Genomic DNA, 69,242 nt, shown 5'->3' with positions numbered 1-69,242 from the left:
CACCTTCGCCGGCAGAGAGCATCCTGCCGGCCGCGGTGCGCTCCGGAGCGGGGGCTTGTGCCGAAAGAGGCCGGCAACAGGCGCTTACCTTCGGACAGCTCCGGATGCCCGTCTAATGCGTCTCTTGTCGCCTACACGGCAGGGAAAAGCTTTTCCACTCTGTCTAGGAAGGAGAAAGTGTGCCAGCACAGCAAATGCCTCCCGGACTTTCCCTGCAATTCAGCAAGTGCTTTGCAGCTTGAAATTGGAAGGAAAGCCTCAGATTTAGCAGCCAGAGCTTCAGGAGGAGCAGCAGCGAGCACAGCATCGCTTTTGCAGCAGCTCCTTCCATGTGCATGTTTTTGGGAGTGGAAAGGCTTGCAGAGTGTTCAAGTAGCTTTTTCTCTCCGCTGGAAAGCTGCACGCTCAGTGCCAGTGTTCTGCAGCTTCTTTCTTCACGTTTCAGCAGCTAGCACGCTCTCCGTGTGCAGGAGAAGCGGCTGAGGCTTCCTTGCCGGAGAAGCGGCACCTTCGCCGGCAGAGAGCATCCTGCCGGCCGCGGTGCGCTCCGGAGCGGGGGCTTGTGCCGAAAGAGGCCGGGAACAGGCGCTTACCTTCGGACAGCTCCGGATGCCCGCCTAATGCGTCTCTTGTCGCCTAGACGGCAGGGAAAAGCTTTTCCACTCTGTCTAGGAAGGAGAAAGTGTGCCAGCACAGCAAATGCCTCCCGGACTTTCCCTGCAATTCAGCAAGTGCTTTGCAGCTTGAAATTGGAAGGAAAGCCTCCGATTTAGCAGCCAGAGCTTCAGGAGGAGCAGCAGCGAGCACAGCATCGCTTTTGCAGCAGCTCCTTCCATGTGCATGTTTTTGGGAGTGGAAAGGCTTGCAGAGTGTTCAAGTAGCTTTTTCTCTCCGCTGGAAAGCTGCACGCTCAGTGCCAGTGTTCTGCAGCTTCTTTCTTCACGTTTCAGCAGCTAGCACGCTCTCCGTGTGCAGGAGAAGCGGCTGAGGCTTCCTTGCCGGAGAAGCGGCACCTTCGCCGGCAGAGAGCATCGTGCCGGCCGCGGTGCGCTCCGGAGCGGGGGCTTGTGCCGAAAGAGGCCGGGAACAGGCGCTTACCTTCGGACAGCTCCGGATGCCCGTCTAATGCGTCTCTTGTCGCCTAGACGGCAGGGAAAAGCTTTTCCACTCTGTCTAGGAAGGAGAAAGTGTGCCAGCACAGCAAATGCCTCCCGGACTTTCCCTGCAATTCAGCAAGTGCTTTGCAGCTTGAAATTGGAAGGAAAGCCTCAGATTTAGCAGCCAGAGCTTCACGAGGAGCAGCAGCGAGCACAGCATCGCTTTTGCAGCAGCTCCTTCCATGTGCATGTTTTTGGGAGTGGAAAGGCTTGCAGAGTGTTCAAGTAGCTTTTTCTCTCCGCTGGAAAGCTGCACGCTCAGTGCCAGTGTTCTGCAGCTTCTTTCTTCACGTTTCAGCAGCTAGCACGCTCTCCGTGTGCAGGAGAAGCGGCTGAGGCTTCCTTGCCGGAGAAGCGGCACCTTCGCCGGCAGAGAGCATCCTGCCGGCCGCGGTGCGCTCCGGAGCGGGGGCTTGTGCCGAAAGAGGCCGGGAACAGGCGCTTACCTTCGGACAGCTCCGGATGCCCGTCTAATGCGTCTCTTGTCGCCTACACGGCAGGGAAAAGCTTTTCCACTCTGTCTAGGAAGGAGAAAGTGTGCCAGCACAGCAAATGCCTCCCGGACTTTGCCTGCAATTCAGCAAGTGCTTTGCAGCTTGAAATTGGAAGGAAAGCCTCAGATTTAGCAGCCAGAGCTTCAGGAGGAGCAGCAGCGAGCACAGCATCGCTTTTGCAGCAGCTCCTTCCATGTGCATGTTTTTGGGAGTTGGAAGGCTTGCAGAGTGTTCAAGTAGCTTTTTCTCTCCGCTGGAAAGCTGCAGGCTCAGTGCCAGTGTTCTGCAGCTTCTTTCTTCACGTTTCAGCAGCTAGCACGCTCTCCGTGTGCAGGAGAAGCGGCTGAGGCTTCCTTGCCGGAGAAGCGGCACCTTCGCCGGCAGAGAGCATCGTGCCGGCCGCGGTGCGCTCCGGAGCGGGGGCTTGTGCCGAAAGAGGCCGGCAACAGGCGCTTACCTTCGGACAGCTCCGGATGCCCGTCTAATGCGTCTCTTGTCGCCTACACGGCAGGGAAAAGCTTTTCCACTCTGTCTAGGAAGGAGAAAGTGTGCCAGCACAGCAAATGCCTCCCGGACTTTCCCTGCAATTCAGCAAGTGCTTTGCAGCTTGAAATTGGAAGGAAAGCCTCCGATTTAGCAGCCAGAGCTTCAGGAGGAGCAGCAGCGAGCACAGCATCGCTTTTGCAGCAGCTCCTTCCATGTGCATGTTTTTGGGAGTGGAAAGGTGTGCAGAGTGTTCAAGTAGCTTTTTCTCTCCGCTGGAAAGCTGCACGCTCAGTGCCAGTGTTCTGCAGCTTCTTTCTTCACGTTTCAGCAGCTAGCACGCTCTCCGTGTGCAGGAGAAGCGGCTGAGGCTTCCTTGCCGGAGAAGCGGCACCTTCGCCGGCAGAGAGCATCCTGCCGGCCGCGGTGCGCTCCGGAGCGGGGGCTTGTGCCGAAAGAGGCCGGCAACAGGCGCTTACCTTCGGACAGCTCCGGATGCCCGTCTAATGCGTCTCTTGTCGCCTACACGGCAGGGAAAAGCTTTTCCACTCTGTCTAGGAAGGAGAAAGTGTGCCAGCACAGCAAATGCCTCCCGGACTTTCCCTGCAATTCAGCAAGTGCTTTGCAGCTTGAAATTGGAAGGAAAGCCTCAGATTTAGCAGCCAGAGCTTCAGGAGGAGCAGCAGCGAGCACAGCATCGCTTTTGCAGCAGCTCCTTCCATGTGCATGTTTTTGGGAGTTGGAAGGCTTGCAGAGTGTTCAAGTAGCTTTTTCTCTCCGCTGGAAAGCTGCAGGCTCAGTGCCAGTGTTCTGCAGCTTCTTTCTTCACGTTTCAGCAGCTAGCACGCTCTCCGTGTGCAGGAGAAGCGGCTGAGGCTTCCTTGCCGGAGAAGCGGCACCTTCGCCGGCAGAGAGCATCCTGCCGGCCGCGGTGCGCTCCGGAGCGGGGGCTTGTGCCGAAAGAGGCCGGGAACAGGCGCTTACCTTCGGACAGCTCCGGATGCCCGTCTAATGCGTCTCTTGTCGCCTAGACGGCAGGGAAAAGCTTTTCCACTCTGTCTAGGAAGGAGAAAGTGTGCCAGCACAGCAAATGCCTCCCGGACTTTCCCTGCAATTCAGCAAGTGCTTTGCAGCTTGAAATTGGAAGGAAAGCCTCCGATTTAGCAGCCAGAGCTTCAGGAGGAGCAGCAGCGAGCACAGCATCGCTTTTGCAGCAGCTCCTTCCATGTGCATGTTTTTGGGAGTGGAAAGGCTTGCAGAGTGTTCAAGTAGCTTTTTCTCTCCGCTGGAAAGCTGCACGCTCAGTGCCAGTGTTCTGCAGCTTCTTTCTTCACGTTTCAGCAGCTAGCACGCTCTCCGTGTGCAGGAGAAGCGGCTGAGGCTTCCTTGCCGGAGAAGCGGCACCTTCGCCGGCAGAGAGCATCCTGCCGGCCGCGGTGCGCTCCGGAGCGGGGGCTTGTGCCGAAAGAGGCCGGGAACAGGCGCTTACCTTCGGACAGCTCCGGATGCCCGTCTAATGCGTCTCTTGTCGCCTAGACGGCAGGGAAAAGCTTTTCCACTCTGTCTAGGAAGGAGAAAGTGTGCCAGCACAGCAAATGCCTCCCGGACTTTCCCTGCAATTCAGCAAGTGCTTTGCAGCTTGAAATTGGAAGGAAAGCCTCCGATTTAGCAGCCAGAGCTTCAGGAGGAGCAGCAGCGAGCACAGCATCGCTTTTGCAGCAGCTCCTTCCATGTGCATGTTTTTGGGAGTGGAAAGGCTTGCAGAGTGTTCAAGTAGCTTTTTCTCTCCGCTGGAAAGCTGCACGCTCAGTGCCAGTGTTCTGCAGCTTCTTTCTTCACGTTTCAGCAGCTAGCACGCTCTCCGTGTGCAGGAGAAGCGGCTGAGGCTTCCTTGCCGGAGAAGCGGCACCTTCGCCGGCAGAGAGCATCCTGCCGGCCGCGGTGCGCTCCGGAGCGGGGGCTTGTGCCGAAAGAGGCCGGCAACAGGCGCTTACCTTCGGACAGCTCCGGATGCCCGTCTAATGCGTCTCTTGTCGCCTACACGGCAGGGAAAAGCTTTTCCACTCTGTCTAGGAAGGAGAAAGTGTGCCAGCACAGCAAATGCCTCCCGGACTTTCCCTGCAATTCAGCAAGTGCTTTGCAGCTTGAAATTGGAAGGAAAGCCTCCGATTTAGCAGCCAGAGCTTCAGGAGGAGCAGCAGCGAGCACAGCATCTCTTTTGCAGCAGCTCCTTCCATGTGCATGTTTTTGGGAGTTGGAAGGCTTGCAGAGTGTTCAAGTAGCTTTTTCTCTCCGCTGGAAAGCTGCAGGCTCAGTGCCAGTGTTCTGCAGCTTCTTTCTTCACGTTTCAGCAGCTAGCACGCTCTCCGTGTGCAGGAGAAGCGGCTGAGGCTTCCTTGCCGGAGAAGCGGCACCTTCGCCGGCAGAGAGCATCCTGCCGGCCGCGGTGCGCTCCGGAGCGGGGGCTTGTGCCGAAAGAGGCCGGGAACAGGCGCTTACCTTCGGACAGCTCCGGATGCCCGTCTAATGCGTCTCTTGTCGCCTAGACGGCAGGGAAAAGCTTTTCCACTCTGTCTAGGAAGGAGAAAGTGTGGCAGCACAGCAAATGCCTCCCGGACTTTCCCTGCAATTCAGCAAGTGCTTTGCAGCTTGAAATTGGAAGGAAAGCCTCCGATTTAGCAGCCAGAGCTTCAGGAGGAGCAGCAGCGAGCACAGCATCGCTTTTGCAGCAGCTCCTTCCATGTGCATGTTTTTGGGAGTGGAAAGGCTTGCAGAGTGTTCAAGTAGCTTTTTCTCTCCGCTGGAAAGCTGCACGCTCAGTGCCAGTGTTCTGCAGCTTCTTTCTTCACGTTTCAGCAGCTAGCACGCTCTCCGTGTGCAGGAGAAGCGGCTGAGGCTTCCTTGCCGGAGAAGCGGCACCTTCGCCGGCAGAGAGCATCCTGCCGGCCGCGGTGCGCTCCGGAGCGGGGGCTTGTGCCGAAAGAGGCCGGGAACAGGCGCTTACCTTCGGACAGCTCCGGATGCCCGTCTAATGCGTCTCTTGTCGCCTACACGGCAGGGAAAAGCTTTTCCACTCTGTCTAGGAAGGAGAAAGTGTGCCAGCACAGCAAATGCCTCCCGGACTTTGCCTGCAATTCAGCAAGTGCTTTGCAGCTTGAAATTGGAAGGAAAGCCTCAGATTTAGCAGCCAGAGCTTCAGGAGGAGCAGCAGCGAGCACAGCATCGCTTTTGCAGCAGCTCCTTCCATGTGCATGTTTTTGGGAGTTGGAAGGCTTGCAGAGTGTTCAAGTAGCTTTTTCTCTCCGCTGGAAAGCTGCACGCTCAGTGCCAGTGTTCTGCAGCTTCTTTCTTCACGTTTCAGCAGCTAGCACGCTCTCCGTGTGCAGGAGAAGCGGCTGAGGCTTCCTTGCCGGAGAAGCGGCACCTTCGCCGGCAGAGAGCATCGTGCCGGCCGCGGTGCGCTCCGGAGCGGGGGCTTGTGCCGAAAGAGGCCGGCAACAGGCGCTTACCTTCGGACAGCTCCGGATGCCCGTCTAATGCGTCTCTTGTCGCCTACACGGCAGGGAAAAGCTTTTCCACTCTGTCTAGGAAGGAGAAAGTGTGCCAGCACAGCAAATGCCTCCCGGACTTTCCCTGCAATTCAGCAAGTGCTTTGCAGCTTGAAATTGGAAGGAAAGCCTCCGATTTAGCAGCCAGAGCTTCAGGAGGAGCAGCAGCGAGCACAGCATCGCTTTTGCAGCAGCTCCTTCCATGTGCATGTTTTTGGGAGTGGAAAGGCTTGCAGAGTGTTCAAGTAGCTTTTTCTCTCCGCTGGAAAGCTGCACGCTCAGTGCCAGTGTTCTGCAGCTTCTTTCTTCACGTTTCAGCAGCTAGCACGCTCTCCGTGTGCAGGAGAAGCGGCTGAGGCTTCCTTGCCGGAGAAGCGGCACCTTCGCCGGCAGAGAGCATCCTGCCGGCCGCGGTGCGCTCCGGAGCGGGGGCTTGTGCCGAAAGAGGCCGGCAACAGGCGCTTACCTTCGGACAGCTCCGGATGCCCGTCTAATGCGTCTCTTGTCGCCTACACGGCAGGGAAAAGCTTTTCCACTCTGTCTAGGAAGGAGAAAGTGTGCCAGCACAGCAAATGCCTCCCGGACTTTCCCTGCAATTCAGCAAGTGCTTTGCAGCTTGAAATTGGAAGGAAAGCCTCAGATTTAGCAGCCAGAGCTTCAGGAGGAGCAGCAGCGAGCACAGCATCGCTTTTGCAGCAGCTCCTTCCATGTGCATGTTTTTGGGAGTGGAAAGGCTTGCAGAGTGTTCAAGTAGCTTTTTCTCTCCGCTGGAAAGCTGCACGCTCAGTGCCAGTGTTCTGCAGCTTCTTTCTTCACGTTTCAGCAGCTAGCACGCTCTCCGTGTGCAGGAGAAGCGGCTGAGGCTTCCTTGCCGGAGAAGCGGCACCTTCGCCGGCAGAGAGCATCCTGCCGGCCGCGGTGCGCTCCGGAGCGGGGGCTTGTGCCGAAAGAGGCCGGCAACAGGCGCTTACCTTCGGACAGCTCCGGATGCCCGTCTAATGCGTCTCTTGTCGCCTACACGGCAGGGAAAAGCTTTTCCACTCTGTCTAGGAAGGAGAAAGTGTGCCAGCACAGCAAATGCCTCCCGGACTTTCCCTGCAATTCAGCAAGTGCTTTGCAGCTTGAAATTGGAAGGAAAGCCTCAGATTTAGCAGCCAGAGCTTCAGGAGGAGCAGCAGCGAGCACAGCATCGCTTTTGCAGCAGCTCCTTCCATGTGCATATTTTTGGGAGTTGGAAGGCTTGCAGAGTGTTCAAGTAGCTTTTTCTCTCCGCTGGAAAGCTGCACGCTCAGTGCCAGTGTTCTGCAGCTTCTTTCTTCACGTTTCAGCAGCTAGCACGCTCTCCGTGTGCAGGAGAAGCGGCTGAGGCTTCCTTGCCGGAGAAGCGGCACCTTCGCCGGCAGAGAGCATCCTGCCGGCCGCGGTGCGCTCCGGAGCGGGGGCTTGTGCCGAAAGAGGCCGGCAACAGGCGCTTACCTTCGGACAGCTCCGGATGCCCGCCTAATGCGTCTCTTGTCGCCTAGACGGCAGGGAAAAGCTTTTCCACTCTGTCTAGGAAGGAGAAAGTGTGCCAGCACAGCAAACGCCTCCCGGACTTTCCCTGCAATTCAGCAAGTGCTTTGCAGCTTGAAATTGGAAGGAAAGCCTCCGATTTAGCAGCCAGAGCTTCAGGAGGAGCAGCAGCTTGCACAGCATCGCTTTTGCAGCAGCTCCTTCCATGTGCATGTTTTTGGGAGTGGAAAGGCTTGCAGAGTGTTCAAGTAGCTTTTTCTCTCCGCTGGAAAGCTGCACGCTCAGTGCCAGTGTTCTGCAGCTTCTTTCTTCACGTTTCAGCAGCTAGCACGCTCTCCGTGTGCAGAAGAAGCGGCTGAGGCTTCCTTGCCGGAGAAGCGGCACCTTCGCCGGCAGAGAGCATCCTGCCGGCCGCGGTGCGCTCCGGAGCGGGGGCTTGTGCCGAAAGAGGCCGGGAACAGGTGCTTACGTTCGGACAGCTCCGGATGCCCGTCTAATGCGTCTCTTGTCGCCTACACGGCAGGGAAAAGCTTTTCCACTCTGTCTAGGAAGGAGAAAGTGTGCCAGCACAGCAAATGCCTCCCGGACTTTCCCTGCAATTCAGCAAGTGCTTTGCAGCTTGAAATTGGAAGGAAAGCCTCCGATTTAGCAGCCAGAGCTTCAGGAGGAGCAGCAGCGAGCACAGCATCGCTTTTGCAGCAGCTCCTTCCATGTGCATGTTTTTGGGAGTGGAAAGGCTTGCAGAGTGTTCAAGTAGCTTTTTCTCTCCGCTGGAAAGCTGCACGCTCAGTGCCAGTGTTCTGCAGCTTCTTTCTTCACGTTTCAGCAGCTAGCACGCTCTCCGTGTGCAGGAGAAGCGGCTGAGGCTTCCTTGCCGGAGAAGCGGCACCTTCGCCGGCAGAGAGCATCCTGCCGGCCGCGGTGCGCTCCGGAGCGGGGGCTTGTGCCGAAAGAGGCCGGCAACAGGCGCTTACCTTCGGACAGCTCCGGATGCCCGTCTAATGCGTCTCTTGTCGCCTACACGGCAGGGAAAAGCTTTTCCACTCTGTCTAGGAAGGAGAAAGTGTGCCAGCACAGCAAATGCCTCCCGGACTTTCCCTGCAATTCAGCAAGTGCTTTGCAGCTTGAAATTGGAAGGAAAGCCTCAGATTTAGCAGCCAGAGCTTCAGGAGGAGCAGCAGCGAGCACAGCATCGCTTTTGCAGCAGCTCCTTCCATGTGCATGTTTTTGGGAGTGGAAAGGCTTGCAGAGTGTTCAAGTAGCTTTTTCTCTCCGCTGGAAAGCTGCACGCTCAGTGCCAGTGTTCTGCAGCTTCTTTCTTCACGTTTCAGCAGCTAGCACGCTCTCCGTGTGCAGGAGAAGCGGCTGAGGCTTCCTTGCCGGAGAAGCGGCACCTTCGCCGGCAGAGAGCATCCTGCCCGCCGCGGTGCGCTCCGGAGCGGGGGCTTGTGCCGAAAGAGGCCGGCAACAGGCGCTTACCTTCGGACAGCTCCGGATGCCCGTCTAATGCGTCTCTTGTCGCCTACACGGCAGGGAAAAGCTTTTCCACTCTGTCTAGGAAGGAGAAAGTGTGCCAGCACAGCAAATGCCTCCCGGACTTTCCCTGCAATTCAGCAAGTGCTTTGCAGCTTGAAATTGGAAGGAAAGCCTCCGATTTAGCAGCCAGAGCTTCAGGAGGAGCAGCAGCGAGCACAGCATCTCTTTTGCAGCAGCTCCTTCCATGTGCATGTTTTTGGGAGTGGAAAGGCTTGCAGAGTGTTCAAGTAGCTTTTTCTCTCCGCTGGAAAGCTGCACGCTCAGTGCCAGTGTTCTGCAGCTTCTTTCTTCACGTTTCAGCAGCTAGCACGCTCTCCGTGTGCAGGAGAAGCGGCTGAGGCTTCCTTGCCGGAGAAGCGGCACCTTCGCCGGCAGAGAGCATCCTGCCGGCCGCGGTGCGCTCCGGAGCGGGGGCTTGTGCCGAAAGAGGCCGGCAACAGGCGCTTACCTTCGGACAGCTCCGGATGCCCGTCTAATGCGTCTCTTGTCGCCTAGACGGCAGGGAAAAGCTTTTCCACTCTGTCTAGGAAGGAGAAAATGTGCCAGCACAGCAAATGCCTCCCGGACTTTCCCTGCAATTCAGCAAGTGCTTTGCAGCTTGAAATTGGAAGGAAAGCCTCAGATTTAGCAGCCAGAGCTTCAGGAGGAGCAGCAGCGAGCACAGCATCGCTTTTGCAGCAGCTCCTTCCATGTGCATGTTTTTGGGAGTGGAAAGGCTTGCAGAGTGTTCAAGTAGCTTTTTCTCTCCGCTGGAAAGCTGCACGCTCAGTGCCAGTGTTCTGCAGCTTCTTTCTTCACGTTTCAGCAGCTAGCACGCTCTCCGTGTGCAGGAGAAGCGGCTGAGGCTTCCTTGCCGGAGAAGCGGCACCTTCGCCGGCAGAGAGCATCGTGCCGGCCGCGGTGCGCTCCGGAGCGGGGGCTTGTGCCGAAAGAGGCCGGCAACAGGCGCTTACCTTCGGACAGCTCCGGATGCCCGTCTAATGCGTCTCTTGTCGCCTACACGGCAGGGAAAAGCTTTTCCACTCTGTCTAGGAAGGAGAAAGTGTGCCAGCACAGCAAATGCCTCCCGGACTTTCCCTGCAATTCAGCAAGTGCTTTGCAGCTTGAAATTGGAAGGAAAGCCTCCGATTTAGCAGCCAGAGCTTCAGGAGGAGCAGCAGCGAGCACAGCATCGCTTTTGCAGCAGCTCCTTCCATGTGCATGTTTTTGGGAGTGGAAAGGCTTGCAGAGTGTTCAAGTAGCTTTTTCTCTCCGCTGGAAAGCTGCACGCTCAGTGCCAGTGTTCTGCAGCTTCTTTCTTCACGTTTCAGCAGCTAGCACGCTCTCCGTGTGCAGGAGAAGCGGCTGAGGCTTCCTTGCCGGAGAAGCGGCACCTTCGGCGGCAGAGAGCATCCTGCCGGCCGCGGTGCGCTCCGGAGCGGGGGCTTGTGCCGAAAGAGGCCGGGAACAGGCGCTTACCTTCGGACAGCTCCGGATGCCCGTCTAATGCGTCTCTTGTCGCCTACACGGCAGGGAAAAGCTTTTCCACTCTGTCTAGGAAGGAGAAAGTGTGCCAGCACAGCAAATGCCTCCCGGACTTTCCCTGCAATTCAGCAAGTGCTTTGCAGCTTGAAATTGGAAGGAAAGCCTCCGATTTAGCAGCCAGAGCTTCAGGAGGAGCAGCAGCTTGCACAGCATCGCTTTTGCAGCAGCTCCTTCCATGTGCATGTTTTTGGGAGTGGAAAGGCTTGCAGAGTGTTCAAGTAGCTTTTTCTCTCCGCTGGAAAGCTGCACGCTCAGTGCCAGTGTTCTGCAGCTTCTTTCTTCACGTTTCAGCAGCTAGCACGCTCTCCGTGTGCAGGAGAAGCGGCTGAGGCTTCCTTGCCGGAGAAGCGGCACCTTCGCCGGCAGAGAGCATCCTGCCGGCCGCGGTGCGCTCCGGAGCGGGGGCTTGTGCCGAAAGAGGCCGGCAACAGGCACTTACCTTCGGACAGCTCCGGATGCCCGTCTAATGCGTCTCTTGTCGCCTACACGGCAGGGAAAAGCTTTTCCACTCTGTCTAGGAAGGAGAAAGTGTGCCAGCACAGCAAATGCCTCCCGGACTTTCCCTGCAATTCAGCAAGTGCTTTGAAGCTTGAAATTGGAAGGAAAGCTTCAGATTTAGCAGCCAGAGCTTCAGGAGGAGCAGCAGCGAGCACAGCATCGCTTTTGCAGCAGCTCCTTCCATGTGCATGTTTTTGGGAGTTGGAAGGCTTGCAGAGTGTTCAAGTAGCTTTTTCTCTCCGCTGGAAAGCTGCACGCTCAGTGCCAGTGTTCTGCAGCTTCTTTCTTCACGTTTCAGCAGCTAGCACGCTCTCCGTGTGCAGGAGAAGCGGCTGAGGCTTCCTTGCCGGAGAAGCGGCACCTTCGCCGGCAGAGAGCCTCCGGCCGGCCGCGGTGCGCTCCGGAGCGGGGGCTTGTGCCGAAAGAGGCCGGCAACAGGCGCTTACCTTCGGACAGCTCCGGATGCCCGTCTAATGCGTCTCTTGTCGCCTACACGGCAGGGAAAAGCTTTTCCACTCTGTCTAGGAAGGAGAAAGTGTGCCAGCACAGCAAATGCCTCCCGGACTTTCCCTGCAATTCAGCAAGTGCTTTGCAGCTTGAAATTGGAAGGAAAGCCTCAGATTTAGCAGCCAGAGCTTCAGGAGGAGCAGCAGCGAGCACAGCATCTCTTTTGCAGCAGCTCCTTCCATGTGCATGTTTTTGGGAGTGGAAAGGCTTGCAGAGTGTTCAAGTAGCTTTTTCTCTCCGCTGGAAAGCTGCACGCTCAGTGCCAGTGTTCTGCAGCTTCTTTCTTCACGTTTCAGCAGCTAGCACGCTCTCCGTGTGCAGGAGAAGCGGCTGAGGCTTCCTTGCCGGAGAAGCGGCACCTTCGCCGGCAGAGAGCATCCTGCCGGCCGCGGTGCGCTCCGGAGCGGGGGCTTGTGCCGAAAGAGGCCGGCAACAGGCGCTTACCTTCGGACAGCTCCGGATGCCCGCCTAATGCGTCTCTTGTCGCCTAGACGGCAGGGAAAAGCTTTTCCACTCTGTCTAGGAAGGAGAAAGTGTGCCAGCACAGCAAACGCCTCCCGGACTTTCCCTGCAATTCAGCAAGTGCTTTGCAGCTTGAAATTGGAAGGAAAGCCTCCGATTTAGCAGCCAGAGCTTCAGGAGGAGCAGCAGCGAGCACAGCATCGCTTTTGCAGCAGCTCCTTCCATGTGCATGTTTTTGGGAGTGGAAAGGCTTGCAGAGTGTTCAAGTAGCTTTTTCTCTCCGCTGGAAAGCTGCACGCTCAGTGCCAGTGTTCTGCAGCTTCTTTCTTCACGTTTCAGCAGCTAGCACGCTCTCCGTGTGCAGGAGAAGCGGCTGAGGCTTCCTTGCCGGAGAAGCGGCACCTTCGCCGGCAGAGAGCATCCTGCCGGCCGCGGTGCGCTCCGGAGCGGGGGCTTGTGCCGAAAGAGGCCGGCAACAGGCGCTTACCTTCGGACAGCTCCGGATGCCCGTCTAATGCGTCTCTTGTCGCCTACACGGCAGGGAAAAGCTTTTCCACTCTGTCTAGCAAGGAGAAAGTGTGCCAGCACAGCAAATGCCTCCCGGATATTGCCTGCAATTCAGCAAGTGCTTTGCAGCTTGAAATTGGAAGGAAAGCCTCCGATTTAGCAGCCAGAGCTTCAGGAGGAGCAGCAGCGAGCACAGCATCGCTTTTGCAGCAGCTCCTTCCATGTGCATGTTTTTGGGAGTGGAAAGGCTTGCAGAGTGTTCAAGTAGCTTTTTCTCTCCGCTGGAAAGCTGCAGGCTCAGTGCCAGTGTTCTGCAGCTTCTTTCTTCACGTTTCAGCAGCTAGCACGCTCTCCGTGTGCAGGAGAAGCGGCTGAGGCTTCCTTGCCGGAGAAGCGGCACCTTCGCCGGCAGAGAGCATCCTGCCGGCCGCGGTGCGCTCCGGAGCGGGGGCTTGTGCCGAAAGAGGCCGGCAACAGGCGCTTACCTTCGGACAGCTCCGGATGCCCGTCTAATGCGTCTCTTGTCGCCTACACGGCAGGGAAAAGCTTTTCCACTCTGTCTAGGAAGGAGAAAGTGTGCCAGCACAGCAAATGCCTCCCGGACTTTCCCTGCAATTCAGCAAGTGCTTTGCAGCTTGAAACTGGAAGGAAAGCCTCAGATTTAGCAGCCAGAGCTGTGCCAGTGCCTCACCGCCCTCACAGGGAAGAATTTCTTTCTAGTCTCTCATTTAAACCTGCCCTCTTTCCCTTGGAAGCCATTGCCCATTGTCCTGTCTGCATAGTTCCTAATGAAGAGTCCCTCTCCTGTTTCTCTTCAGATACTGGATAGTGTTGTGAGGTCTCCATGCAAACTTCTCTTCACCAGGCTAAAGAGCCCTAATGCTCTCAGCCGATGGGATGTGCCCTAGTCCTGAATACTGAACTGCCGTATTGAATGATGATTTTTTGAATCCTTTGAAGGCATTTTCTCTTTCAGCCTTAAATTAGGCTAAGTAGCTTTGATTTGTGGGTATAGCAAGCGAGCAACAGAAATCACTGCCCTGGCTTGCCTTTTCTTCAGCTCCTTTCTTGGTGCAAACATCACAGCTGGTAAGACAGCAGGCACACCATCATTCTGAAAGAGCTTTGCACAGTAAACATAGAGGAAGATTAAATATTGACATGCAGATGATAGAAGCTGCCCAATGGACTGTGCTGGTGGATATCAAATACTAGTCTAGTATTTTAATCCAAGTAATTCCTCCCAATGAGGCCCAACAGGATTGTTTGGCTTTGAATCTGAGCACGTGGACAGTAGTGGATGGTCCACAGGTTGAAAAGAGTGTAGATACGTCTCCTTTTTTTCATTAATGGCTCAGAGACTGAAAAGGCCGCTACAAAATGGTAAATACATCCCTACAGATTCAAAAATTGTTGTTCTTAATTTGCATCTCCACCATAACAACAGATCGTTAGAACTAAAATACAGATGGGAATTTTATAGCTTCTCAGAAATGAAGCAGGAATTGGCCAATGGGCCTTAGCAGTAGCTACAAGTTTTTCAGCATGAGGCATCTCTAAAGTATTTTAAGCTTACAGTACTTTTCTGCGTTATGCTTTAATCTCAAGGATGCATACAAAAAAAATAAAAACAAAACAAAAAAAAAAATTTACCCCACCAATTATATATATTATACATGACTAAGATAATAGGTAAAATCAGTAACATATATAGAAAGAGAACCCATGGTTTTTAACTTTCAACCTTGTCTTCTCAACACACTCTCTAAAATGGAATTGTTTCCCTATCTGCCTTGAAACATTTTGGAGCAAAAAACACTCTAAGGTCCTGATAGGTGTTTTGTTCAAAAATCACTTCTTCTGGTTTTCTGTCCAAAAGCCGAGTAACGTGGCTGCGCTGGTAGCTGGCCAAAGGAGGTAGGAAGAGTAATCATTATCCATAACACTGGGGCTGAAGACATTTCCACAGAAAATTACCTGCCCTATTACTTGTTCACGTGTTGGGTTGAAAGTTCAGAATCTGTTTCCATTTTCCCCATCCCTAGAAAGTTCTATTTCACAGAATTCCAGCCCCTCAACCTCAGTCCTGCCAGAACAGCCCGCCCTGTGCTGTCATAGGGGATCTGCTGATGTCCACTGACTCTTACCACTAAAGTGCTTGTCACAGTTGCAGATCAAGAACTTCTGAAGAGTTTTGATTATGCTCTTTGAGTGGTTGAAAACAAGAAAAGAATGACTAGACATTTCTATGATCAAATCCCCTGATGGAAAAAAAATAGGAGTATAATAAATGTATTCATTGTCATAAGAAGGGAGATGAATGGTCCAAAAGATTACTTACTGTTCTAAATCCCTTGTTATCTGGCAAATTGCAAAAGATTCCAGGCTTTCACCAAAATGCAAATCAGATTAAAGTGTGAAGCCTTACAGTTTACTGGATATAAAACTTCATCATCCATTTTTTAATCTTGGAGATTGTGATGTATTTCCAATTAATACCCTGAGGTTTAGAGCTGTAATTCTGAGAAAAGAATGCTATTTTGATTTCATTCTGATAAATCACCTTGTCTGCACTCTCTCCTCTTGGTTTTCACTTCTGAAACTCTGTAGGAAAAAGGTCTGCATTAATTCTTTTCAACAGTTTCCCCTGTAATTCTTCTTTTAAGGCAAACCTATCAAAATCTACACTTTCTTACCCCACCACTTCTAAAATTCTATTGAGAAGCAAAAATCTCCCATCAAACAACTAAATCTCTGCTCCAATTTGTAGAAAAAAAGCAGTCCATTAACTGCTTGCTTAACAGATTCTTTCTCTTGTAATATGGTAACCTTTTCTTGCTCTTCTATATTAGAACCAAATTCTTAAAGCTATAAGGAAACTCAGGTTTATTGTATCTGGTTCTGAGATACAGAAGTCCAGCAAGGAGTTCAGACCTCAAAAGACATGTCTTTACCACAAGATTGAGCACAATGTTGAGTCATATTAGCTCTTTTTCAAGAAAAGCAGCCAAATTAAACCTTTTTAGACTTCTATACTATCATGGGTGCCTGCTTCCAGAACCTGACCCAAGTAGCTGGAAACTAGCTGCAATATTACAATGCAATGTAAACAATGCTGTGAATGTAGGACATTGGAATTCTTCTCTTCCATTGGAAACCACAAGTGGAGTCACGTCACTTGTCTTCAAAATTCTGTATTTCCTTGCAAAGAGGTAAAACAATGATAAATAAAGTCTTCTGTTCATACAGTTTAAATCAAATAATGTTCAAAATGAAAAAAAAAAAGAAATCCATTCAGATATGGTCTGCAATAATACAGCAGAGAGAAGATGAACCAGAGTGGCCTACAAAATCAAGTGAAGCAGAATTTGGGAATTTGGAACACCTTACAGTGTAAATTCATGATGTAAATTTAGAGAAAAAAAAGAAATACATTATCACCTACCCAATCTCAATCAGTGATGCACAGACAGAGAAAAAGAACTAATTACTACTAATATTTCTTTTTTTCTCAGACAAGAAGTTAAATGATCCTCTTGAATGCATGGAAGATTGCTGGAAAAGACAGCAATCTTCTTCTTTACAACATATACCTCAGAACTCCAGGAGACAAATCATTTGAGCTATGAGGATCTTTCTCTCTGTAAACTCCCAGAGCATAGCCAATATTACATTCCTTTAGAGGTCCTCACAGCCCTGGGCGAGTGGTGGATAATCTAGAGCCCTAGTACCTCAGCCAGACACTCTGCCTTATTTAGCAGACTACTGCAGCAAGGACATCATCTACACTGGCTTTCTAGCCAAAATACATGCAAGGCAAAACAAAGAATATAGCCAAAACATTGAGCACAGCTTATGGCCTTCAAAACAGAAATCTCAGGATGGCCATACTGGATCTTCTGATCCAAACCATCATGAAACATATCTTTAGAGGTGTTGGAAAAGATGAAATTTGACAAGAGAGTCTCACAGATATGTATGGTTGACAGAAAGATTTTTGAATGTGCAGTCTGATGAAGGAATAGAGTTGGAAGCAAGTTTTGATATAGAAGAAAAGAATTGCTGAGCCAGTCTTACTGGATAACCAAGGAGGCAAAGGGTATGTTAGTTAGAAGGAGATTTTATATGTTAGAGCAAAGGAAAAACCCATTTCAAACAAGAAGATGTTTTAACCAAGCATGAAGATAGCGCAGGCAAACAAGCCTGCCGATGTGGCAAGTAGAAAAAAGGTCTCAGAATTTTCCACTGCAAGAAAACTGAATAACAACTTCTGGCTTAAACTGTAATGTACTGACTTTGAGTGATTGGAGAATAGTAACATGAATATGGTGATGATAGCAGTTATGATGGGCTATAGATAATAGTCAAGGCATAGATTGGTTCTACTGTATTAAGAGGCTCAGCAAAGGAAAGTACATAATGCATTGTAACAAAACCAAAGGGTCTCCAGGCCTGCCTGCAGCTGGCTCCGTCGCCCATGACCCTGGACTGCTGCAATGTCTTGGATGGAATAAACTGCATTTTGGGGAGCCTCCTGGAGTCCCACATCTCTCATTTATGCTCTTACAATGCCCTCCATGTTTTAGTTGGCAAACTCGGACTTATTGGCCGAAAGAGAACTCCTGGTGAGCTCAGTAGGAAGTGGCCCCAAGGATCGGGCACCTGGAAGGAGGGTGACCGGGTTCCGGACAGGAGTTGCTGCTGGACAGTACCTGGATCGGAGCCTCTACGTACAGCACCTGCTGCATAGCTGGACAGCAGGTGTGCACCAGGAATAATGGGGCAGAATAAGTCTGTTCCCTGGAGAGAGGTGTTTCAGCATTTAAAATCTCGAAGTGCATCAAGTCCAAAAACTGCCTAAGCAAGAGCTCAAAGAGCTTTTAAAATAGACTATAACTCATATCCCAAATGCTGACTTTGAAGCCGTCTATACCAGAGACTTCTGGGGACTCGGTGGGGGTTAAATTGTATAATGCTATCTCTAGGCGTGAGAAAGCAGCAGCAGAATTTTTCCCTGCTAGCTGAGTCCTTGTGGAAATCTTTGTTGCCAATCCCCTGCCGGCGCGCCCGTCCCCCGCCCCCGTTTCACCTAAACCCTCGCAGCCGCAGCCTCGGCCAGCCTCTCCAGCCACGAGAGGAGGCAGGGGGAAGGGGGAAGAAGAAAGGGGGGAAAGGAACAGAAACTGCTACTGCTCCGGCCCAGAGACGGATCACGAATCCTGGATCCCGCTGCCCTTCTACCTGCGCCGGGGAAAGGCGCTGCCGTTCCAGCCTGCCCCGCGCCCGGCGCGCTCGCACCGCCGGCTCCCGCAGCCCCTGGCTCCGGCCCCGCGGGGCTCCGACCTGCACGGCGGGGGCTGCCTGGGCTCCATGGCCAAGGTGCACAGAAATCAGAAGTTGACTCCGTCAGGCCAGCGAGACCTGCACCTCATCGCTGGGCGGTCCCCACCGGCAACAAAAACCACTGAAAGTGCCAAAAAATAATCCCTGAGATCGCCTACTCCTGAAACTAGCAAGGCTTTAGAGAAGATTACTGATCCTCTGCAAAAGAGACAAGCACATCCTTTTGTTCCAGATCAACCTTTTTTCCTTCCCTCTCAAAATGATCCTTTGTTAATAATTGAGTGGGTTTTTCTTTCTTACAGGTCGCCAAATATAATCTTCACATCTTTAGAAATGATTTCTCCAATTGTCATTAAGGGCAGGGCAAGGCTTCCTGCCATAGCAGGTTGCAAATTTAAAATCATCTCTTGACCTAGGATTAAATCCTATTTTGATTGGGCCATGCAAAAGTCAGAAGATTTACTATATGCCTTGTTAGATTTTCCAGGTGTTTATTCCTTATCCAGCATACAAACTGATCAAAGCTAAATTATGCTACAAAGAGAAACCCCTTATCACACACCCTTGCACAATGAACTGTGCATCATTTTGGACCTCTTCCCTGTCTTTAGGGGAACCCCAAATGGTACTGTGGTTTTGGGTTGTTTTTCCTTCCCCCTGTGTGTGGGGCCGACTGTGGCAGCACAACGTCCTTCCAGCGTCTCTTGGCAGGGAGAGCTGGACTTGTCCTCTATGGGCTGGCCATTCCTCTGCTGCCAAATGACTCCCTAGAGTTGCAACAAGAAATATGGTGTCATGCTAGGGAGGAAATGCGCAGCTACAGCTGTATGTCTCCCTCCTAGAAGCAAAAGAAGAGATTTATAGTTGTCTTATAATTATAAGGGATAATTATAGATCTCTAGGCTGGACAGGGCTGGGAGCAGCCTGGGACAGTGGGAGGTGCCCCTGGCCATGTCTCTAGAGTTTCTTCCCAATATCCCAAATATGGCACTATAAGACATTTTTCATTTTTGTTAAGCAGGCCCATGATGTATGTGCTGCATGTTTAATCATGTCATATTTCTTATGGAAGCAGCTCCCTCCTGCCCCCCTCCAGTTTGCCTCATACTAATTCATCTCTTCTACAGTGAGTTTTATTATTCACGAAAGAGAGTTGCTTCAGAAGAAGCAAGAGCCGAAGTGTTGAATGTCATATGGAGCTGTGGAAAGGCTGGACAAGGATCCACAACTCCAGAAGAAACACCAGGTAATCCCTTGCAGGCCAAGAGGAAGCCTGGGATCTCTTAAAGACTTTAGGGTTGAGAAAACAACTGTATCCATCAGTTCATGTTCCTTTCACAGTGTCACGAGACTACAATGGAAAATCGAATCCATAGATTTTCCTGAAAAATGTTTGGTCCTAGAAAAGCTTTCCCATGTTGTACAAATAAATAGAAGAAGCAGATGAGGTCTGGAGGAAAAAATGCTCAGCAACCCTGTCCCCACAGGCTCTCCACACCTCAGTGAAGTACTGCCCCAAAAGAGATTTATCTGTACATATTTAGGGCCAAAAAAGATATTATTTTCATCACAATACAGAAAAAATAATTTGAAACTGCTGAAATGTAACTCAGCAGTAGTTTCTAAAGAAAGGTTTTCAGCTTTTGGCTGTAATATTTAGTGTTGTCCAAGTGTAATGATGAGATAATTGAGATACAAGTCTGTGCATGTAATTATCAAAATCCATAAATTATAATCCAAAAAGGAAGTAAAACCAGTCATTTTGAAGAGCACTCAACAGAGCCCACAATTTTCTGCCATTGCTGTGCTCAGGATTAGCAGCACACAAAAGTCAAAATGCTGGTTGACAAGGGATGCTGCTCATCCCCATCCAGACTAAAGCAAATTGTTTGACAAAACAAGGCCACTTTCATATTACACTTGTGGGGTTTTGCCAAAAACAAAACAAAACCAAAAAAAAAAAAAACCCACCAAAAAAAAAAAACAACCCCAAACCAAACCAAAAAAAACCCCAACTCCTGGCCACTGGTAAAGAAGGGGAAACCAGAAATAGGGAATGACTACTGATTCCTTCCTTGGAGACAGTCTGACCTGGCTAGAAGCAAATTTCTTCTGTCATTACTGTTATTTCAGCATTTTGTTTTTCTGTGAACAGCTATACTTGATAATATGATTCAGAAAAAACCTGTACTTAGCAAAAAGCATGTTTCTTTGTCATTAGGGCTTTTCTTTCCAGTTAAGACCATGGTTATGAAGGAGCTACTTACTTTTTTATTTATTTCAGTGCTTTTCCTTTTGCTCTTCTGTTCTCATATGTTTTTTCTTTTGTAAATGTTAAGGTCTATAAAATAGAGTTTTATAAGGAAGAGAGTGTGGAAGTACATGACTGGAAATGTGTCATTATTTCATGTGTCTGTCATCCAAAGCTGAAAAGCAACTGCTGCACTTTTTGAGTACACACATCCGTATTTTTATGAGGGACAGGAACAAACTGTAGTGCTGTGGTCATCCTTTGTGAATGACAGCACTCAAACAACCTAATGAATAGTTTAGCCAAAAATAGTTTCACAGTGCCACAGTGAAGGCATATTAAGAAACCAAGTGTGCCCCCTCCTTGTTTCTCCAGACCTACCTCCAAATCAATGGATTTGGGGCACAAGACTGCTCTCTGGAAGTCATGTGGAAAATAGTGTCAGTGCTTATTCAACTGCAATCTGCAATCAGATATTAAATTATAATATCTTAGGATCATTGAAGTGAATAATGGAATAGTTTGGATTTGAAGGACCTTGAAGTTCTTCGCATTCCACCCCTGCCATGGCAGGGACACCTCCCACTGTCCCAGGCTGCTCCAGCCCCAGTGTCCAGCCTGGCCTCGGGCACTGCCAGGGATCCAGGGGCAGCCCCAGCTGCTCTGGGCACCCTGTGCCAGGGCCTGCCCACCCTGCCAGGGAACAATTCCTCATTCCCAATCTCCCACCCAGCCCTGCCCTCTGGCACTGGGAGCCATTCCCTGGCTCCTGTCCCTCCAGCCCTTGGCAATTGTCTCTCTCTGTCTTATACATCATATACTCCTTGTCTCTTTTTAGAATGTGTGAGATAAAATTTTTAAATAAGTGTTGCTTGCTAGCTCATTAAAGTTGCTCAGAATGCTGGACAACTGCAGATCAATCATTCCTCATTTTACAGATCTAAATTTCAAATGGCCAAATTCAAAAGGCAAGAGCACATATTGAAATTCACACCATTTATTAAGCCTGAAAATCGCACTAGGAATAAATGTGTTTTTCTCACCCAACTCAATGATACAGGATTTCACACACAGAATTTCTGTTTAATGACACCTAATGCATTTCACAAAGGGACACACAGCAGCAACATTTAAATAAATTTAATTAATAAATTGCTGAATTAGGATTGAAGCACATACAGGTTACTTATATTTAAATTTCAAGAGACAGGGGCTTAAGAGGGACTGTGATGAGAACTGTGAAGTGTTTCAAGGAGGCACTCTCTTCACACCTAGAGCCTTGCATCTATGATTTCTGAATTGTTGCCTGTTGCAATCATATTTTTATTGTGACCCCCAAAATGAAAATAAGCAGCACTTTTTTTTTGGTCAGATTTTGAGTCCATTCATAACTGCTGGGACTCAAAATATTGTAACTGTTGCCTTGGCTACAAGTCCAGCTAGGAGGCCTTTTTAAATGGTCTTTTTAAAATCTAGGAAAGGCAACAGAAAACATGCCTGTGGGATATATAAGAAGCTCTGAGACTTTTTCAGAAGTGAGATTCAAGATGCGCTTTTTTTCTTTTTTCTTTTTTTTTTTTTGGTATATTTTTTATCTTTTTGCTCTTCAAAATGTTTTTGAGCTGCTAAGCAGGTCTTACCCAGCTGAGCAGAACATCTGGCACCTCACTGAGGGCTGCAGGTGATGGAGAACCAGACTGAAACAGGTGTGGCCGCTTACCTGCATCAACTCTCCTGCTGTAGTCAGGGCTCTTCAGGCAGTGAGGGAAACACCACACAATCTTTCTGAGAAATTCTGAAAAGTTACATGGATCTAGCAGAGATTGACAAATTCCTCTGATATCTGAGGAACAAAAAACCCCAGAACATGTATTGTTATTGATTGAATCGCCCTGTCCTCCCTACAGCAATATTTCATAGAAGTGCTAAAAATATATTTACTTTGCTCATTATAATATAATGTGCACAAATCTTTTATTTAAAATCCCTCAGTAAAGCTTCTGCATAATTAAAGTTCCTAATGCTTAAATACTCTTTTTGCATAATCATACAAATCCAGCCTATGACTGTGTGGTCCTCTTGGCTTTGAGAATTAGGAGAAAACACTACAAGGCAAAACATGATTTTTAACAGACTGTGATGTAATGAGTTTCTGTGAGAAAGCCTTCCATTACCTAACTTATTTTAAACAGCACTGTTTTTTTGGAATAACAATAGAATTTCTTGCATGAATTTGTGGCAGCTTTTAAAGTATCATAATGCATAACATGCATTTTTTACTATTTGTGTTTTTAAACTGTTATGTTGTTCCAGAGAAATAATAGGCCCAACACATTAACCTAACGGCTCCTTATATGAAAATCACATTGGAAAATCTCAGTTTTTGTAAACCTTCCCAAAGATTAAATATAAGAACCAGGTGAGTTTGTATTTTGCTACTTAGGGATGAGCTTCTTACCACTGATATGTCTAAATAATACACTTTTTATCAACTGCCAAGACAATAACTTTGTTGTGATCCGAGGTCCTGTATGCATGTGGAATAAAATATGGAAAACACTTTTTTTTTTGTCAGTTTCGATCACTAGTCCTTCTTACTTTTGGTAAGTAAATTTCTTCTTCTGTGCTGGGAAGTGCCAAACAATAGAGAGGAGGAATCAGAATGGGCTCTCTCCTCACTAGCCATGGAAGCTGGCATTTCCTTTCAGCTACAAAGATTTCAGAAACACTCTGCTTTGTAAGTCTTCTGACCATCCTGCTCTCAAAGTGACACCAAATGGTTGCAATTCTCATAGATGAGGGAAATTTCACAAAGTAAACACCCACACTGATAATTCTGATCACAGAGTTCTGGGCTAGTTTCCTCACAGCACAACAAGATCTGAGCATTCCCCAAGGGATTAAATTGGGATATTGTGCTAACATAGGCAATGGAGAGAGCAAGAGCCTGGGTGATCCCTGTTGGCCCGTCAGCATGGACTTCAGCACAGTCTTTGTTTGGGAAGGCAGGAGGAAATATCCTGGTCCAAGACTTTCTGTTGCAAGAGTTCCTCTCCTTGGTTGGTCCTCATTTCCTCCCCTTGTTGAAGAGAATTTGGGAGAAAACACAGGTCTGGGAAAAGGATGCTCAGGTACCCCAAAGGGATCTATGAGCAATGCACATAAATTCACTTGGAGTTGGGTAATTCTTTCCAGTAGATTGCTGACCTTGGCAGGAAAGCCTCAGCTCGGCGTGTGCGAGAAGATGTGAGCGAGGCCCCCTGTGGGAGCAGCCCAGCCCAGCTCTGCTGCCTTTGGGAGTCTGCACAGAAGGCTGAGCCATTTCCCAGCTGATCCATGGATCAATCCTTGTGATAAAGAGGCCATCCCACGGCAGCTCAGGAGCATTCCTCCACATGCTCCACTTGCATCCAGGCAACAAGAACGGCAGGGCCAGCTGGAAGCAGAGGTGGGATGTCAGGGTGGGGATCTAGGCACAATTTCACTGATGAGAGCAGAGGGCAAAGACAGGGGATTGATTGACATTTGAATCCATTAGCATACTCAAATAGTTCAGCCTCCTGTTTGAGGTCCTGTATAAAGACACAAACGAGAAAGTGTTTTAGGTGAAGAATTAACTGTAAAATTCCATCTCCTTGCTATATGTATTTAATCGTTCCCTTTGCTCTTCTGCTCACCAGCCCTCCTAATTTGTATTTCTATTGAATATTGACTTTGTGATAAGTTTAGCTCCCTGTGTTAGCCAAGACTGTAGGACCAGATGGCAGAAATTTAGGTACACACTGTCCAGCTGTTAGCAAAGGTATTTTGGTTTCCTACACATTATGGAATATTAATTATAGCAAGATTAGACAGAACAAGGAGCATAGCAATTTTTCAAGCATGACTGCAGTGAAAAATAGTGACAGGTATTTCCTTCCATGAAGAAAATGTTTTAATACCATCTCTTTTTTATCACAGAGACAATTCAAAATCAATGGAAACTTTGTTTGATACCCAGAGGTTCTTTGGAAAATTACAGATCAGGCTTGATACTGTGTAACAGAGAACAGGAATCCCAGTGAGCAAAGCAAACACATTGGCAGTGTCACACGTTAGCAAATAAAATAGGTTCATTTAAAACATTTAGTTCGTGTAATGTAGATAGCAGTTTTATTTAATTCAGTAAGTTGTCAAAATAGTTCTCCAGAATGGAAACAATTTTTCTCATTTTGAGAAAGAGCTTGTGTGTAAAAAAGCTCATATCAAAGTACTTGTAATAAGAAGCCAGGACATTGTTTTAGGTGGAAATAGCTTTATTTCATATGAAATATCCTTTCTGCATATCAATAATAACCTGAAATCAAGGGAATGAACCCAGATGGTGGCATTTACCTCCATTCCTTTGGAAACAAATAAGGGAAGTACTTGAGTAAGTACTGAATTAACTGGGGGGGACCATTTCCTGCCAGGCCTGTGGAGTGAGAGGGATCTCCAAAAATCCTCTCACCTCAGCAGCAGGCCAGCTCAGCAGGGAGCAAACTCCAGGGCTCTTAGGGAGATGTCTCTTTGCCTTTGAGTCACTTTCTCTCCAAATACGGATCACTGCTAAATGGTTGAAAATGCATTTAGTTCTTATTTCATCCAGTGGGTTAAAAAATTTGGGTGGATTAGAGAGTAATTTCCTTAACCCAGCTGTGGCATCAGGATCTAATGGTGTTCTGGCTGTGTGACTGAAAGACAGAAAAGCACAGTTCAGAGGGAATCATGCCTGTGGCGACAGAACACAGTCTGGAGGGTTAAGATGTAGGTGGGAAAACAAAACCAGCTAACCAAAAGGGCTGAAGCAGCATAAGTACAAAAGGGGCTGCTCATACCATGGGAATTGTGCTACTCCACTGCTTATATCACGAAGTTTTAACTATGCATGCCTTGGACTCATCCCTCAGAAGTTCATCCGAATTAACTCCTGATGGCTCTACTTTCAGCAGAGTGCAGGTGACTCAAGCCTGCAGTTCAAGCCCAAAACAAGGGGTTTATAAACAGAAAGCCACAGACAAAATACAGGAAAGCAGCCCAGATATCCTTAGACAAAAACTCTGAAGAACAATGGTGACATGAATTACTCTTAATAGAAACATGTTGAAATTATCCACCAAAAAAAGGGAATGACAATAAAAATGGAACTTGGTCCAGATTTATATTCTCAATAGTTTGACTTTTTGAGCAGAGCTGGAATTGTTCTTTCTGCCTCAAGAAACCAAGCAAGCTGCTCTACCCAGTGCAAAGGTTCTTCACCTGAGTTGGGGCAGCCCCAGGATCAGTCCAGGCTGGGGTTGATCATCTGGAGCAGCCCTGGGAGAGGCTCTGGGGGAGCTGTGGGGCAGAGCAGGCCCTGCCCCGGCCGTGCCCTGGGACCCCAAAGCCCTGCCCTGGGCTGAGCCCAGCGTGGGCAGCAGGGGAGGGGATTCTGCCCCTCTGCCCCTCAGGTGAGAGCCCACCTGCAGAGCTGCCCCAGCCCTGGGACCAGCACAGCAAGGAGCAGGAGCTGCTGCAGAGAGCCCAGAGGAGGCGCCAGGATGAGCAGAGGGATGGAGCAGCTCTGCTGGGAGGAAAGGCTGGCACAGCTGGCATTGCTCACTGCACAGGAGAAGCTTTGGCTGAGCTCAGGGTGGCCTTGCAGGGCCTGGGGGAGCTGCAGGAAAGATGGAGAGAGACAATTGGCAAGGGCTGGAGGGACAGGACACAGGGAATGGCTCCCAGTGCCGGAGGGCAGGGCTGGGTGGGAGACTGGGAATGAGGAATTGTTCCCTGGCAGGGTGGGCAGGCCCTGGCACAGGGTGCCCAGAGCAGCTGGGGCTGCCCCTGGATCCCTGGCAGTGCCCGAGGCCAGGCTGGACACTGGGGCTGGGAGCACCTGGGACAGTGGGAGGTGTCCCTGCCATGGCAGGGGTGGGATGGGATGGGCTTTAAGGTCCCTTCCCCCCCAAATAATTGTATGAATTCATGGAGTGGGATTTTGCACTCCCATTTTCATGTCAGTAAAATTTCAGGGCTGGATTTAATTCTTTAAATTCACCTGCCTACTGACATTTCAGATACCCTGAGGGCCCCTGCCTATCCAGACTGGCATGGATGTCCAATTCCTGCATCACACCTGCCAGATCCTTGTCGAAGTTTTGGATGTCACAAAACCTCAGCATGCCACTAAGCACCAATGACTCAGCTCCTAATTCCTCAGTCTCTTTGCTTTCTGTCCTTGAGATTCTCAATTCACTAAAGTTAATATATGCAATGTAAGAGTTAAAATAACAACTTGGACAATAATAATTGAAAGAAAAAGGAATACCAAACAGAAGGAGAGTCAAAGGAACCTCTACAATGAATATTTCCAAAATCTAAACCTCAAGTTACATAACTTTTGGACATTACCTGAAGAAATAAAAGGGTAAAAATGAAAGCGTATGTGGGTAATTTCTGAATAGAAGCACAGTTCATTCCAGCAATATAGTCCATGGAAACAGTCCAAAAATCTAAGCTGAATTATCAGATATTACTTCTATATTTGCAGCCTGTTTTTCATGATCAGTGACAGAAAGTATGAATTAGTTTATTTCTTTTCTTGTCAAACTATTTGCTTAGACTTTAAAGGAAGGAAATAACCATTATCAGTGATATGAATTGAGTATATCATTATGTACAAGCAGGCTTTAAACAGCAAAATATGATCGTGTTCAAAGAAGTTGCTTACCTACCAATTTGGTGAAAATCATTATTTGAATATCCTCTGACTGATACCCCAACAATGCATCTCATCTTACACTTTGGATTGCATAATTTTCCTTGTGAACCTCACAAGTGGAGAAAAAAAAGCTCAGAAGTTTTCTTTCACATTAAAAAAAAAAATCAACATTTAAAATTTCTGGTTCAAGTGTTTTCTATTTACAAGCTTTTTTTGAAGTCAATAGAAGTGCAAGAGTTCTTCTGTAGACATTTTATGGCTTTTAAAAATATTTTTTTTTAACAGCAGACCTTCACTCAGTGAATTTTCTCCCAAATAGGGGTCCAAAATAAATTGGTTCCTGAGGGTCAATTCTTCCTGTCATCTGTTGTGCAACACCATCAAGGATAAGTTCCTTCCAAAACAATTTTAACATTCTTTTTTTCTTCAATAAGACTTCAGATACCATATAATTGATAACATTTCTAATGTAAAGAGAAGGTTCTGAAAAGCTTGAGCTGGTGCCGGTGGCTTTTTAACAAGCCTGTTAAAACTTGCCTGTTAAAACATTTCTCATTCAGATTTTCTCCTGTATGTTGTATGGAAAAGCACAGCAAATTTGGGCTCATCACCAACTGTTGCTGCTAAACAATTAAGATTATCATTTGGACAACTTTTGGATTTTGAGACAAGAGGTTGGTGATTTTTTAATCAGTTTTTCAAAAGATTATGGGGGATTTTTCCTCAATTTTTTGGGAAAATACATGAATATTTACTTAAGCAGTTCCTCTGATCACTGAATACCAATTCTTAGCTCCCTCAGAAGGTATTTATTCCAATTTTACAGGAGAAGGAAGAAGGGACCCTCAAAATTTGATGCATACATTCCAGTCTTCAACTCCTTCCTAATTTCTATTAATTCTTAAACTTTACCTAAACCTTTTTTATTCCAAAGGTGTTTGTTGGGCGTTGTTTTTTTTTCTGTTCTTTCCTTATCACTTGGGCTTGGGTTCTGGGCTCGGGTTCGGGGACTGGACTCGGGTTTTGGGACTGGGCTCGGATTCTGGGACTAGGCTTGGGTTTGGGCTCAGGTTCTGGGCTTGGGTTCTGGGACTGGGTTCTGGGACTGGGTTCCGATTCTGGGCTCGGGTTCTGGGACTGGGCTTGGGTTCTGGGACTGGGTTCCGATTCTGGAACTGGGCTCAGGTTCTGGGCTTGCGTTCTGGGACTGGGTTCTGGTCCTGTGACTGGGCTCGGGTTCTGGGGCTGGGCTCAGGTTCTGGGACCGGGATCAGGTTCTGGGACCGGGAGGATCGGGTTCTGGGCTCAGGTTCTGGGACTGGGTTCTAGTTCTGGTCTTGGATTCTGGGAGTGAGCTCAGGTTCTGGGCTTGGGTTCTGGGACTGGGTTCTGGTTCTGGGACTGGGCTTGGGTTCTGGGAGTGGGTTCCAGTTCTGGGACTGGGTTTGGGTTCTGGCCTTGGGTTCTGGAAGTGGGCTCGGGTTCTGGGAGTGGGCTCGGGTTCTGGGAGTGGACTCGGGTTCTGGGACTGGGCTCGGGTTCTTGGACTTGGCTTGGGTTCCAGTCTCGGGTTCCAGGCTTGGGTTCTGGGCTCGGGTTTGGGTTCTGGGCTCGGGTTCTGGGCTCGGGCTCGGGTTCTGGGCTCGGGTTCTGGGCTTGGGTTCTGTGACTGTGTTCCAATTCTGGGCTTGGGTTCTGGGACTAGGTTCCGGTTCTTGGACTGGGCTCTGGTTCTGGGCTTGGGTTCTGGGACTGGGTTTGTGTTCTAGGCTCGGGTTCTGGGCTCGGGTTCTGGGTTTGCTTTCTGGGACTGGGCTCAGGTTCTGGGACTGGGTTCCAGTTCTGGGACTGGCTTCTGGTTCTGGGACTAGGCTCGTGTTCTAGGCTCGGGTTCTAGGACTGGGCTCGTGTTCTGGGCTCAGGTTCTAGGACTGGGCTCGTGTTCTGGCACTAGGCTTGGGTTCTGGGCTCAGGTTCCGGGCTTGGGTTCTGGGACTGGGTTCCGATTCTGGGCTTGGGTTCTGGGAGTGGGCTCGGGTTCTGGGACTGGGCTCAAGTTCCGGGACTGGGTTCCAGTTCTGGGACTGGGCTTGGGTTCTGGGCTTGGGTTCTGGGACTGGGCTCGGGTTCTGGGACCAGGTTCAGATTCTGGGTTCAGGTACTGGGACGGGGCTCAGGTTCAGGGCTCGGGTTCTGGGACTGGGTTCCGGTTCTGGGACTGGGTTCCAGTTCCGGGCCTGGGTTCCAGTTCTGGGCCTGGGCTCGGGTTCTGGGCTTGGGTCCTGGGCTCGGGTTTCTGAGCCTGGGCTCGGGTTCTCGGCTCGGGTTCTAGGGTGGGATTGGGTTTTAGGACGAGCTTGGGTTCTAGGACTAGGCTCGGGTGCTAGGACAAGCTTGGGTTCTGGGCTCGTGTTTTAGGACTGAGCTCTGGTTCTAGAACTAGGCTCGGGTTCTAGAACGGGCACGGGTTCTAAACTTGGGTTCTGGGCTCGAGTTAAAGAACTGGGTTCAGGTTTTGGGCTCAGGTTCTGTGCTCAGGTTCTAGCACTGGACTCAGGTTCTATGACGGGCTCGGGTTTTGGGCTCAGGTTTTGGGCTCACCTTCTGGGCTCAAGTTCTATGACTGAGCTTGGGTTCTGGGCTCGGATTCTATGATGGGCTCAGGTTCTAGGACAGGCTAGGATTCTAGGACTGGACTCAGGTTTTAGGACGGGCTCGGGTTCTAGGCTCAGGTTCTGGGCTCGGGTTCTAGGACTGAGTTCTGGTTCCAGTTCTGGGTCTGGTCTCGGGTTCTGGTCTCGGGTTCTAGGATGAACCTGAATTCTGAGCTCGGGTTCTAGGCTCGGGTTCCAAGCTCTGGCTCTAGGCTAGTGTTTTAGGACTGTGTTCGGGTTCTAGACTCAGGTCCAGGACTGTGGTTTGGTTCTAGGCTCGGGTTCCAGACTCCGGTTCCAGGACTGTGTTAGGGTTCTAGACTCAGGTTCTAGGTCTGTGGTCGGGTTCTAGACTCAGGTTCTAGGTCTCGGGTTCCAGACTCCGGTTCCAGGACTGTGTTCGGGTTCTAGACTCAGGTTCTAGGACTGTGTTGGGGTTCTAGACTCAGGTTCTAGGCTCCGGTTCTAGACTCGGGTTCTAGGGTCGGGTTCCAGACTCAGGTTCTAGGTCTGTGTTCGGGTTCTAGACTCAAGTTCTAGGCTCAGGTTCCGGACTCAGGTTCTAGGCTAGTGTTCTAGGACTGTGCTTTGGGTTCTAGGCTCGGGTTCTAAGCTCGGGTTCTAGGACTTGGCTCGGGTTCTGGGACTGGGTTTGGGTTCTGGGCTCGGGTTCTGGGACAGGGTTCCAGTTCTGGGAAAAGGCTCGGGTTCTTGGGCTGGGCTCAGGTTCTGGGCTCGGGTTCTAGGACTTGGCTCGGGTTCCAGGCTCAGGTTCTGGGTCTAGGCTCTGGTTCTGAGACTGGGCTCAGGTTCTGGGCTCGGGTTCTGGGACTAGGTTCTGGGTCTAGGCTCTGGTTCTGAGACTGGGTTCGTGTTCTAGGACCGGGCTCAGGTTCTGGGACTGGGCTTGGGTTCTGGGCTTGGGTTTGGGTCCTGGGACTGGGTTTGGGTTCGCAGACCGGGCTCGGGTTCTGGGCTCGCGTTCTGGGACTGGGTTCCTGTTCTGTTTGTTTCGTGCTGGAGCTGTTGTTTGTTTGTTTCCTTTATTACACACACTGGTCACGAACTGTTGTTCTATTCCCATATCTTTGCCCGAGAACCCCTTGTTTTCAAAGTTCTAATAATTCGGAGGGAGGGGGTTTACATTCTCCATTCCCAGGCAGGCTTTTCTCTCTGCCCTTGCAGACAGCTGTGTTGTAAACCCAGACAGTATTACACTAGCAAGAAAATACATGAATTATATAAATTTCCATTAATCAAGAATCAAACCCTTCAAGCCTTATTTCAATCTCCCTGATTATATTGAACTTCATTAAATTGTGAACTCAGCAATCCATTTGGAAACATCAGCTGCCATTATTAAAACCCTTTTGGTTTTGGACAGAATTTAACTTGATTTTTGAGATAGATTTTGGCTGTCAAAAGCCACCTGTAAATTGATCAGATCCAGTTTTTTTCCCAATGAAAAATGTTCTTTCCAAGTGTATCATCCATTTTTAAGAGTGCTCAGAAAGATGTGTTTTGACGTGGACTTGCAAAAAACCCTACTTTTCACATGGGCAAAGCTTGGCGAATATTTGTTTAAATTAAATTACCTGTAATGATTTTAGTCTATCCCCCTTAAGTTGTCGCTGTGCAGGTAGTTGCAAATAATTTCTTTTTGTTTTTATGAGAGCTTGAGAAAATTAATCCTAATTATTTTAAATGGCCTGTTCTGACTATTTATTGTGCTGGTGCTTGAACAAAACGCCTCCACACCAGATTGCACAGAAAGAAATTGGTCACTCTTTCTAGGCCCAGAGCTGGAGCATTTGGAGAGAAGAGAGAGCAGTGCAAGGGTGCAAAGCACCAAATCTCTAATTTAGAAGGTGTAGGAAAGGGATCAAGGCTGTGGGAGTACCTGATGTGCAGCATTAACTCTCTGAGTCTGGGCAACAATTCTTCATGGTAAAGGAGGAGTCATCAGGTAGCAATTCACGAAATGTGGGGAAGAGAGAAGAACCTGATTGCAACCAAATCTACATTAAATTTAAAGCATTTGTGATAATGAGTTTTTTTACAAAATATTTGAATTGTGTTGTGATGCACACTCTTCGGCTCCCTTCTAGCAGTCTGCAAAAGCATTATAATTCATCTTCTAAATGTAACATAATTTTTGCAGAACCTTTCCAGGTCCTCAAAAAAATAGTCCTGAGGCACCCTGCTTTTCAAAGGAAACACCACTTATATATCCTGAGACAATAAACCCACATTCTCCACATTCTCAGACCCCTATGTGCATTTTTAAATCAGGTTATGATGGTACATTCTACCCTGGGAGTGCTCATAAATTTGTCCTGCTGCTTACCTGATGTCGGTCCCCAGAGCTCTCATGGGAATTACAAATCCCATATCCACAATCTGCTTTCACCATTTAAAAAAGCTGATTTACTTTTTAAGATTAATGTTCATAAAGGGATATAAAAATAGAAAAGCAGGTGGTATTTTTCTTTGAGAATACCCAGAATGTGAAAATATGAAACAGAATAGAGCTTCCTTTGAAATTTATAAAAAAATAAAGGACATACTTCTCTGTCTGCTGTAGCATATAAATAGATTGAAACAAGACAGTACAGGCTGGAGTACTGAAATTTAAAAAAAAAAAAAGAAAGAAAAAAAAAAAAAAGAAGCAATTCTGATATTTCCTTCAGAATTTGTCTTCACTACAATTTGTTTTTTTTTTATTTTATCCAAATCATTTAAAAAATCATATTATGATTCCGACTTTTACTTGGTTGTGTTTATTATAAGATTTTCCACTTTTCAAATCCATTATAGATGCTAAATACAATACATCTTAATCAGTTACAAAGGGACCCAACAACAACAGCAGGTGAAAACCTGAGTGAAAAAATAAGTGAAGGCAACTCTCTTCTTGAATGAAACTTTGGGGTTTTTTTTCCAGAATTTTTAGGCAATGCTTTGTATGCCACTAAACTGGAACAAAGGGATAAAAAAATTCCTAAAATGGACTCTCATATCAACCACTAAAAAATTGCTGTCAGACTGAGCCATTAAAACCAGTTGCTCATCCATAATTCGATTGCTATAGAAAAGACATTTTGCAAACAGACATCTGCATCACACATCTCCATCACACATGTCCGTGGTATTTTATGCTGGCATTTGTCATGCAAATCACAGACTTAGGAAAAGATGCCAGGGACTGGAGTCTTGTTTCCACTGCCTTCTCCAAGTTTGCCTTTCCATTTTGTTATGTAGCCTATAAATTATGAGCCTTGGCTCTTATAAAATGTGAAAATTATAAAAGTCACAGGAGTTGTAAAGTAATTTTTTTAAGAGTTCACTATTCCCCCTCCTAATATATTAATACCATTTAAAAAAAAGAGGAAGGAGAGAGATAAATCAATTTCTATAATTTGAAATGTTATTGTTATTTTTAAGCATGGAACAGCAAAGCACAGCACCAATATAAATTGAAAACTCAAGACAGCAAGAGATATTAACATTAGGTTCTAAAGTATGCTTTTAAGCATTCTCAGATTTTTAATAAAATCATTAATCTCAGCTCCAAAATGTTAACATATTCCACACAAAGTTCATTGGTGACATCATTTGCTAACTCTCCTTCTCCTCTTTCTCACTCGGTTATTTGTCACTTCAGTTTTACTGAGAGGAAAAGCGGCACCGCCTGAAATCCAGCGCAACTGGAATTACTGAAAAACCAGGTCTCATGCTGCTAATGTTTTCTTTTAGCCTTTTTATAACCATCTGCTATTGGTACTGTTTTGTGCTCTATTTTCCCCTGGTAATTGGAAATAGTGACAGCCAGGTTGCTGTTAATTAGAAATGGTGACAATAAGATGGTTTCTTCTTTGTAAGACTGGGAAGTCTTCCTGACTGTTGTGATAAATTTCCATTCCCTGTGAGGGTGGGCAGGCCCTGGCACAGGGTGCCCAGAGCAGCTGGGGCTGCCCCTGGATCCCTGGCAGTGCCCAAGGCCAGGCTGGACACTGGGGCTGGGAGCAGCCTGGGACAGTGGGAGGTGTCCCTGCCATGGCAGGGGTGGCACTGGGTGGGCTTTAAGGTCCCTTCCAACCCAAACTAGCTTGTGTTTCTGTGATTCCATTCACACTGAGTTTTCTCTGTGCAGTCAATTGAATTCATATTCTCATTAAGTCATTTTCTCTCTCCCCACCCCTGTCCTCATTGGTTTTTTTTAAATTATTTTTAAAATTTTTGCTTCTCTTGAAAGCTCTTCAGGATTTTTTTTTGAAACGGAGTGTGGCAAAATATAAACCGCAAACACCACAAAGCCCTGGTTGACTTGGGTCACCAGTTCAAACAACTTGGTCCAAAGTCTGCAAAGTTACACATTACTACAGGAACTATAATTATATGGTTTGATCAATAGGTTGTTGTCAATTTCACCAAAGTAACCATAAATAACTTTTCCCCCCAAATTTTCTACTATCCTGACACTAGAAGGCTTATTTAGATCCTGAAAGTATTTACGAGTTTTAGACATTTCATGATATCAGACCTACTTACTATATTTTAATTGCTGAACGTGGTCAAAATAAATGATAGTTTCAGAAAGAAAAACCATTATTTTCTTGCAGGATTTAATCTCCTGTATCAGAAAATCATTGGGGAGTTTCAGCTGTCCAGAAGGAGATCTGGGGCTGAAGGGAGAACATGGGGATGGCCTCAGGATGGTGGGAAACAGATCCCAACCCTCCCAGATCCAGAGTCAGGAGCGAGTTATAGACAAAATTTCTGCTTCTTATCATTGTCTCCACTAATTTTTTTCCCCATATGAAGCTCGTTTGGTATTGAACTTCTCTTATACCCTCCACAGAGTTCAATAGTATATGGAAAAATTTAAATAATTCCACTTCAAAGTTGACAAGTTCACCTCTTCCCCCACAATTTATGTCATGGATTTTTTTCAATCTGCAAGTCAGTGGCAAAGCCGAGAGCAATTTGAGCAGCTGAGGGTCTGGACTAGTCCTGTACCAGCTGGCTCCTTCTTCTGTAAGGCAGTGCCATAACTGACAATTATCCAGTTAAGAACTAGATTTTCCCATCCATTTTGTTTTCTTAGTAAGCACCAGATCCTATATGTACTTTTAATTCCATATAGATATTGAGTCCAAAATTATAGTAATTTAATTTCCATTGATTTCTACTCTTCTTTATCTATTGAACAGCTCAGAATAGCTCTGGTTATTTTGCTAGGGACTATTCAAATGGACAAATGGTAATTCAGCTGATTCTCTTCCTTGACTGCCAGTTGTCAAGTGCAGGTTCCAGAGTTTTTTCCCTGCAGTGTGTAGTAGGAAGTGCACATAAACCATTGACTTGGAGTAGGCTGAGAAATTTTGCCATCTGGCAGATAACTCACCCACTACCATTCCCTGCTGGATTTCACTACATAAAGATACAGGATTCCAAAATAAATAGCTCATCCCTTAGAAATAACTATCCCTGGGAAAAGTGCTTCAAATTATTTCTCCTGTAAGTAAATGATGAACATTTTGCCCAGAAATCAATATCTGATTATGTGTGCACACACGTTCATCTTCCCTGCCTCTGGAGATAAACAGAGATGCTATTTTGGGGGAAGAAAAAGATGTCAGCAGGTTTCCTGGGACTGAACAACGACATTAGGAAAGCCCCGGTGATTCCTGTGACATCTGGCACAGCCAAAGCGCCTCTCGGAGCACAGTGGGGCTGTGTGGGCTGAAGGAATTTGGGGCAAAAGGGACAGAACTATTTGAGGTTTGCTGAGCACAGCAGTGTAACAGCTCCTGCTCGTAGAGGAACAGCAGGGACCTGGTTTAGAGCCCTGAAATGAGGGCATTAATCAGAGGAAAGGCCTGTTCAAGCCAACATGAGGCAATGTCTTTGTACATCTTTTTGCATTTATTATGTTAAACACGCTATAGCTGTGTCACCTGAAGACATTCCTGTGTTTGGCTTGGACAGACACAGCCAATTCCATGATGAATCCCAAGACCTCCAAAGTGTCAGTGACTTTGCTACTTCCAACCTACGCCGATTTGTTTTGATAGAAATCTGTTTACTCTGCCTGGATAATATTCTTTATGGCCATGTCCAGGCTGAAGCCCCTAATTTAAAGTGACATTACATTAAGGTCTAATTCAAACTGGTGCCGTTAAAGAGCAGAGCTGGACAGTCTGAAAAAAGCTCATTTGACAGAGGTTTACTGATGGGTGACCCTACCTTAGCTCATTTAGGAGAGAAAATTGATCGATTTTAAAAACTAAATTGGCTTTCATGGTTCTGTATGATACAAACAAAAGAAGTTGTGTGGTTATTTCACAGCGTACCGTGGGTACCAGTTGAACCATCCAAACAGGAAAATTTGGAAATTTTTTTTTTATTTCTTGATTCACCTTGTTGGATTTGTGCCATCTCAACCTTTTGTAGTCTCTATCTCTCCCCTTTGGCTGATCCTGGTTGTTGCATTTTCTGCCTAAGAAAAAAAATGTTGTCCAAATAATACATATGTCATTTTTCTTCATAATTTGCAATTTATTACCTCTTCCTTAAAATGTTTTAAGCTAATGTAACATTTTAATTAACAATTATTATCCATCTCAAGGACTTGTATATAATTTAAAAACATATGAAAAATTAATATATTATTTTTAACAGAGATTTCCAAATAAGCATGAAAAAGTGGTTTAATTAGTTTTAAATTATTAATGAAAACTACAGTAACCTAGAAGGTGAAAATCTCCTAAAACTAGAGAAGATCCATAAATTCTATACTCATCAGTGTAACCACAAGCTCTTAGAATTTTAAATTTCTATCCTTGTGGTTGCCTTTTGAGTGCTCTTACAGGTTAACCCAAATGGGTAAATTCATATTATGAGGTTTAGAAAAATCAGATCCAAGTGAGGAAGCTAGAATTCTTTGCTGATGCTACTTTTTCAGATTTAGTAACAGTGTTTGAGTCTGTGTTTTGTTCACAGAGATTCTGTGAACAATAACAACTTACCCATAAATTAACCATTCTGCCCCTGGTCACACACTTTTTCAAAATCGTGACAGATCCATGATCCTGCTGCATCTCCTGACTCCAGACTGCAAAGGACATTTGTGCTTTAGCTAATAAAAACCTCTTTTTTTTTTTGTATTTCCCCCATCTGATGCAATTACAGAAAAATTACTGAATATAAGGCAGGAGAAATAAATCAGATACAAGACCCAGGTGAGAGTGTGGAGAGCTCTGATGAAACAGCAGCACGAGACATGCTGACAAAAGCCTTTGTCACACGGGTTGTGAAGGTGCCTGATCCAAACCCTGATAAACCATCACCTGTCAGGTCTTTGGGAACGAAAATCTGATGAGCTGGGAGCCCCTCTCTCTGCTTTCTGTGGGTGTCCTGATCTCTGGGGAGAGGAATGAGCAATCCCGCTTGTGACACACAGCATCTGGGAACAAATCCTTATCCAGAAAGATTCCTGTCAAAATAATGGGAGCCGTGCAGTCTCTGGAACATTTAACTGCCCTCCAGTGCATCCTGCAGCTTGGGCTTGTTCTAAAAACCTTTCAGGAGTATCTTACACAAGCCATGTGAATAGAATCATTACATGCTTTAAAGAAGAGTATATGAGAAATTAAAAATTAGACCAGGAGTACAAATAAATAAATAAATAGAAGTGTGTGGTAGAGAGGTTATGCAATAACCATCAGAATGTCTGGTTTTACAGACTAGATGCACTTACATTTGATGGGGGTTTTTTTGTCAGATTCATTCTTTGATGAATAATGAATCAAGTACAATTACAATCCTCCTTGTAGAGTTCAAAATGTTGCTGCTATCTACCTTTTAACCCTTATTCACAGGCGCAGAGTAAGATTTTAACTGCCAATATCAGACATCTTTTTATTTTCTTCACCTGCATCTATCACACATTTTATGAGCTCCTTGTTTTCTGTGCCAAGCTACCACAACATGATGAACCATATTCTAAAACATTATAAAAGTGTGACTGTAGTCCTTGAACATCTTACATGCTCCAAATATGTAGCATCAAATGTGTATTCAAATATTTTAAAGTACTAATTTGGTCAATAAATTGCCATTAAAAAGAATAATTTAAAAATAAAGCTCCACAAACCTGTGTCGCAGTTGTCTCTGTCATCTCCCAGGCACCACTTCAGTTGCGTAAATTGCCAAGTAGTTCGGTTTGCGTAGACTCAATATTTTTCTCCAAATCACTGTTTAAAATAATTACAGTCCTCTGCTCAATAGTCATCAATGCTGTTTCATTCATATTAGAAAGAATCATAGAGAAATTCTCAGATTACTTCTTTTCTCCAAAATTGGTCTCAATCTTTCTCAGCAAAAGCACATTTCCATTCCATTCCGAGAATGCTTAAGAAAAACAACAGGTTCCTGATCCTTCTTTTATGCACAATCTTCAAAGTTCTTCAAAATAAAAATGCAAGTTTAGCAAAAAAGAAAAAAAAAGTTACTTAAACCAATGCCCGAATAGAGAACGGAGATGTTTCTGCTCCTTCTTCTGCTCTGACTAAGGGGTCTGCTAAGCAGTTTGTCTGATATATTCTCACACTTCGCTCCCAGCCTAGGTTCTGAAAGGTTTTTTCCCAATTATCCAATACTTTGAAGCTTGAAATTGGAAGGAAAGCCTCAGATTTAGCAGCCAGAGCTTCAGGAGGAGCAGCAGCGAGCACAGCATCGCTTTTGCAGCAGCTCCTTCCATGTGCATGTTTTTGGGAGTGGAAAGGCTTGCAGAGTGTTCAAGTAGCTTTTTCTCTCCGCTGGAAAGCTGCACGCTCAGTGCCAGTGTTCTGCAGCTTCTTTCTTCACGTTTCAGCAGCTAGCACGCTCTCCGTGTGCAGGAGAAGCGGCTGAGGCTTCCTTGCCGGAGAAGCGGCACCTTCGCCGGCAGAGAGCATCCTGCCGGCCGCGGTGCGCTCCGGAGCGGGGGCTTGTGCCGAAAGAGGCCGGCAACAGGCGCTTACCTTCGGACAGCTCCGGATGCCCGTCTAATGCGTCTCTTGTCGCCTACACGGCAGGGAAAAGCTTTTCCACTCTGTCTAGGAAGGAGAAAGTGTGCCAGCACAGCAAATGCCTCCCGGACTTTCCCTGCAATTCAGCAAGTGCTTTGCAGCTTGAAATTGGAAGGAAAGCCTCCGATTTAGCAGCCAGAGCTTCAGGAGGAGCAGCAGCGAGCACAGCATCGCTTTTGCAGCAGCTCCTTCCATGTGCATGTTTTTGGGAGTGGAAAGGCTTGCAGAGTGTTCAAGTAGCTTTTTCTCTCCGCTGGAAAGCTGCACGCTCAGTGCCAGTGTTCTGCAGCTTCTTTCTTCACGTTTCAGCAGCTAGCACGCTCTCCGTGTGCAGGAGAAGCGGCTGAGGCTTCCTTGCCGGAGAAGCGGCACCTTCGCCGGCAGAGAGCCTCCGGCCGGCCGCGGTGCGCTCCGGAGCGGGGGCTTGTGCCGAAAGAGGCCGGGAACAGGCGCTTACCTTCGGACAGCTCCGGATGCCCGTCTAATGCGTCTCTTGTCGCCTACACGGCAGGGAAAAGCTTTTCCACTCTGTCTAGCAAGGAGAAAGTGTGCCAGCACAGCAAATGCCTCCCGGACTTTCCCTGCAATTCAGCAAGTGCTTTGCAGCTTGAAATTGGAAGGAAAGCCTCCGATTTAGCAGCCAGAGCTTCAGGAGGAGCAGCAGCGAGCACAGCATCGCTTTTGCAGCAGCTCCTTCCATGTGCATGTTTTTGGGAGTGGAAAGGCTTGCAGAGTGTTCAAGTAGCTTTTTCTCTCCGCTGGAAAGCTGCACGCTCAGTGCCAGTGTTCTGCAGCTTCTTTCTTCACGTTTCAGCAGCTAGCACGCTCTCCGTGTGCAGGAGAAGCGGCTGAGGCTTCCTTGCCGGAGAAGCGGCACCTTCGCCGGCAGAGAGCCTCCGGCCGGCCGCGGTGCGCTCCGGAGCGGGGGCTTGTGCCGAAAGAGGCCGGCAACAGGCGCTTACCTTCGGACAGCTCCGGATGCCCGTCTAATGCGTCTCTTGTCGCCTACACGGCAGGGAAAAGCTTTTCCACTCTGTCTAGGAAGGAGAAAGTGTGCCAGCACAGCAAATGCCTCCCGGACTTTCCCTGCAATTCAGCAAGTGCTTTGCAGCTTGAAATTGGAAGGAAAGCCTCCGATTTAGCAGCCAGAGCTTCAGGAGGAGCAGCAGCGAGCACAGCATCGCTTTTGCAGCAGCTCCTTCCATGTGCATGTTTTTGGGAGTGGAAAGGCTTGCAGAGTGTTCAAGTAGCTTTTTCTCTCCGCTGGAAAGCTGCACGCTCAGTGCCAGTGTTCTGCAGCTTCTTTCTTCACGTTTCAGCAGCTAGCACGCTCTCCGTGTGCAGGAGAAGCGGCTGAGGCTTCCTTGCCGGAGAAGCGGCACCTTCGCCGGCAGAGAGCATCCTGCCGGCCGCGGTGCGCTCCGGAGCGGGGGCTTGTGCCGAAAGAGGCCGGCAACAGGCGCTTACCTTCGGACAGCTCCGGATGCCCGTCTAATGCGTCTCTTGTCGCCTACACGGCAGGGAAAAGCTTTTCCACTCTGTCTAGCAAGGAGAAAGTGTGCCAGCACAGCAAATGCCTCCCGGACTTTCCCTGCAATTCAGCAAGTGCTTTGCAGCTTGAAATTGGAAGGAAAGCCTCAGATTTAGCAGCCAGAGCTTCAGGAGGAGCAGCAGCGAGCACAGCATCGCTTTTGCAGCAGCTCCTTCCATGTGCATGTTTTTGGGAGTGGAAAGGCTTGCAGAGTGTTCAAGTAGCTTTTTCTCTCCGCTGGAAAGCTGCAGGCTCAGTGCCAGTGTTCTGCAGCTTCTTTCTTCACGTTTCAGCAGCTAGCACGCTCTCCGTGTGCAGGAGAAGCGGCTGAGGCTTCCTTGCCGGAGAAGCGGCACCTTCGCCGGCAGAGAGCCTCCTGCCGGCCGCGGTGCGCTCCGGAGCGGGGGCTTGTGCCGAAAGAGGCCGGGAACAGGCGCTTACCTTCGGACAGCTCCGGATGCCCGTCTAATGCGTCTCTTGTCGCCTACACGGCAGGGAAAAGCTTTTCCACTCTGTCTAGGAAGGAGAAAGTGTGCCAGCACAGCAAATGCCTCCCGGACTTTCCCTGCAATTCAGCAAGTGCTTTGCAGCTTGAAATTGGAAGGAAAGCCTCAGATTTAGCAGCCAGAGCTTCAGGAGGAGCAGCAGCGAGCACAGCATCGCTTTTGCAGCAGCTCCTTCCATGTGCATGTTTTTGGGAGTGGAAAGGCTTGCAGAGTGTTCAAGTAGCTTTTTCTCTCCGCTGGAAAGCTGCACGCTCAGTGCCAGTGTTCTGCAGCTTCTTTCTTCACGTTTCAGCAGCTAGCACGCTCTCCGTGTGCAGGAGAAGCGGCTGAGGCTTCCTTGCCGGAGAAGCGGCACCTTCGCCGGCAGAGAGCATCCTGCCGGCCGCGGTGCGCTCCAGAGCGGGGGCTTGTGCCGAAAGAGGCCGGCAACAGGCGCTTACCTTCGGACAGCTCCGGATGCCCGTCTAATGCGTCTCTTGTCGCCTACACGGCAGGGAAAAGCTTTTCCACTCTGTCTAGGAAGGAGAAAGTGTGCAGGCACAGCAAATGCCTCCCGGACTTTCCCTGCAATTCAGCAAGTGCTTTGCAGCTTGAAATTGGAAGGAAAGCCTCCGATTTAGCAGCCAGAGCTTCAGGAGGAGCAGCAGCGAGCACAGCATCGCTTTTGCAGCAGCTCCTTCCATGTGCATGTTTTTGGGACTGGAAAGGCTTGCAGAGTGTTCAAGTAGCTTTTTCTCTCCGCTGGAAAGCTGCAGGCTCAGTGCCAGTGTTCTGCAGCTTCTTTCTTCACGTTTCAGCAGCTAGCACGCTCTCCGTGTGCAGGAGAAGCGGCTGATGCTTCCTTGCCGGAGAAGCGGCACCTTCGCCGGCAGAGAGCATCCTGCCGGCCGCGGTGCGCTCCGGAGCGGGGGCTTGTGCCGAAAGAGGCCGGCAACAGGCGCTTACCTTCGGACAGCTCCGGATGCCCGTCTAATGCGTCTCTTGTCGCCTACACGGCAGGGAAAAGCTTTTCCACTCTGTCTAGGAAGGAGAAAGTGTGCCAGCACAGCAAATGCCTCCCGGACTTTCCCTGCAGTTCAGCAAGTGCTTTGCAGCTTGAAATTGGAAGGAAAGCCTCCGATTTAGCAGCCAGAGCATCAGGAGGAGCAGCAGCGAGCACAGCATCGCTTTTGCAGCAGCTCCTTCCATGTGCATGTTTTTGGGAGTGGAAAGGCTTGCAGAGTGTTCAAGTAGCTTTTTTTCTCCGCTGGAAAGCTGCACGCTCAGTGCCAGTGTTCTGCAGCTTCTTTCTTCACGTTTCAGCAGCTAGCACGCTCTCCGTGTGCAGGAGAAGCGGCTGAGGCTTCCTTGCCGGAGAAGCGGCACCTTCGCCGGCAGAGAGCATCCTGCCGGCCGCGGTGCGCTCCGGAGCGGGGGCTTGTGCCGAAAGAGGCCGGCAACAGGCGCTTACCTTCGGACAGCTCCGGATGCCCGTCTAATGCGTCTCTTGTCGCCTACACGGCAGGGAAAAGCTTTTCCACTCTGTCTAGGAAGGAGAAAGTGTGCCAGCACAGCAAATGCCTCCCGGACTTTCCCTGCAATTCAGCAAGTGCTTTGCAGCTTGAAATTGGAAGGAAAGCCTCCGATTTAGCAGCCAGAGCTTCAGGAGGAGCAGCAGCGAGCACAGCATCGCTTTTGCAGCAGCTCCTTCCATGCGCATGTTTTTGGGAGTGGAAAGGCTTGCAGAGTGTTCAAGTAGCTTTTTCTCTCCGCTGGAAAGCTGCACGCTCAGTGCCAGTGTTCTGCAGCTTCTTTCTTCACGTTTCAGCAGCTAGCACGCTCTCCGTGTGCAGGAGAAGCGGCTGAGGCTTCCTTGCCGGAGAAGCGGCACCTTCGCCGGCAGAGAGCATCCTGCCGGCCGCGGTGCGCTCCGGAGCGGGGGCTTGTGCCGAAAGAGGCCGGCAACAGGCGCTTACCTTCGGACAGCTCCGGATGCCCGTCTAATGCGTCTCTTGTCGCCTACACGGCAGGGAAAAGCTTTTCCACTCTGTCTAGGAAGGAGAAAATGTGCCAGCACAGCAAATGCCTCCCGGACTTTCCCTGCAATTCAGCAAGTGCTTTGCAGCTTGAAATTGGAAGGAAAGCCTCCGATTTAGCAGCCAGAGCTTCAGGAGGAGCAGCAGCGAGCACAGCATCGCTTTTGCAGCAGCTCCTTCCATGTGCATGTTTTTGGGAGTGGAAAGGCTTGCAGAGTGTTCAAGTAGCTTTTTCTCTCCGCTGGAAAGCTGCACGCTCAGTGCCAGTGTTCTGCAGCTTCTTTCTTCACGTTTCAGCAGCTAGCACGCTCTCCGTGTGCAGGAGAAGCGGCTGAGGCTTCCTTGCCGGAGAAGCGGCACCTTCGCCGGCAGAGAGCATCCTGCCGGCCGCGGTGCGCTCCGGAGCGGGGGCTTGTGCCGAAAGAGGCCGGCAACAGGCGCTTACCTTCGGACAGCTCCGGATGCCCGTCTAATGCGTCTCTTGTCGCCTACACGGCAGGGAAAAGCTTTTCCACTCTGTCTAGCAAGGAGAAAGTGTGCCAGCACAGCAAATGCCTCCCGGACTTTCCCTGCAATTCAGCAAGTGCTTTGCAGCTTGAAATTGGAAGGAAAGCCTCCGATTTAGCAGCCAGAGCTTCAGGAGGAGCAGCAGCGAGCACAGCATCGCTTTTGCAGCAGCTCCTTCCATGTGCATGTTTTTGGGAGTGGAAAGGCTTGCAGAGTGTTCAAGTAGCTTTTTCTCTCCGCTGGAAAGCTGCACGCTCAGTGCCAGTGTTCTGCAGCTTCTTTCTTCACGTTTCAGCAGCTAGCACGCTCTCCGTGTGCTGGAGAAGCGGCTGAGGCTTCCTTGCCGGAGAAGCGGCACCTTCGCCGGCAGAGAGCATCCTGCCGGCCGCGGTGCGCTCCGGAGCGGGGGCTTGTGCCGAAAGAGGCCGGCAACAGGCGCTTACCTTCGGACAGCTCCGGATGCCCGTCTAATGCGTCTCTTGTCGCCTACACGGCAGGGAAAAGCTTTTCCACTCTGTCTAGGAAGGAGAAAGTGTGCCAGCACAGCAAATGCCTCGCGGACTTTCCCTGCAATTCAGCAAGTGCTTTGCAGCTTGAAATTGGAAGGAAAGCCTCCGATTTAGCAGCCAGAGCTTCAGGAGGAGCAGCAGCGAGCACAGCATCGCTTTTGCAGCAGCTCCTTCCATGTGCATGTTTTTGGGAGTGGAAAGGCTTGCAGAGTGTTCAAGTAGCTTTTTCTCTCCGCTGGAAAGCTGCACGCTCAGTGCCAGTGTTCTGCAGCTTCTTTCTTCACGTTTCAGCAGCTAGCACGCTCTCCGTGTGCAGGAGAAGCGGCTGAGGCTTCCTTGCCGGAGAAGCGGCACCTTCGCCGGCAGAGAGCATCCTGCCGGCCGCGGTGCGCTCCGGAGCGGGGGCTTGTGCCGAAAGAGGCCGGCAACAGGCGCTTACCTTCGGACAGCTCCGGATGCCCGTCTAATGCGTCTCTTGTCGCCTACACGGCAGGGAAAAGCTTTTCCACTCTGTCTAGCAAGGAGAAAGTGTGCCAGCACAGCAAATGCCTCCCGGACTTTCCCTGCAATTCAGCAAGTGCTTTGCAGCTTGAAATTGGAAGGAAAGCCTCCGATTTAGCAGCCAGAGCTTCAGGAGGAGCAGCAGCGAGCACAGCATCGCTTTTGCAGCAGCTCCTTCCATGTGCATGTTTTTGGGAGTGGAAAGGCTTGCAGAGTGTTCAAGTAGCTTTTTCTCTCCGCTGGAAAGCTGCACGCTCAGTGCCAGTGTTCTGCAGCTTCTTTCTTCACGTTTCAGCAGCTAGCACGCTCTCCGTGTGCAGGAGAAGCGGCTGAGGCTTCCTTGCCGGAGAAGCGGCACCTTCGCCGGCAGAGAGCATCCTGCCGGCCGCGGTGCGCTCCGGAGCGGGGGCTTGTGCCGAAAGAGGCCGGCAACAGGCGCTTACCTTCGGACAGCTCCGGATGCCCGTCTAATGCGTCTCTTGTCGCCTACACGGCAGGGAAAAGCTTTTCCACTCTGTCTAGCAAGGAGAAAGTGTGCCAGCACAGCAAATGCCTCGCGGACTTTCCCTGCAATTCAGCAAGTGCTTTGCAGCTTGAAATTGGAAGGAAAGCCTCCGATTTAGCAGCCAGAGCTTCAGGAGGAGCAGCAGCGAGCACAGCATCGCTTTTGCAGCAGCTCCTTCCATGTGCATGTTTTTGGGAGTGGAAAGGCTTGCAGAGTGTTCAAGTAGCTTTTTCTCTCCGCTGGAAAGCTGCACGCTCAGTGCCAGTGTTCTGCAGCTTCTTTCTTCACGTTTCAGCAGCTAGCACGCTCTCCGTGTGCAGGAGAAGCGGCTGAGGCTTCCTTGCCGGAGAAGCGGCACCTTCGCCGGCAGAGAGCATCCTGCCGGCCGCGGTGCGCTCCGGAGCGGGGGCTTGTGCCGAAAGAGGCCGGCAACAGGCGCTTACCTTCGGACAGCTCCGGATGCCCGTCTAATGCGTCTCTTGTCGCCTACACGGCAGGGAAAAGCTTTTCCACTCTGTCTAGCAAGGAGAAAGTGTGCCAGCACAGCAAATGCCTTGCGGACTTTCCCTGCAATTCAGCAAGTGCTTTGCAGCTTGAAATTGGAAGGAAAGCCTCAGATTTAGCAGCCAGAGCTTCAGGAGGAGCAGCAGCGAGCACAGCATCGCTTTTGCAGCAGCTCCTTCCATGTGCATGTTTTTGGGAGTTGGAAGGCTTGCAGAGTGTTCAAGTAGCTTTTTCTCTCCGCTGGAAAGCTGCACGCTCAGTGCCAGTGTTCTGCAGCTTCTTTCTTCACGTTTCAGCAGCTAGCACGCTCTCCGTGTGCAGGAGAAGCGGCTGAGGCTTCCTTGCCGGAGAAGCGGCACCTTCGCCGGCAGAGAGCATCCTGCCGGCCGCGGTGCGCTCCGGAGCGGGGGCTTGTGCCGAAAGAGGCCGGGAACAGGCGCTTACCTTCGGACAGCTCCGGATGCCCGTCTAATGCGTCTCTTGTCGCCTACACGGCAGGGAAAAGCTTTTCCACTCTGTCTAGCAAGGAGAAAGTGTGCCAGCACAGCAAATGCCTCCCGGACTTTCCCTGCAATTCAGCAAGTGCTTTGCAGCTTGAAATTGGAAGGAAAGCCTCCGATTTAGCAGCCAGAGCTTCAGGAGGAGCAGCAGCGAGCACAGCATCGCTTTTGCAGCAGCTCCTTCCATGTGCATGTTTTTGGGAGTGGAAAGGCTTGCAGAGTGTTCAAGTAGCTTTTTCTCTCCGCTGGAAAGCTGCACGCTCAGTGCCAGTGTTCTGCAGCTTCTTTCTTCACGTTTCAGCAGCTAGCACGCTCTCCGTGTGCAGGAGAAGCGGCTGAGGCTTCCTTGCCGGAGAAGCGGCACCTTCGCCGGCAGAGAGCATCCTGCCGGCCGCGGTGCGCTCCGGAGCGGGGGCTTGTGCCGAAAGAGGCCGGCAACAGGCGCTTACCTTCGGACAGCTCCGGATGCCCGTCTAATGCGTCTCTTGTCGCCTACACGGCAGGGAAAAGCTTTTCCACTCTGTCTAGGAAGGAGAAAGTGTGCCAGCACAGCAAATGCCTCCCGGACTTTCCCTGCAATTCAGCAAGTGCTTTGCAGCTTGAAATTGGAAGGAAAGCCTCCGATTTAGCAGCCAGAGCTTCAGGAGGAGCAGCAGCGAGCACAGCATCGCTTTTGCAGCAGCTCCTTCCATGTGCATGTTTTTGGGAGTGGAAAGGCTTGCAGAGTGTTCAAGTAGCTTTTTCTCTCCGCTGGAAAGCTGCACGCTCAGTGCCAGTGTTCTGCAGCTTCTTTCTTCACGTTTCAGCAGCTAGCACGCTCTCCGTGTGCAGGAGAAGCGGCTGAGGCTTCCTTGCCGGAGAAGCGGCACCTTCGCCGGCAGAGAGCATCCTGCCGGCCGCGGTGCGCTCCGGAGCGGGGGCTTGTGCCGAAAGAGGCCGGCAACAGGCGCTTACCTTCGGACAGCTCCGGATGCCCGTCTAATGCGTCTCTTGTCGCCTACACGGCAGGGAAAAGCTTTTCCACTCTGTCTAGGAAGGAGAAAGTGTGCCAGCACAGCAAATGCCTCCCGGACTTTCCCTGCAATTCAGCAAGTGCTTTGCAGCTTGAAATTGGAAGGAAAGCCTCCGATTTAGCAGCCAGAGCTTCAGGAGGAGCAGCAGCGAGCACAGCATCGCTTTTGCAGCAGCTCCTTCCATGTGCATGTTTTTGGGAGTGGAAAGGCTTGCAGAGTGTTCAAGTAGCTTTTTCTCTCCGCTGGAAAGCTGCACGCTCAGTGCCAGTGTTCTGCAGCTTCTTTCTTCACGTTTCAGCAGCTAGCACGCTCTCCGTGTGCAGGAGAAGCGGCTGAGGCTTCCTTGCCGGAGAAGCGGCACCTTCGCCGGCAGAGAGCATCCTGCCGGCCGCGGTGCGCTCCGGAGCGGGGGCTTGTGCCGAAAGAGGCCGGCAACAGGCGCTTACCTTCGGACAGCTCCGGATGCCCGTCTAATGCGTCTCTTGTCGCCTACACGGCAGGGAAAAGCTTTTCCACTCTGTCTAGGAAGGAGAAAGTGTGCCAGCACAGCAAATGCCTCCCGGACTTTCCCTGCAATTCAGCAAGTGCTTTGCAGCTTGAAATTGGAAGGAAAGCCTCCGATTTAGCAGCCAGAGCTTCAGGAGGAGCAGCAGCGAGCACAGCATCGCTTTTGCAGCAGCTCCTTCCATGTGCATGTTTTTGGGAGTGGAAAGGCTTGCAGAGTGTTCAAGTAGCTTTTTCTCTCCGCTGGAAAGCTGCACGCTCAGTGCCAGTGTTCTGCAGCTTCTTTCTTCACGTTTCAGCAGCTAGCACGCTCTCCGTGTGCAGGAGAAGCGGCTGAGGCTTCCTTGCCGGAGAAGCGGCACCTTCGCCGGCAGAGAGCATCCTGCCGGCCGCGGTGCGCTCCGGAGCGGGGGCTTGTGCCGAAAGAGGCCGGCAACAGGCGCTTACCTTCGGACAGCTCCGGATGCCCGTCTAATGCGTCTCTTGTCGCCTACACGGCAGGGAAAAGCTTTTCCACTCTGTCTAGCAAGGAGAAAGTGTGCCAGCACAGCAAATGCCTCCCGGACTTTCCCTGCAATTCAGCAAGTGCTTTGCAGCTTGAAATTGGAAGGAAAGCCTCCGATTTAGCAGCCAGAGCTTCAGGAGGAGCAGCAGCGAGCACAGCATCGCTTTTGCAGCAGCTCCTTCCATGTGCATGTTTTTGGGAGTGGAAAGGCTTGCAGAGTGTTCAAGTAGCTTTTTCTCTCCGCTGGAAAGCTGCACGCTCAGTGCCAGTGTTCTGCAGCTTCTTTCTTCACGTTTCAGCAGCTAGCACGCTCTCCGTGTGCTGGAGAAGCGGCTGAGGCTTCCTTGCCGGAGAAGCGGCACCTTCGCCGGCAGAGAGCATCCTGCCGGCCGCGGTGCGCTCCGGAGCGGGGGCTTGTGCCGAAAGAGGCCGGCAACAGGCGCTTACCTTCGGACAGCTCCGGATGCCCGTCTAATGCGTCTCTTGTCGCCTACACGGCAGGGAAAAGCTTTTCCACTCTGTCTAGGAAGGAGAAAGTGTGCCAGCACAGCAAATGCCTCCCGGACTTTCCCTGCAATTCAGCAAGTGCTTTGCAGCTTGAAATTGGAAGGAAAGCCTCCGATTTAGCAGCCAGAGCTTCAGGAGGAGCAGCAGCGAGCACAGCATCGCTTTTGCAGCAGCTCCTTCCATGTGCATGTTTTTGGGAGTGGAAAGGCTTGCAGAGTGTTCAAGTAGCTTTTTCTCTCCGCTGGAAAGCTGCACGCTCAGTGCCAGTGTTCTGCAGCTTCTTTCTTCACGTTTCAGCAGCTAGCACGCTCTCCGTGTGCAGGAGAAGCGGCTGAGGCTTCCTTGCCGGAGAAGCGGCACCTTCGCCGGCAGAGAGCATCCTGCCGGCCGCGGTGCGCTCCGGAGCGGGGGCTTGTGCCGAAAGAGGCCGGGAACAGGCGCTTACCTTCGGACAGCTCCGGATGCCCGTCTAATGCGTCTCTTGTCGCCTACACGGCAGGGAAAAGCTTTTCCACTCTGTCTAGGAAGGAGAAAGTGTGCCAGCACAGCAAATGCCTCGCGGACTTTCCCTGCAATTCAGCAAGTGCTTTGCAGCTTGAAATTGGAAGGAAAGCCTCCGATTTAGCAGCCAGAGCTTCAGGAGGAGCAGCAGCGAGCACAGCATCGCTTTTGCAGCAGCTCCTTCCATGTGCATGTTTTTGGGAGTGGAAAGGCTTGCAGAGTGTTCAAGTAGCTTTTTCTCTCCGCTGGAAAGCTGCACGCTCAGTGCCAGTGTTCTGCAGCTTCTTTCTTCACGTTTCAGCAGCTAGCACGCTCTCCGTGTGCAGGAGAAGCGGCTGAGGCTTCCTTGCCGGAGAAGCGGCACCTTCGCCGGCAGAGAGCATCCTGCCGGCCGCGGTGCGCTCCGGAGCGGGGGCTTGTGCCGAAAGAGGCCGGCAACAGGCGCTTACCTTCGGACAGCTCCGGATGCCCGTCTAATGCGTCTCTTGTCGCCTACACGGCAGGGAAAAGCTTTTCCACTCTGTCTAGCAAGGAGAAAGTGTGCCAGCACAGCAAATGCCTCCCGGACTTTCCCTGCAATTCAGCAAGTGCTTTGCAGCTTGAAATTGGAAGGAAAGCCTCCGATTTAGCAGCCAGAGCTTCAGGAGGAGCAGCAGCGAGCACAGCATCGCTTTTGCAGCAGCTCCTTCCATGTGCATGTTTTTGGGAGTGGAAAGGCTTGCAGAGTGTTCAAGTAGCTTTTTCTCTCCGCTGGAAAGCTGCACGCTCAGTGCCAGTGTTCTGCAGCTTCTTTCTTCACGTTTCAGCAGCTAGCACGCTCTCCGTGTGCAGGAGAAGCGGCTGAGGCTTCCTTGCCGGAGAAGCGGCACCTTCGCCGGCAGAGAGCATCCTGCCGGCCGCGGTGCGCTCCGGAGCGGGGGCTTGTGCCGAAAGAGGCCGGGAACAGGCGCTTACCTTCGGACAGCTCCGGATGCCCGTCTAATGCGTCTCTTGTCGCCTACACGGCAGGGAAAAGCTTTTCCACTCTGTCTAGGAAGGAGAAAGTGTGCCAGCACAGCAAATGCCTCCCGGACTTTCCCTGCAATTCAGCAAGTGCTTTGCAGCTTGAAATTGGAAGGAAAGCCTCCGATTTAGCAGCCAGAGCTTCAGGAGGAGCAGCAGCGAGCACAGCATCGCTTTTGCAGCAGCTCCTTCCATGTGCATGTTTTTGGGAGTGGAAAGGCTTGCAGAGTGTTCAAGTAGCTTTTTCTCTCCGCTGGAAAGCTGCACGCTCAGTGCCAGTGTTCTGCAGCTTCTTTCTTCACGTTTCAGCAGCTAGCACGCTCTCCGTGTGCAGGAGAAGCGGCTGAGGCTTCCTTGCCGGAGAAGCGGCACCTTCGCCGGCAGAGAGCATCCTGCCGGCCGCGGTGCGCTCCGGAGCGGGGGCTTGTGCCGAAAGAGGCCGGCAACAGGCGCTTACCTTCGGACAGCTCCGGATGCCCGTCTAATGCGTCTCTTGTCGCCTACACGGCAGGGAAAAGCTTTTCCACTCTGTCTAGGAAGGAGAAAGTGTGCCAGCACAGCAAATGCCTCCCGGACTTTCCCTGCAATTCAGCAAGTGCTTTGCAGCTTGAAATTGGAAGGAAAGCCTCCGATTTAGCAGCCAGAGCTTCAGGAGGAGCAGCAGCGAGCACAGCATCGCTTTTGCAGCAGCTCCTTCCATGTGCATGTTTTTGGGAGTGGAAAGGCTTGCAGAGTGTTCAAGTAGCTTTTTCTCTCCGCTGGAAAGCTGCACGCTCAGTGCCAGTGTTCTGCAGCTTCTTTCTTCACGTTTCAGCAGCTAGCACGCTCTCCGTGTGCAGGAGAAGCGGCTGAGGCTTCCTTGCCGGAGAAGCGGCACCTTCGCCGGCAGAGAGCATCCTGCCGGCCGCGGTGCGCTCCGGAGCGGGGGCTTGTGCCGAAAGAGGCCGGCAACAGGCGCTTACCTTCGGACAGCTCCGGATGCCCGTCTAATGCGTCTCTTGTCGCCTACACGGCAGGGAAAAGCTTTTCCACTCTGTCTAGGAAGGAGAAAGTGTGCCAGCACAGCAAATGCCTCCCGGACTTTCCCTGCAATTCAGCAAGTGCTTTGCAGCTTGAAATTGGAAGGAAAGCCTCCGATTTAGCAGCCAGAGCTTCAGGAGGAGCAGCAGCGAGCACAGCATCGCTTTTGCAGCAGCTCCTTCCATGTGCATGTTTTTGGGAGTGGAAAGGCTTGCAGAGTGTTCAAGTAGCTTTTTCTCTCCGCTGGAAAGCTGCACGCTCAGTGCCAGTGTTCTGCAGCTTCTTTCTTCACGTTTCAGCAGCTAGCACGCTCTCCGTGTGCAGGAGAAGCGGCTGAGGCTTCCTTGCCGGAGAAGCGGCACCTTCGCCGGCAGAGAGCATCCTGCCGGCCGCGGTGCGCTCCGGAGCGGGGGCTTGTGCCGAAAGAGGCCGGCAACAGGCGCTTACCTTCGGACAGCTCCGGATGCCCGTCTAATGCGTCTCTTGTCGCCTACACGGCAGGGAAAAGCTTTTCCACTCTGTCTAGGAAGGAGAAAGTGTGCCAGCACAGCAAATGCCTCCCGGACTTTCCCTGCAATTCAGCAAGTGCTTTGCAGCTTGAAATTGGAAGGAAAGCCTCCGATTTAGCAGCCAGAGCTTCAGGAGGAGCAGCAGCGAGCACAGCATCGCTTTTGCAGCAGCTCCTTCCATGTGCATGTTTTTGGGAGTGGAAAGGCTTGCAGAGTGTTCAAGTAGCTTTTTCTCTCTGCTGGAAAGCTGCACGCTCAGTGCCAGTGTTCTGCAGCTTCTTTCTTCACGTTTCAGCAGCTAGCACGCTCTCCGTGTGCAGGAGAAGCGGCTGAGGCTTCCTTGCCGGAGAAGCGGCACCTTCGCCGGCAGAGAGCATCCTGCCGGCCGCGGTGCGCTCCGGAGCGGGGGCTTGTGCCGAAAGAGGCCGGCAACAGGCGCTTACCTTCGGACAGCTCCGGATGCCCGTCTAATGCGTCTCTTGTCGCCTACACGGCAGGGAAAAGCTTTTCCACTCTGTCTAGCAAGGAGAAAGTGTGCCAGCACAGCAAATGCCTCCCGGACTTTCCCTGCAATTCAGCAAGTGCTTTGCAGCTTGAAATTGGAAGGAAAGCCTCCGATTTAGCAGCCAGAGCTTCAGGAGGAGCAGCAGCGAGCACAGCATCGCTTTTGCAGCAGCTCCTTCCATGTGCATGTTTTTGGGAGTGGAAAGGCTTGCAGAGTGTTCAAGTAGCTTTTTCTCTCCGCTGGAAAGCTGCACGCTCAGTGCCAGTGTTCTGCAGCTTCTTTCTTCACGTTTCAGCAGCTAGCACGCTCTCCGTGTGCTGGAGAAGCGGCTGAGGCTTCCTTGCCGGAGAAGCGGCACCTTCGCCGGCAGAGAGCATCCTGCCGGCCGCGGTGCGCTCCGGAGCGGGGGCTTGTGCCGAAAGAGGCCGGCAACAGGCGCTTACCTTCGGACAGCTCCGGATGCCCGTCTAATGCGTCTCTTGTCGCCTACACGGCAGGGAAAAGCTTTTCCACTCTGTCTAGCAAGGAGAAAGTGTGCCAGCACAGCAAATGCCTCGCGGACTTTCCCTGCAATTCAGCAAGTGCTTTGCAGCTTGAAATTGGAAGGAAAGCCTCCGATTTAGCAGCCAGAGCTTCAGGAGGAGCAGCAGCGAGCACAGCATCGCTTTTGCAGCAGCTCCTTCCATGTGCATGTTTTTGGGAGTGGAAAGGCTTGCAGAGTGTTCAAGTAGCTTTTTCTCTCCGCTGGAAAGCTGCACGCTCAGTGCCAGTGTTCTGCAGCTTCTTTCTTCACGTTTCAGCAGCTAGCACGCTCTCCGTGTGCAGGAGAAGCGGCTGAGGCTTCCTTGCCGGAGAAGCGGCACCTTCGCCGGCAGAGAGCATCCTGCCGGCCGCGGTGCGCTCCGGAGCGGGGGCTTGTGCCGAAAGAGGCCGGCAACAGGCGCTTACCTTCGGACAGCTCCGGATGCCCGTCTAATGCGTCTCTTGTCGCCTACACGGCAGGGAAAAGCTTTTCCACTCTGTCTAGCAAGGAGAAAGTGTGCCAGCACAGCAAATGCCTCCCGGACTTTCCCTGCAATTCAGCAAGTGCTTTGCAGCTTGAAATTGGAAGGAAAGCCTCCGATTTAGCAGCCAGAGCTTCAGGAGGAGCAGCAGCGAGCACAGCATCGCTTTTGCAGCAGCTCCTTCCATGTGCATGTTTTTGGGAGTGGAAAGGCTTGCAGAGTGTTCAAGTAGCTTTTTCTCTCCGCTGGAAAGCTGCACGCTCAGTGCCAGTGTTCTGCAGCTTCTTTCTTCACGTTTCAGCAGCTAGCACGCTCTCCGTGTGCTGGAGAAGCGGCTGAGGCTTCCTTGCCGGAGAAGCGGCACCTTCGCCGGCAGAGAGCATCCTGCCGGCCGCGGTGCGCTCCGGAGCGGGGGCTTGTGCCGAAAGAGGCCGGCAACAGGCGCTTACCTTCGGACAGCTCCGGATGCCCGTCTAATGCGTCTCTTGTCGCCTACACGGCAGGGAAAAGCTTTTCCACTCTGTCTAGGAAGGAGAAAGTGTGCCAGCACAGCAAATGCCTCGCGGACTTTCCCTGCAATTCAGCAAGTGCTTTGCAGCTTGAAATTGGAAGGAAAGCCTCCGATTTAGCAGCCAGAGCTTCAGGAGGAGCAGCAGCGAGCACAGCATCGCTTTTGCAGCAGCTCCTTCCATGTGCATGTTTTTGGGAGTGGAAAGGCTTGCAGAGTGTTCAAGTAGCTTTTTCTCTCCGCTGGAAAGCTGCACGCTCAGTGCCAGTGTTCTGCAGCTTCTTTCTTCACGTTTCAGCAGCTAGCACGCTCTCCGTGTGCAGGAGAAGCGGCTGAGGCTTCCTTGCCGGAGAAGCGGCACCTTCGCCGGCAGAGAGCATCCTGCCGGCCGCGGTGCGCTCCGGAGCGGGGGCTTGTGCCGAAAGAGGCCGGCAACAGGCGCTTACCTTCGGACAGCTCCGGATGCCCGTCTAATGCGTCTCTTGTCGCCTACACGGCAGGGAAAAGCTTTTCCACTCTGTCTAGCAAGGAGAAAGTGTGCCAGCACAGCAAATGCCTCCCGGACTTTCCCTGCAATTCAGCAAGTGCTTTGCAGCTTGAAATTGGAAGGAAAGCCTCCGATTTAGCAGCCAGAGCTTCAGGAGGAGCAGCAGCGAGCACAGCATCGCTTTTGCAGCAGCTCCTTCCATGTGCATGTTTTTGGGAGTGGAAAGGCTTGCAGAGTGTTCAAGTAGCTTTTTCTCTCCGCTGGAAAGCTGCACGCTCAGTGCCAGTGTTCTGCAGCTTCTTTCTTCACGTTTCAGCAGCTAGCACGCTCTCCGTGTGCAGGAGAAGCGGCTGAGGCTTCCTTGCCGGAGAAGCGGCACCTTCGCCGGCAGAGAGCATCCTGCCGGCCGCGGTGCGCTCCGGAGCGGGGGCTTGTGCCGAAAGAGGCCGGCAACAGGCGCTTACCTTCGGACAGCTCCGGATGCCCGTCTAATGCGTCTCTTGTCGCCTACACGGCAGGGAAAAGCTTTTCCACTCTGTCTAGCAAGGAGAAAGTGTGCCAGCACAGCAAATGCCTCGCGGACTTTCCCTGCAATTCAGCAAGTGCTTTGCAGCTTGAAATTGGAAGGAAAGCCTCCGATTTAGCAGCCAGAGCTTCAGGAGGAGCAGCAGCGAGCACAGCATCGCTTTTGCAGCAGCTCCTTCCATGTGCATGTTTTTGGGAGTGGAAAGGCTTGCAGAGTGTTCAAGTAGCTTTTTCTCTCCGCTGGAAAGCTGCACGCTCAGTGCCAGTGTTCTGCAGCTTCTTTCTTCACGTTTCAGCAGCTAGCACGCTCTCCGTGTGCAGGAGAAGCGGCTGAGGCTTCCTTGCCGGAGAAGCGGCACCTTCGCCGGCAGAGAGCATCCTGCCGGCCGCGGTGCGCTCCGGAGCGGGGGCTTGTGCCGAAAGAGGCCGGCAACAGGCGCTTACCTTCGGACAGCTCCGGATGCCCGTCTAATGCGTCTCTTGTCGCCTACACGGCAGGGAAAAGCTTTTCCACTCTGTCTAGCAAGGAGAAAGTGTGCCAGCACAGCAAATGCCTTGCGGACTTTCCCTGCAATTCAGCAAGTGCTTTGCAGCTTGAAATTGGAAGGAAAGCCTCAGATTTAGCAGCCAGAGCTTCAGGAGGAGCAGCAGCGAGCACAGCATCGCTTTTGCAGCAGCTCCTTCCATGTGCATGTTTTTGGGAGTTGGAAGGCTTGCAGAGTGTTCAAGTAGCTTTTTCTCTCCGCTGGAAAGCTGCACGCTCAGTGCCAGTGTTCTGCAGCTTCTTTCTTCACGTTTCAGCAGCTAGCACGCTCTCCGTGTGCAGGAGAAGCGGCTGAGGCTTCCTTGCCGGAGAAGCGGCACCTTCGCCGGCAGAGAGCATCCTGCCGGCCGCGGTGCGCTCCGGAGCGGGGGCTTGTGCCGAAAGAGGCCGGGAACAGGCGCTTACCTTCGGACAGCTCCGGATGCCCGTCTAATGCGTCTCTTGTCGCCTACACGGCAGGGAAAAGCTTTTCCACTCTGTCTAGCAAGGAGAAAGTGTGCCAGCACAGCAAATGCCTCCCGGACTTTCCCTGCAATTCAGCAAGTGCTTTGCAGCTTGAAATTGGAAGGAAAGCCTCCGATTTAGCAGCCAGAGCTTCAGGAGGAGCAGCAGCGAGCACAGCATCGCTTTTGCAGCAGCTCCTTCCATGTGCATGTTTTTGGGAGTGGAAAGGCTTGCAGAGTGTTCAAGTAGCTTTTTCTCTCCGCTGGAAAGCTGCACGCTCAGTGCCAGTGTTCTGCAGCTTCTTTCTTCACGTTTCAGCAGCTAGCACGCTCTCCGTGTGCAGGAGAAGCGGCTGAGGCTTCCTTGCCGGAGAAGCGGCACCTTCGCCGGCAGAGAGCATCCTGCCGGCCGCGGTGCGCTCCGGAGCGGGGGCTTGTGCCGAAAGAGGCCGGCAACAGGCGCTTACCTTCGGACAGCTCCGGATGCCCGTCTAATGCGTCTCTTGTCGCCTACACGGCAGGGAAAAGCTTTTCCACTCTGTCTAGGAAGGAGAAAGTGTGCCAGCACAGCAAATGCCTCCCGGACTTTCCCTGCAATTCAGCAAGTGCTTTGCAGCTTGAAATTGGAAGGAAAGCCTCCGATTTAGCAGCCAGAGCTTCAGGAGGAGCAGCAGCGAGCACAGCATCGCTTTTGCAGCAGCTCCTTCCATGTGCATGTTTTTGGGAGTGGAAAGGCTTGCAGAGTGTTCAAGTAGCTTTTTCTCTCCGCTGGAAAGCTGCACGCTCAGTGCCAGTGTTCTGCAGCTTCTTTCTTCACGTTTCAGCAGCTAGCACGCTCTCCGTGTGCAGGAGAAGCGGCTGAGGCTTCCTTGCCGGAGAAGCGGCACCTTCGCCGGCAGAGAGCATCCTGCCGGCCGCGGTGCGCTCCGGAGCGGGGGCTTGTGCCGAAAGAGGCCGGCAACAGGCGCTTACCTTCGGACAGCTCCGGATGCCCGTCTAATGCGTCTCTTGTCGCCTACACGGCAGGGAAAAGCTTTTCCACTCTGTCTAGGAAGGAGAAAGTGTGCCAGCACAGCAAATGCCTCCCGGACTTTCCCTGCAATTCAGCAAGTGCTTTGCAGCTTGAAATTGGAAGGAAAGCCTCCGATTTAGCAGCCAGAGCTTCAGGAGGAGCAGCAGCGAGCACAGCATCGCTTTTGCAGCAGCTCCTTCCATGTGCATGTTTTTGGGAGTGGAAAGGCTTGCAGAGTGTTCAAGTAGCTTTTTCTCTCCGCTGGAAAGCTGCACGCTCAGTGCCAGTGTTCTGCAGCTTCTTTCTTCACGTTTCAGCAGCTAGCACGCTCTCCGTGTGCAGGAGAAGCGGCTGAGGCTTCCTTGCCGGAGAAGCGGCACCTTCGCCGGCAGAGAGCATCCTGCCGGCCGCGGTGCGCTCCGGAGCGGGGGCTTGTGCCGAAAGAGGCCGGCAACAGGCGCTTACCTTCGGACAGCTCCGGATGCCCGTCTAATGCGTCTCTTGTCGCCTACACGGCAGGGAAAAGCTTTTCCACTCTGTCTAGGAAGGAGAAAGTGTGCCAGCACAGCAAATGCCTCCCGGACTTTCCCTGCAATTCAGCAAGTGCTTTGCAGCTTGAAATTGGAAGGAAAGCCTCCGATTTAGCAGCCAGAGCTTCAGGAGGAGCAGCAGCGAGCACAGCATCGCTTTTGCAGCAGCTCCTTCCATGTGCATGTTTTTGGGAGTGGAAAGGCTTGCAGAGTGTTCAAGTAGCTTTTTCTCTCCGCTGGAAAGCTGCACGCTCAGTGCCAGTGTTCTGCAGCTTCTTTCTTCACGTTTCAGCAGCTAGCACGCTCTCCGTGTGCAGGAGAAGCGGCTGAGGCTTCCTTGCCGGAGAAGCGGCACCTTCGCCGGCAGAGAGCATCCTGCCGGCCGCGGTGCGCTCCGGAGCGGGGGCTTGTGCCGAAAGAGGCCGGCAACAGGCGCTTACCTTCGGACAGCTCCGGATGCCCGTCTAATGCGTCTCTTGTCGCCTACACGGCAGGGAAAAGCTTTTCCACTCTGTCTAGCAAGGAGAAAGTGTGCCAGCACAGCAAATGCCTCCCGGACTTTCCCTGCAATTCAGCAAGTGCTTTGCAGCTTGAAATTGGAAGGAAAGCCTCCGATTTAGCAGCCAGAGCTTCAGGAGGAGCAGCAGCGAGCACAGCATCGCTTTTGCAGCAGCTCCTTCCATGTGCATGTTTTTGGGAGTGGAAAGGCTTGCAGAGTGTTCAAGTAGCTTTTTCTCTCCGCTGGAAAGCTGCACGCTCAGTGCCAGTGTTCTGCAGCTTCTTTCTTCACGTTTCAGCAGCTAGCACGCTCTCCGTGTGCTGGAGAAGCGGCTGAGGCTTCCTTGCCGGAGAAGCGGCACCTTCGCCGGCAGAGAGCATCCTGCCGGCCGCGGTGCGCTCCGGAGCGGGGGCTTGTGCCGAAAGAGGCCGGCAACAGGCGCTTACCTTCGGACAGCTCCGGATGCCCGTCTAATGCGTCTCTTGTCGCCTACACGGCAGGGAAAAGCTTTTCCACTCTGTCTAGGAAGGAGAAAGTGTGCCAGCACAGCAAATGCCTCCCGGACTTTCCCTGCAATTCAGCAAGTGCTTTGCAGCTTGAAATTGGAAGGAAAGCCTCCGATTTAGCAGCCAGAGCTTCAGGAGGAGCAGCAGCGAGCACAGCATCGCTTTTGCAGCAGCTCCTTCCATGTGCATGTTTTTGGGAGTGGAAAGGCTTGCAGAGTGTTCAAGTAGCTTTTTCTCTCCGCTGGAAAGCTGCACGCTCAGTGCCAGTGTTCTGCAGCTTCTTTCTTCACGTTTCAGCAGCTAGCACGCTCTCCGTGTGCAGGAGAAGCGGCTGAGGCTTCCTTGCCGGAGAAGCGGCACCTTCGCCGGCAGAGAGCATCCTGCCGGCCGCGGTGCGCTCCGGAGCGGGGGCTTGTGCCGAAAGAGGCCGGGAACAGGCGCTTACCTTCGGACAGCTCCGGATGCCCGTCTAATGCGTCTCTTGTCGCCTACACGGCAGGGAAAAGCTTTTCCACTCTGTCTAGGAAGGAGAAAGTGTGCCAGCACAGCAAATGCCTCGCGGACTTTCCCTGCAATTCAGCAAGTGCTTTGCAGCTTGAAATTGGAAGGAAAGCCTCCGATTTAGCAGCCAGAGCTTCAGGAGGAGCAGCAGCGAGCACAGCATCGCTTTTGCAGCAGCTCCTTCCATGTGCATGTTTTTGGGAGTGGAAAGGCTTGCAGAGTGTTCAAGTAGCTTTTTCTCTCCGCTGGAAAGCTGCACGCTCAGTGCCAGTGTTCTGCAGCTTCTTTCTTCACGTTTCAGCAGCTAGCACGCTCTCCGTGTGCAGGAGAAGCGGCTGAGGCTTCCTTGCCGGAGAAGCGGCACCTTCGCCGGCAGAGAGCATCCTGCCGGCCGCGGTGCGCTCCGGAGCGGGGGCTTGTGCCGAAAGAGGCCGGCAACAGGCGCTTACCTTCGGACAGCTCCGGATGCCCGTCTAATGCGTCTCTTGTCGCCTACACGGCAGGGAAAAGCTTTTCCACTCTGTCTAGCAAGGAGAAAGTGTGCCAGCACAGCAAATGCCTCCCGGACTTTCCCTGCAATTCAGCAAGTGCTTTGCAGCTTGAAATTGGAAGGAAAGCCTCCGATTTAGCAGCCAGAGCTTCAGGAGGAGCAGCAGCGAGCACAGCATCGCTTTTGCAGCAGCTCCTTCCATGTGCATGTTTTTGGGAGTGGAAAGGCTTGCAGAGTGTTCAAGTAGCTTTTTCTCTCCGCTGGAAAGCTGCACGCTCAGTGCCAGTGTTCTGCAGCTTCTTTCTTCACGTTTCAGCAGCTAGCACGCTCTCCGTGTGCAGGAGAAGCGGCTGAGGCTTCCTTGCCGGAGAAGCGGCACCTTCGCCGGCAGAGAGCATCCTGCCGGCCGCGGTGCGCTCCGGAGCGGGGGCTTGTGCCGAAAGAGGCCGGGAACAGGCGCTTACCTTCGGACAGCTCCGGATGCCCGTCTAATGCGTCTCTTGTCGCCTACACGGCAGGGAAAAGCTTTTCCACTCTGTCTAGGAAGGAGAAAGTGTGCCAGCACAGCAAATGCCTCCCGGACTTTCCCTGCAATTCAGCAAGTGCTTTGCAGCTTGAAATTGGAAGGAAAGCCTCCGATTTAGCAGCCAGAGCTTCAGGAGGAGCAGCAGCGAGCACAGCATCGCTTTTGCAGCAGCTCCTTCCATGTGCATGTTTTTGGGAGTGGAAAGGCTTGCAGAGTGTTCAAGTAGCTTTTTCTCTCCGCTGGAAAGCTGCACGCTCAGTGCCAGTGTTCTGCAGCTTCTTTCTTCACGTTTCAGCAGCTAGCACGCTCTCCGTGTGCAGGAGAAGCGGCTGAGGCTTCCTTGCCGGAGAAGCGGCACCTTCGCCGGCAGAGAGCATCCTGCCGGCCGCGGTGCGCTCCGGAGCGGGGGCTTGTGCCGAAAGAGGCCGGCAACAGGCGCTTACCTTCGGACAGCTCCGGATGCCCGTCTAATGCGTCTCTTGTCGCCTACACGGCAGGGAAAAGCTTTTCCACTCTGTCTAGGAAGGAGAAAGTGTGCCAGCACAGCAAATGCCTCCCGGACTTTCCCTGCAATTCAGCAAGTGCTTTGCAGCTTGAAATTGGAAGGAAAGCCTCCGATTTAGCAGCCAGAGCTTCAGGAGGAGCAGCAGCGAGCACAGCATCGCTTTTGCAGCAGCTCCTTCCATGTGCATGTTTTTGGGAGTGGAAAGGCTTGCAGAGTGTTCAAGTAGCTTTTTCTCTCCGCTGGAAAGCTGCACGCTCAGTGCCAGTGTTCTGCAGCTTCTTTCTTCACGTTTCAGCAGCTAGCACGCTCTCCGTGTGCAGGAGAAGCGGCTGAGGCTTCCTTGCCGGAGAAGCGGCACCTTCGCCGGCAGAGAGCATCCTGCCGGCCGCGGTGCGCTCCGGAGCGGGGGCTTGTGCCGAAAGAGGCCGGCAACAGGCGCTTACCTTCGGACAGCTCCGGATGCCCGTCTAATGCGTCTCTTGTCGCCTACACGGCAGGGAAAAGCTTTTCCACTCTGTCTAGGAAGGAGAAAGTGTGCCAGCACAGCAAATGCCTCCCGGACTTTCCCTGCAATTCAGCAAGTGCTTTGCAGCTTGAAATTGGAAGGAAAGCCTCCGATTTAGCAGCCAGAGCTTCAGGAGGAGCAGCAGCGAGCACAGCATCGCTTTTGCAGCAGCTCCTTCCATGTGCATGTTTTTGGGAGTGGAAAGGCTTGCAGAGTGTTCAAGTAGCTTTTTCTCTCCGCTGGAAAGCTGCACGCTCAGTGCCAGTGTTCTGCAGCTTCTTTCTTCACGTTTCAGCAGCTAGCACGCTCTCCGTGTGCAGGAGAAGCGGCTGAGGCTTCCTTGCCGGAGAAGCGGCACCTTCGCCGGCAGAGAGCATCCTGCCGGCCGCGGTGCGCTCCGGAGCGGGGGCTTGTGCCGAAAGAGGCCGGCAACAGGCGCTTACCTTCGGACAGCTCCGGATGCCCGTCTAATGCGTCTCTTGTCGCCTACACGGCAGGGAAAAGCTTTTCCACTCTGTCTAGGAAGGAGAAAGTGTGCCAGCACAGCAAATGCCTCCCGGACTTTCCCTGCAATTCAGCAAGTGCTTTGCAGCTTGAAATTGGAAGGAAAGCCTCCGATTTAGCAGCCAGAGCTTCAGGAGGAGCAGCAGCGAGCACAGCATCGCTTTTGCAGCAGCTCCTTCCATGTGCATGTTTTTGGGAGTGGAAAGGCTTGCAGAGTGTTCAAGTAGCTTTTTCTCTCCGCTGGAAAGCTGCACGCTCAGTGCCAGTGTTCTGCAGCTTCTTTCTTCACGTTTCAGCAGCTAGCACGCTCTCCGTGTGCAGGAGAAGCGGCTGAGGCTTCCTTGCCGGAGAAGCGGCACCTTCGCCGGCAGAGAGCATCCTGCCGGCCGCGGTGCGCTCCGGAGCGGGGGCTTGTGCCGAAAGAGGCCGGCAACAGGCGCTTACCTTCGGACAGCTCCGGATGCCCGTCTAATGCGTCTCTTGTCGCCTACACGGCAGGGAAAAGCTTTTCCACTCTGTCTAGGAAGGAGAAAGTGTGCCAGCACAGCAAATGCCTCCCGGACTTTCCCTGCAATTCAGCAAGTGCTTTGCAGCTTGAAATTGGAAGGAAAGCCTCCGATTTAGCAGCCAGAGCTTCAGGAGGAGCAGCAGCGAGCACAGCATCGCTTTTGCAGCAGCTCCTTCCATGTGCATGTTTTTGGGAGTGGAAAGGCTTGCAGAGTGTTCAAGTAGCTTTTTCTCTCCGCTGGAAAGCTGCACGCTCAGTGCCAGTGTTCTGCAGCTTCTTTCTTCACGTTTCAGCAGCTAGCACGCTCTCCGTGTGCTGGAGAAGCGGCTGAGGCTTCCTTGCCGGAGAAGCGGCACCTTCGCCGGCAGAGAGCATCCTGCCGGCCGCGGTGCGCTCCGGAGCGGGGGCTTGTGCCGAAAGAGGCCGGCAACAGGCGCTTACCTTCGGACAGCTCCGGATGCCCGTCTAATGCGTCTCTTGTCGCCTACACGGCAGGGAAAAGCTTTTCCACTCTGTCTAGCAAGGAGAAAGTGTGCCAGCACAGCAAATGCCTCGCGGACTTTCCCTGCAATTCAGCAAGTGCTTTGCAGCTTGAAATTGGAAGGAAAGCCTCCGATTTAGCAGCCAGAGCTTCAGGAGGAGCAGCAGCGAGCACAGCATCGCTTTTGCAGCAGCTCCTTCCATGTGCATGTTTTTGGGAGTGGAAAGGCTTGCAGAGTGTTCAAGTAGCTTTTTCTCTCCGCTGGAAAGCTGCACGCTCAGTGCCAGTGTTCTGCAGCTTCTTTCTTCACGTTTCAGCAGCTAGCACGCTCTCCGTGTGCAGGAGAAGCGGCTGAGGCTTCCTTGCCGGAGAAGCGGCACCTTCGCCGGCAGAGAGCATCCTGCCGGCCGCGGTGCGCTCCGGAGCGGGGGCTTGTGCCGAAAGAGGCCGGCAACAGGCGCTTACCTTCGGACAGCTCCGGATGCCCGTCTAATGCGTCTCTTGTCGCCTACACGGCAGGGAAAAGCTTTTCCACTCTGTCTAGGAAGGAGAAAGTGTGCCAGCACAGCAAATGCCTCGCGGACTTTCCCTGCAATTCAGCAAGTGCTTTGCAGCTTGAAATTGGAAGGAAAGCCTCCGATTTAGCAGCCAGAGCTTCAGGAGGAGCAGCAGCGAGCACAGCATCGCTTTTGCAGCAGCTCCTTCCATGTGCATGTTTTTGGGAGTGGAAAGGCTTGCAGAGTGTTCAAGTAGCTTTTTCTCTCCGCTGGAAAGCTGCACGCTCAGTGCCAGTGTTCTGCAGCTTCTTTCTTCACGTTTCAGCAGCTAGCACGCTCTCCGTGTGCAGGAGAAGCGGCTGAGGCTTCCTTGCCGGAGAAGCGGCACCTTCGCCGGCAGAGAGCATCCTGCCGGCCGCGGTGCGCTCCGGAGCGGGGGCTTGTGCCGAAAGAGGCCGGCAACAGGCGCTTACCTTCGGACAGCTCCGGATGCCCGTCTAATGCGTCTCTTGTCGCCTACACGGCAGGGAAAAGCTTTTCCACTCTGTCTAGGAAGGAGAAAGTGTGCCAGCACAGCAAATGCCTCCCGGACTTTCCCTGCAATTCAGCAAGTGCTTTGCAGCTTGAAATTGGAAGGAAAGCCTCCGATTTAGCAGCCAGAGCTTCAGGAGGAGCAGCAGCGAGCACAGCATCGCTTTTGCAGCAGCTCCTTCCATGTGCATGTTTTTGGGAGTGGAAAGGCTTGCAGAGTGTTCAAGTAGCTTTTTCTCTCCGCTGGAAAGCTGCACGCTCAGTGCCAGTGTTCTGCAGCTTCTTTCTTCACGTTTCAGCAGCTAGCACGCTCTCCGTGTGCAGGAGAAGCGGCTGAGGCTTCCTTGCCGGAGAAGCGGCACCTTCGCCGGCAGAGAGCATCCTGCCGGCCGCGGTGCGCTCCGGAGCGGGGGCTTGTGCCGAAAGAGGCCGGGAACAGGCGCTTACCTTCGGACAGCTCCGGATGCCCGTCTAATGCGTCTCTTGTCGCCTACACGGCAGGGAAAAGCTTTTCCACTCTGTCTAGGAAGGAGAAAGTGTGCCAGCACAGCAAATGCCTCCCGGACTTTCCCTGCAATTCAGCAAGTGCTTTGCAGCTTGAAATTGGAAGGAAAGCCTCCGATTTAGCAGCCAGAGCTTCAGGAGGAGCAGCAGCGAGCACAGCATCGCTTTTGCAGCAGCTCCTTCCATGTGCATGTTTTTGGGAGTGGAAAGGCTTGCAGAGTGTTCAAGTAGCTTTTTCTCTCCGCTGGAAAGCTGCACGCTCAGTGCCAGTGTTCTGCAGCTTCTTTCTTCACGTTTCAGCAGCTAGCACGCTCTCCGTGTGCAGGAGAAGCGGCTGAGGCTTCCTTGCCGGAGAAGCGGCACCTTCGCCGGCAGAGAGCATCCTGCCGGCCGCGGTGCGCTCCGGAGCGGGGGCTTGTGCCGAAAGAGGCCGGCAACAGGCGCTTACCTTCGGACAGCTCCGGATGCCCGTCTAATGCGTCTCTTGTCGCCTACACGGCAGGGAAAAGCTTTTCCACTCTGTCTAGCAAGGAGAAAGTGTGCCAGCACAGCAAATGCCTCCCGGACTTTCCCTGCAATTCAGCAAGTGCTTTGCAGCTTGAAATTGGAAGGAAAGCCTCCGATTTAGCAGCCAGAGCTTCAGGAGGAGCAGCAGCGAGCACAGCATCGCTTTTGCAGCAGCTCCTTCCATGTGCATGTTTTTGGGAGTGGAAAGGCTTGCAGAGTGTTCAAGTAGCTTTTTCTCTCCGCTGGAAAGCTGCACGCTCAGTGCCAGTGTTCTGCAGCTTCTTTCTTCACGTTTCAGCAGCTAGCACGCTCTCCGTGTGCAGGAGAAGCGGCTGAGGCTTCCTTGCCGGAGAAGCGGCACCTTCGCCGGCAGAGAGCATCCTGCCGGCCGCGGTGCGCTCCGGAGCGGGGGCTTGTGCCGAAAGAGGCCGGGAACAGGCGCTTACCTTCGGACAGCTCCGGATGCCCGTCTAATGCGTCTCTTGTCGCCTACACGGCAGGGAAAAGCTTTTCCACTCTGTCTAGGAAGGAGAAAGTGTGCCAGCACAGCAAATGCCTCCCGGACTTTCCCTGCAATTCAGCAAGTGCTTTGCAGCTTGAAATTGGAAGGAAAGCCTCCGATTTAGCAGCCAGAGCTTCAGGAGGAGCAGCAGCGAGCACAGCATCGCTTTTGCAGCAGCTCCTTCCATGTGCATGTTTTTGGGAGTGGAAAGGCTTGCAGAGTGTTCAAGTAGCTTTTTCTCTCCGCTGGAAAGCTGCACGCTCAGTGCCAGTGTTCTGCAGCTTCTTTCTTCACGTTTCAGCAGCTAGCACGCTCTCCGTGTGCTGGAGAAGCGGCTGAGGCTTCCTTGCCGGAGAAGCGGCACCTTCGCCGGCAGAGAGCATCCTGCCGGCCGCGGTGCGCTCCGGAGCGGGGGCTTGTGCCGAAAGAGGCCGGGAACAGGCGCTTACCTTCGGACAGCTCCGGATGCCCGTCTAATGCGTCTCTTGTCGCCTACACGGCAGGGAAAAGCTTTTCCACTCTGTCTAGGAAGGAGAAAGTGTGCCAGCACAGCAAATGCCTCGCGGACTTTCCCTGCAATTCAGCAAGTGCTTTGCAGCTTGAAATTGGAAGGAAAGCCTCCGATTTAGCAGCCAGAGCTTCAGGAGGAGCAGCAGCGAGCACAGCATCGCTTTTGCAGCAGCTCCTTCCATGTGCATGTTTTTGGGAGTGGAAAGGCTTGCAGAGTGTTCAAGTAGCTTTTTCTCTCCGCTGGAAAGCTGCACGCTCAGTGCCAGTGTTCTGCAGCTTCTTTCTTCACGTTTCAGCAGCTAGCACGCTCTCCGTGTGCAGGAGAAGCGGCTGAGGCTTCCTTGCCGGAGAAGCGGCACCTTCGCCGGCAGAGAGCATCCTGCCGGCCGCGGTGCGCTCCGGAGCGGGGGCTTGTGCCGAAAGAGGCCGGCAACAGGCGCTTACCTTCGGACAGCTCCGGATGCCCGTCTAATGCGTCTCTTGTCGCCTACACGGCAGGGAAAAGCTTTTCCACTCTGTCTAGGAAGGAGAAAGTGTGCCAGCACAGCAAATGCCTCGCGGACTTTCCCTGCAATTCAGCAAGTGCTTTGCAGCTTGAAATTGGAAGGAAAGCCTCCGATTTAGCAGCCAGAGCTTCAGGAGGAGCAGCAGCGAGCACAGCATCGCTTTTGCAGCAGCTCCTTCCATGTGCATGTTTTTGGGAGTGGAAAGGCTTGCAGAGTGTTCAAGTAGCTTTTTCTCTCCGCTGGAAAGCTGCACGCTCAGTGCCAGTGTTCTGCAGCTTCTTTCTTCACGTTTCAGCAGCTAGCACGCTCTCCGTGTGCAGGAGAAGCGGCTGAGGCTTCCTTGCCGGAGAAGCGGCACCTTCGCCGGCAGAGAGCATCCTGCCGGCCGCGGTGCGCTCCGGAGCGGGGGCTTGTGCCGAAAGAGGCCGGCAACAGGCGCTTACCTTCGGACAGCTCCGGATGCCCGTCTAATGCGTCTCTTGTCGCCTACACGGCAGGGAAAAGCTTTTCCACTCTGTCTAGGAAGGAGAAAGTGTGCCAGCACAGCAAATGCCTCCCGGACTTTCCCTGCAATTCAGCAAGTGCTTTGCAGCTTGAAATTGGAAGGAAAGCCTCCGATTTAGCAGCCAGAGCTTCAGGAGGAGCAGCAGCGAGCACAGCATCGCTTTTGCAGCAGCTCCTTCCATGTGCATGTTTTTGGGAGTGGAAAGGCTTGCAGAGTGTTCAAGTAGCTTTTTCTCTCCGCTGGAAAGCTGCACGCTCAGTGCCAGTGTTCTGCAGCTTCTTTCTTCACGTTTCAGCAGCTAGCACGCTCTCCGTGTGCAGGAGAAGCGGCTGAGGCTTCCTTGCCGGAGAAGCGGCACCTTCGCCGGCAGAGAGCATCCTGCCGGCCGCGGTGCGCTCCGGAGCGGGGGCTTGTGCCGAAAGAGGCCGGCAACAGGCGCTTACCTTCGGACAGCTCCGGATGCCCGTCTAATGCGTCTCTTGTCGCCTACACGGCAGGGAAAAGCTTTTCCACTCTGTCTAGGAAGGAGAAAGTGTGCCAGCACAGCAAATGCCTCCCGGACTTTCCCTGCAATTCAGCAAGTGCTTTGCAGCTTGAAATTGGAAGGAAAGCCTCCGATTTAGCAGCCAGAGCTTCAGGAGGAGCAGCAGCGAGCACAGCATCGCTTTTGCAGCAGCTCCTTCCATGTGCATGTTTTTGGGAGTGGAAAGGCTTGCAGAGTGTTCAAGTAGCTTTTTCTCTCCGCTGGAAAGCTGCACGCTCAGTGCCAGTGTTCTGCAGCTTCTTTCTTCACGTTTCAGCAGCTAGCACGCTCTCCGTGTGCAGGAGAAGCGGCTGAGGCTTCCTTGCCGGAGAAGCGGCACCTTCGCCGGCAGAGAGCATCCTGCCGGCCGCGGTGCGCTCCGGAGCGGGGGCTTGTGCCGAAAGAGGCCGGCAACAGGCGCTTACCTTCGGACAGCTCCGGATGCCCGTCTAATGCGTCTCTTGTCGCCTACACGGCAGGGAAAAGCTTTTCCACTCTGTCTAGCAAGGAGAAAGTGTGCCAGCACAGCAAATGCCTCCCGGACTTTCCCTGCAATTCAGCAAGTGCTTTGCAGCTTGAAATTGGAAGGAAAGCCTCCGATTTAGCAGCCAGAGCTTCAGGAGGAGCAGCAGCGAGCACAGCATCGCTTTTGCAGCAGCTCCTTCCATGTGCATGTTTTTGGGAGTGGAAAGGCTTGCAGAGTGTTCAAGTAGCTTTTTCTCTCCGCTGGAAAGCTGCACGCTCAGTGCCAGTGTTCTGCAGCTTCTTTCTTCACGTTTCAGCAGCTAGCACGCTCTCCGTGTGCAGGAGAAGCGGCTGAGGCTTCCTTGCCGGAGAAGCGGCACCTTCGCCGGCAGAGAGCATCCTGCCGGCCGCGGTGCGCTCCGGAGCGGGGGCTTGTGCCGAAAGAGGCCGGCAACAGGCGCTTACCTTCGGACAGCTCCGGATGCCCGTCTAATGCGTCTCTTGTCGCCTACACGGCAGGGAAAAGCTTTTCCACTCTGTCTAGGAAGGAGAAAGTGTGCCAGCACAGCAAATGCCTTGCGGACTTTCCCTGCAATTCAGCAAGTGCTTTGCAGCTTGAAATTGGAAGGAAAGCCTCAGATTTAGCAGCCAGAGCTTCAGGAGGAGCAGCAGCGAGCACAGCATCGCTTTTGCAGCAGCTCCTTCCATGTGCATGTTTTTGGGAGTGGGAAGGCTTGCAGAGTGTTCAAGTAGCTTTTTCTCTCCGCTGGAAAGCTGCACGCTCAGTGCCAGTGTTCTGCAGCTTCTTTCTTCACGTTTCAGCAGCTAGCACGCTCTCCGTGTGCAGGAGAAGCGGCTGAGGCTTCCTTGCCGGAGAAGCGGCACCTTCGCCGGCAGAGAGCATCCTGCCGGCCGCGGTGCGCTCCGGAGCGGGGGCTTGTGCCGAAAGAGGCCGGGAACAGGCGCTTACCTTCGGACAGCTCCGGATGCCCGTCTAATGCGTCTCTTGTCGCCTACACGGCAGGGAAAAGCTTTTCCACTCTGTCTAGGAAGGAGAAAGTGTGCCAGCACAGCAAATGCCTCCCGGACTTTCCCTGCAATTCAGCAAGTGCTTTGCAGCTTGAAATTGGAAGGAAAGCCTCCGATTTAGCAGCCAGAGCTTCAGGAGGAGCAGCAGCGAGCACAGCATCGCTTTTGCAGCAGCTCCTTCCATGTGCATGTTTTTGGGAGTGGAAAGGCTTGCAGAGTGTTCAAGTAGCTTTTTCTCTCCGCTGGAAAGCTGCACGCTCAGTGCCAGTGTTCTGCAGCTTCTTTCTTCACGTTTCAGCAGCTAGCACGCTCTCCGTGTGCAGGAGAAGCGGCTGAGGCTTCCTTGCCGGAGAAGCGGCACCTTCGCCGGCAGAGAGCATCCTGCCGGCCGCGGTGCGCTCCGGAGCGGGGGCTTGTGCCGAAAGAGGCCGGCAACAGGCGCTTACCTTCGGACAGCTCCGGATGCCCGTCTAATGCGTCTCTTGTCGCCTACACGGCAGGGAAAAGCTTTTCCACTCTGTCTAGGAAGGAGAAAGTGTGCCAGCACAGCAAATGCCTCCCGGACTTTCCCTGCAATTCAGCAAGTGCTTTGCAGCTTGAAATTGGAAGGAAAGCCTCCGATTTAGCAGCCAGAGCTTCAGGAGGAGCAGCAGCGAGCACAGCATCGCTTTTGCAGCAGCTCCTTCCATGTGCATGTTTTTGGGAGTGGAAAGGCTTGCAGAGTGTTCAAGTAGCTTTTTCTCTCCGCTGGAAAGCTGCACGCTCAGTGCCAGTGTTCTGCAGCTTCTTTCTTCACGTTTCAGCAGCTAGCACGCTCTCCGTGTGCAGGAGAAGCGGCTGAGGCTTCCTTGCCGGAGAAGCGGCACCTTCGCCGGCAGAGAGCATCCTGCCGGCCGCGGTGCGCTCCGGAGCGGGGGCTTGTGCCGAAAGAGGCCGGCAACAGGCGCTTACCTTCGGACAGCTCCGGATGCCCGTCTAATGCGTCTCTTGTCGCCTACACGGCAGGGAAAAGCTTTTCCACTCTCTCTGGGAAGGAGAAAGTGTGCCAGCACAGCAAATGCCTCGCGGACTTTCCCTGCAATTCAGCAAGTGCTTTGCAGCTTGAAATTGGAAGGAAAGCCTCCGATTTAGCAGCCAGAGCTTCAGGAGGAGCAGCAGCGAGCACAGCATCGCTTTTGCAGCAGCTCCTTCCATGTGCATGTTTTTGGGAGTGGAAAGGCTTGCAGAGTGTTCAAGTAGCTTTTTCTCTCCGCTGGAAAGCTGCACGCTCAGTGCCAGTGTTCTGCAGCTTCTTTCTTCACGTTTCAGCAGCTAGCACGCTCTCCGTGTGCAGGAGAAGCGGCTGAGGCTTCCTTGCCGGAGAAGCGGCACCTTCGCCGGCAGAGAGCATCCTGCCGGCCGCGGTGCGCTCCGGAGCGGGGGCTTGTGCCGAAAGAGGCCGGCAACAGGCGCTTACCTTCGGACAGCTCCGGATGCCCGTCTAATGCGTCTCTTGTCGCCTACACGGCAGGGAAAAGCTTTTCCACTCTGTCTAGGAAGGAGAAAGTGTGCCAGCACAGCAAATGCCTCCCGGACTTTCCCTGCAATTCAGCAAGTGCTTTGCAGCTTGAAATTGGAAGGAAAGCCTCCGATTTAGCAGCCAGAGCTTCAGGAGGAGCAGCAGCGAGCAC

The sequence above is a fragment of the Fringilla coelebs genome (genome assembly GCF_963513975.1).
Source record: "Fringilla coelebs genome assembly, chromosome: 8".
Classification (NCBI taxonomy): Eukaryota; Metazoa; Chordata; class Aves; order Passeriformes; family Fringillidae; genus Fringilla; species Fringilla coelebs.
Note: the sequence above shows the minus strand (reverse complement) of the source record.